The following is a 71,614-nucleotide window of genomic DNA, read 5'->3' as shown; positions in this document are numbered from 1 at the left end:
TAAAGGAAGGCGAGAACCCAGGCAGATGGAGTGGGAGATAGACCCATATCAAACTAGTGCAGAGAAGCTGAGAGATGGTGGTAGGCGCTGTTGAGCATGATTTCAGGCGTCTAATCTGAGACGTATGTGCAATTATTTGTAAAATACACAACAATAAAAACGAATAACCCCTGCTGCACCTCTTCTCCACAACGCCTCCTGCTGTTACCCCAAAATTCAGCCATACGGCACCCCACAAGGGCCTTCCTATCCTAATACCGAATTGTACACAGTTTCGTTATGTAACAGGAGGTGGCCTGCCCTAGAGGAATTGCCTGACTTTTACCTGTCCCCGCCCCCGGGGAAATGACCCCCCTTGGGTCTGCCAGCTGGGCAGGGCGCAGGAGAGGAGCTGCTGGGAGACATGGAGGGAAAGGAGCCGAAGTGAAGGGAGGGGGCAGTAGTATGGGCCACAGGGTAGGGACATCAGACTGGGGGTGGTGCAAGTTGGTACCGAGGGCCAGAGCCTGATCCCGGTGGGAGTGGCAGGGTTCAGCATTTGGCCCCATCTTTATAGGGAACCAAGCCCAGAGCCTAAAGACTGTAGGGGGTCACATGATTCCTGTGATGGACCCCCCTGGATACTCCACCCCTGGAAGGAGCCCTGCTCTTCCATTGGGCCACAGATGCAGCAAAGGACTCGATCACTGCACTGCCACCAATGGGAATGGAAGGAAACAGGCACCAAACCTGGAATGACAAGTTGGACCCATGTCTCTCTGTCCCCGAGGGCTGAGCATCCAAGAGGCCAGAGAGCTGTGGAGCCAGAACAGGCCCCAGGAGTGCTGGCTCCTGACCGACGTGAACACAGCCAAGGTGGGGCAGCTGAGGGCACTTAGCCAGGGAATTGTATGAGCTCAGCACAGGAGCTCCCTGCAGCAGCTGCATCCTAGATCCAGGACGGAGTCTGCTACTTATTCCCAACTTGTGTAGTTCCTCCTTCAGCTCTGGAGGGAGGCTGGTACGGAGGGGCCCAGGTTGCAGTCTCGCTAACGGCTGAGGTTTGTGTGGTGCATGGGTTCACTGCTGCTAGGTAGGCGTAAAAAGAATCCCTGGGAGGGTGAGTTAATGCAGGATCGTATCTCTAGGGTCTTGGGTCCTTGTGCAGTCTCCATGACTGATATGTGACTGTCTGAGAAGGGTGCCATTACTGCTCCATAGGCTGGGTTGGCCTTAGGGGTGGGCAATGTGGGCAACTGCCCAGGGAACCTGGTTGTGGCGGGGCAGGGGGAGACGCCATAGGTGTGTGCTGCCGGCAGGCAGGGGAGACCACCGGACCAGGGGGATGAGGTGGACGAGGCACAATGAGTGACAGCAGTGAGTACTGCATAGAGGCAGAGTTGGGGGACATGGGACCATTGCCCCCCTAAAGTCACAGCGGCAATACATGGGGGGACACCCAGATTTCTCCCTGCTTCCTGCCTGTGGAGGACTAGTCAGTGACGGGAGAGGTGAGGGTTAAAGACGCAGAGAACCAAGTGCTCTGCGCATCCCCAGGTCACTTTCCCCACCTGGGCTGTGCTGCTCTCCTGCTCTCCCCTTATGCAGCTAACCTGGAGAAACTGACCTGGCTGTACAGGAGTGCCCGGAATTGCTGCTTGCTCCTCCCCTCCCAGCCCCCTCGAGGGGCACGGAGGAATGTTCGACGGCAGCTGAGCAGCAACGCCGGGTGCTCGGGGTGTCAGTTCACTTTCCCCACGTGGGCACAGAATGGGGTGCAGAAGGGATTGGTGGAGAAGGGGCCCCAGGAAGGGTTTGGGAGACGGGGCGCAGTGATTCAGAGCATTTTTCCGGTGCTCTCTCTAAGCTGAAAACGCTGTTCAGCACTAGGTGCTGTCCAGTATCAGTGTCGCTGATCTGTCACCATGAGCTGATGCAGGGAGAGATCGAGAGTTGGGCCTATGTAAATGAGTGAAATTGGAGTGGTGACAGTGAAATAGCATGATAAGGTGCTTATAAATGTGTAATATGTTTGGTAATTAGAAGATGTTAATAGTTAATATAATTTTATGCGGTTAGAGTTAGGGAAAACAAAATGATGGCTGTAAGGAATCAGAGCTGTGAAAACCAAAATGGAGGCCTTAGAATGGTTTGACCAATGGCAATCGGGTAGACTGGGGTGAAATAAAGATCACTCCAACACCTGAAGGGAGGGGTCAGTCAGGTGGAACACAGGTCTTCAAGTAGATCCAGCTCTAAAGGCGCAGGTTTTCAACCAGGTCCAGATTCTAAAAGGCTTGAAGCTGATTAGTGGGTTAACTATATACATAAGGCAGAGAGCTGACAGGCTTCAGACTGTCCATGTCACACAAGTGGAGGGCTCTGGAGTGAGTGAGAAGAACAGCAGAGGAAACGTTGGAAGAGAAGATTAAGAAGACGAAGAAGAAGAATATCTAAACGAGCTAAAACACTTGAAGAAGCAAAGCTGATACCAGCTGCAGGAGGCCGAACAGAAAGACCTAGACAGAGCAAAGGGAAAGAAGCCATCAGAGAAAGTAAGCATGATGATTTTAGTAGAAGACTGCAATTGAAACAGGTATTTGTATCAGACTTCGTAAAGCTGAATCACAGAATAACAGAGTTGGAAGGGTCCTCTGGAGGCCATCTAGTCCAACCCCCTGCCCACAGCAGGACCAATCCCAACTAAATCATCCCAGCCAGGATGTCAAGCTTGACCTTAAAAACTTCTAAGGAAGGGGATTCCACCACCTCCCTAGGTTACGCATTCCAGTGTTTCACCACCCTCCTAGTGAAAAAGTTTTTCCTAATAGCCAACCTAAATCTCCCCCACTGCAACTTGAGACCATTACTCCTTGTTCTGTCATCTGCTACCACTGAGAACAGTCTAGATCCATCCTCTTTGGATCCACCTCTCAGGTAGTTGAAAGCAGCTATCAAATCCCCAGTCATTCTTCTCTTCCATACACTAAACAATCCTAGTTCCCTCAGCCTCTCCTCATAAGTCATGTGTTCCAGACCCCTTATCATTTTTGTTGCCCTTCGCTGGACTCTCTCCAATTTCTCCACATCCTTCTTGTAGAGTGGGGCCCAAAACTGGACACAGTACTCCAGATGAGGCCTCACCAGTGTCGAATAGAAGGGAACGATCATGTCCCTCGATCTGCTGGCAATGCCCCTATTTATACATCCCAAAGTGCCATTGGCCTTCTTGGCAACAAGGGCACACTGCTGACTCATATCCAGCTTCTCGTCCACTGTCACCCCTAGGTCCTTCTCTGCAGAACTGCTGCCTAGCCAATCGTTCCCTAATCTGTAGCGGTGCATTGGGTTCTTCCGTCCTAAGTGCAGGACTCTGCGCTTGTCCTTGTTGAACCTCATCGGATTTCTTTGGGCCCAATCCTCCAATTTGTCTCGGTCCCTCTATATCCTATCCCTACCCCCCAGCGTATCTACCTCTCCTCCCAGTTTAGTGTCATCTGCAAACTTGCTGAGGGTGCAATCCACACCATCCTCCAGATCATTTATGAAGATATTGAACAAAACCGGCCCCAGGACCGACCCTTGGGGCACTCCCCTAGATACCGGCTGCCAACTAGACATGGAGCCATTGATCACTACCCGTTGAGTCCGACAATCTAGCCAACTTTCTACCCACCTTGTAGTGCATCCATCCAGCCCATACTTCTTTAACTTGCTGACAAGGATACTGTGGGAGACCGTGTCAAAAGCTTTGCTAAAGTCGAGGAACAACATGGCCACTGCTTTCCCTTCATCCACAGAACCAGTTATCGCATCATACGAGGCAATAAGCTTAGTCACGTCCAGCTTCTCTAAATAGTCTCGAACCAGGTCTTTCTCCAGCGGGCTGGTCGCCTCCTCCCCATGCTCTGCTGCCCAGTGCAGTAGTCTGGGAGCTGACCTTGTTCGTGAAGACAGAGGCAAAAAAGCATTGAGTACATTAGCTTTTTCCACATCCCCTGTCAATAGGTTGCCTCCCTCATTCAGTAAGCTGCCTACACTTTCCTTGGCTTTCTTCTTATTGCCAACATACCTGAAGAAACCCTTCTTGTTACGCTTAACATCCCTCGCTAGCTGCAACTCCAGGTGTGATTTAGCCTTCCTGATTTCATTCCTACATGCCCAAGCAATATTTATATACTCATCCCTGCTCATATGTCCAATCTTCCACTTCTTGTAAGCTTCTTTTTTGTGTTTAAGATCAGCAAGGCTTTCACTGTTAAGCCAAAGCTGGTCGCCTGCCATAGTTACTATTCTTTCTACACATCGGGATGGTTTGTCCCTGTAACCTCCATAAGGATTCTTTAAAATACAGCCAGCTCTCCTGGACTCCTTTCCCCCTCATGTTATTCTCCCAGGGGATCTTGCCCATCAGTTCCCTGAGGGAGTCAAAGTCTGCTTTTCTGAAGTCCAGGGTCCGTATTCTGCTGCTTTCCTTTCTTCCTTGTGTCAGGATCCTGAACTCGACCATCTCATGGTCACTGCCTCCCAGGTTCCCATCCACTTTTGCTTCCCCTACTAATTCTTCCCGGTTTGTGTGCAGCAGGTTAGAAGAGCTCCGCTCCTAGTTGGTTCCTCCAGCACTTGCACCAGGAAATTGTCCCCTACAGTTTCCAAAAACTTCCTGGATTGTCTGTGCACCGCTATATTGCTCTCCCAGCAGATATCAGGATGATTGAAGTCGCCCATGAGAACCAGGGCGTGTGATCTAGTAGCTTCTGCGAGTTGCCGGAAGAAAGCCTCGTCCACCTCATCCCCCTGGTCCGGTGGTCTATAGCAGACTCCCACCACGACATCACCCTTGTTGCTCAGGCTTCTAAACTTAATCCAGAGACTCTCAGGTTTTTCTGCCGTTTCATACTTGAGCTCTGAGCAGTCATACTGCTCCCTTACGTACAGTGCAACTCCCCCACCTTTTCTGGCCCCCCTGTCCTTCCTGAACAGTTTATACCAATCCATGACAGTACTCCTATCATGTGCGTTATCCCACCAAGTCTCTGTTATTCCAATCACATCATAATTCCCTGACTTTGCCAGGACCTCCAGTTCTCCCTGCTTGTTTCCCAGGCTTTGTGCATTTGTGTATAGGCACTTGAGATAACCCGCTGATCGCCCCTCGTTCTCAGTATGAGGCAGGAGCCCTCCCCTCTCACACGCTCCTGCTCGTGCTTCCTCCCGGTATCCCGCTTCCCCACTTACCTCAGGGCTTTGGTCTCCTTCCCCCGGTAAACCTAGTTTAAAGCCCTCCTCACTAGGTTAGCCAGCCTGCTCGCAAAGATGCTCTTCCCCCTCTTCGTAAGATGGAGCAGGTCTCTGCCTAGCACTCCTTCTTGGAACACCATCCCATGGTTGAAGACTCCAAAGCCTTCTCTCCGGCATCACCTGCGTTGCCATTCATTGACTTCCACGAGTCGACAATCCCTACCCCGGCTTTTTCCTTCCACGGGGGGATGGACGAGAACACCACTTGCGCCTCATACTCCTTTATCCTCCATCCCAGAGCCACGTAGTCCGCAGTGATCCGCTCAAGGTCATTCTTGGCGGTATCATTGGTGCCCAGGTGAAGAAGCAGGAAGGGGTAGCGATCCGAGGGCTTGATGAGTCTCGGCAGTCTCTCCGTCACATCGCGAATCCTAGCCCCTGGCAAGCAGCAGACTTCTCGGTTTTCCCAGCCAGGGCGACAGATAGATGACTCAGTCCCCCTGAGGAGAGATCCCCCGACCACCACCACCCGCCTCCTTCTCCTGGGAGTGGTGGTTGTGGAACCCCCAACCTTAGGACAGTGCATCTCATGCCTTTCAACTGGTGGAGTCTCCTTCTGCTCCCTTCCCCCAGACATAGCATCAGGGCCACTCCCCGCAATGGTACCTGTGGCGAGAACATGAAAACGGTTACTTACCAAAATCTGCGTTGCTGGTACATGGACGTTTCCCCTTCTTCTTCTTCTGGAGGTCACCTGTTGCCAAATTTCTTCACCGTCCTCCTGTCCCCACTGCGCAGCCTGCTCTGAATCTTCAGAACCTTGTGCCTGTAGAAGTCCGTATGTGTTCATTGTTTATTATGTTTTATTATGTATTATGTTTTAAAGCACTGCTGTCAGCATTCTGCATCTGACTGGCCATTGCATGCAGAGTGTAATAAATTAAAACAGTGTTTAATTGTATAGTAGCGTAATAGTAGGCATTTGGATATGCATATAGGCTGTTAGAATTTGTTTGTATACGAATATATACTTGTTACGTTAAAAAGGTTTTTGGTTTATTCTTTTAGTATATGCATTAGACTTATTACGTTAATTTATTTAATACAAAATATTCCCTATTTTGTTTTCAAAGAAATTACTGCCTGTGTGTTAATCCTTTGAATGGACGGCTGTATCCATGTTCTCCCAAGGGGTAACAGAGCTAGTCTGTTATGGGGAGTCCTCTGCAGGTCAGAGACAATCTCCCTGGTAAAAGTCAGGGCTTGATGAGTCTCGGCAGACTCTCCGTCACATCGCGAATCTTAGCCTGTATGGTAGAATATGGAATTATTCTTTATTCCTCATGACAGCAGTAAAACAAAATCGACACAAATATAGTGCTGCTCCAAAACTTTGAATTGCTGAGCTACAGCAGGACCTGGGGACAGATCCTGCAACCCTCATGGGTTCAATAGGATTAAGTGTCTGAGTAAGGACTCCTTGCTGTGTAAAGGTTTCAGGATCAAACCTTAGGCTCCTGCTGATAGGTTTCTGCATGCTCCCAAGAATAAAGTAAAGGAAGGCGAGAACCCAGGCAGATGGAGTGGGAGATAGACCCATATCAAACTAGTGCAGAGAAGCTGAGAGATGGTGGTAGGCGCTGTTGAGCATGATTTCAGGCGTCTAATCTGAGACGTATGTGCAATTATTTGTAAAATACACAACAATAAAAACGAATAACCCCTGCTGCACCTCTTCTCCACAACGCCTCCTGCTGTTACCCCAAAATTCAGCCATACGGCACCCCACAAGGGCCTTCCTATCCTAATACCGAATTGTACACAGTTTCGTTATGTAACAGGAGGTGGCCTGCCCTAGAGGAATTGCCTGACTTTTACCTGTCCCCGCCCCCGGGGAAATGACCCCCCTTGGGTCTGCCAGCTGGGCAGGGCGCAGGAGAGGAGCTGCTGGGAGACATGGAGGGAAAGGAGCCGAAGTGAAGGGAGGGGGCAGTAGTATGGGCCACAGGGTAGGGACATCAGACTGGGGGTGGTGCAAGTTGGTACCGAGGGCCAGAGCCTGATCCCGGTGGGAGTGGCAGGGTTCAGCATTTGGCCCCATCTTTATAGGGAACCAAGCCCAGAGCCTAAAGACTGTAGGGGGTCACATGATTCCTGTGATGGACCCCCCTGGATACTCCACCCCTGGAAGGAGCCCTGCTCTTCCATTGGGCCACAGATGCAGCAAAGGACTCGATCACTGCACTGCCACCAATGGGAATGGAAGGAAACAGGCACCAAACCTGGAATGACAAGTTGGACCCATGTCTCTCTGTCCCCGAGGGCTGAGCATCCAAGAGGCCAGAGAGCTGTGGAGCCAGAACAGGCCCCAGGAGTGCTGGCTCCTGACCGACGTGAACACAGCCAAGGTGGGGCAGCTGAGGGCACTTAGCCAGGGAATTGTATGAGCTCAGCACAGGAGCTCCCTGCAGCAGCTGCATCCTAGATCCAGGACGGAGTCTGCTACTTATTCCCAACTTGTGTAGTTCCTCCTTCAGCTCTGGAGGGAGGCTGGTACGGAGGGGCCCAGGTTGCAGTCTCGCTAACGGCTGAGGTTTGTGTGGTGCATGGGTTCACTGCTGCTAGGTAGGCGTAAAAAGAATCCCTGGGAGGGTGAGTTAATGCAGGATCGTATCTCTAGGGTCTTGGGTCCTTGTGCAGTCTCCATGACTGATATGTGACTGTCTGAGAAGGGTGCCATTACTGCTCCATAGGCTGGGTTGGCCTTAGGGGTGGGCAATGTGGGCAACTGCCCAGGGAACCTGGTTGTGGCGGGGCAGGGGGAGACGCCATAGGTGTGTGCTGCCGGCAGGCAGGGGAGACCACCGGACCAGGGGGATGAGGTGGACGAGGCACAATGAGTGACAGCAGTGAGTACTGCATAGAGGCAGAGTTGGGGGACATGGGACCATTGCCCCCCTAAAGTCACAGCGGCAATACATGGGGGGACACCCAGATTTCTCCCTGCTTCCTGCCTGTGGAGGACTAGTCAGTGACGGGAGAGGTGAGGGTTAAAGACGCAGAGAACCAAGTGCTCTGCGCATCCCCAGGTCACTTTCCCCACCTGGGCTGTGCTGCTCTCCTGCTCTCCCCTTATGCAGCTAACCTGGAGAAACTGACCTGGCTGTACAGGAGTGCCCGGAATTGCTGCTTGCTCCTCCCCTCCCAGCCCCCTCGAGGGGCACGGAGGAATGTTCGACGGCAGCTGAGCAGCAACGCCGGGTGCTCGGGGTGTCAGTTCACTTTCCCCACGTGGGCACAGAATGGGGTGCAGAAGGGATTGGTGGAGAAGGGGCCCCAGGAAGGGTTTGGGAGACGGGGCGCAGTGATTCAGAGCATTTTTCCGGTGCTCTCTCTAAGCTGAAAACGCTGTTCAGCACTAGGTGCTGTCCAGTATCAGTGTCGCTGATCTGTCACCATGAGCTGATGCAGGGAGAGATCGAGAGTTGGGCCTATGTAAATGAGTGAAATTGGAGTGGTGACAGTGAAATAGCATGATAAGGTGCTTATAAATGTGTAATATGTTTGGTAATTAGAAGATGTTAATAGTTAATATAATTTTATGCGGTTAGAGTTAGGGAAAACAAAATGATGGCTGTAAGGAATCAGAGCTGTGAAAACCAAAATGGAGGCCTTAGAATGGTTTGACCAATGGCAATCGGGTAGACTGGGGTGAAATAAAGATCACTCCAACACCTGAAGGGAGGGGTCAGTCAGGTGGAACACAGGTCTTCAAGTAGATCCAGCTCTAAAGGCGCAGGTTTTCAACCAGGTCCAGATTCTAAAAGGCTTGAAGCTGATTAGTGGGTTAACTATATACATAAGGCAGAGAGCTGACAGGCTTCAGACTGTCCATGTCACACAAGTGGAGGGCTCTGGAGTGAGTGAGAAGAACAGCAGAGGAAACGTTGGAAGAGAAGATTAAGAAGACGAAGAAGAAGAATATCTAAACGAGCTAAAACACTTGAAGAAGCAAAGCTGATACCAGCTGCAGGAGGCCGAACAGAAAGACCTAGACAGAGCAAAGGGAAAGAAGCCATCAGAGAAAGTAAGCATGATGATTTTAGTAGAAGACTGCAATTGAAACAGGTATTTGTATCAGACTTCGTAAAGCTGAATCACAGAATAACAGAGTTGGAAGGGTCCTCTGGAGGCCATCTAGTCCAACCCCCTGCCCACAGCAGGACCAATCCCAACTAAATCATCCCAGCCAGGATGTCAAGCTTGACCTTAAAAACTTCTAAGGAAGGGGATTCCACCACCTCCCTAGGTTACGCATTCCAGTGTTTCACCACCCTCCTAGTGAAAAAGTTTTTCCTAATAGCCAACCTAAATCTCCCCCACTGCAACTTGAGACCATTACTCCTTGTTCTGTCATCTGCTACCACTGAGAACAGTCTAGATCCATCCTCTTTGGATCCACCTCTCAGGTAGTTGAAAGCAGCTATCAAATCCCCAGTCATTCTTCTCTTCCATACACTAAACAATCCTAGTTCCCTCAGCCTCTCCTCATAAGTCATGTGTTCCAGACCCCTTATCATTTTTGTTGCCCTTCGCTGGACTCTCTCCAATTTCTCCACATCCTTCTTGTAGAGTGGGGCCCAAAACTGGACACAGTACTCCAGATGAGGCCTCACCAGTGTCGAATAGAAGGGAACGATCATGTCCCTCGATCTGCTGGCAATGCCCCTATTTATACATCCCAAAGTGCCATTGGCCTTCTTGGCAACAAGGGCACACTGCTGACTCATATCCAGCTTCTCGTCCACTGTCACCCCTAGGTCCTTCTCTGCAGAACTGCTGCCTAGCCAATCGTTCCCTAATCTGTAGCGGTGCATTGGGTTCTTCCGTCCTAAGTGCAGGACTCTGCGCTTGTCCTTGTTGAACCTCATCGGATTTCTTTGGGCCCAATCCTCCAATTTGTCTCGGTCCCTCTATATCCTATCCCTACCCCCCAGCGTATCTACCTCTCCTCCCAGTTTAGTGTCATCTGCAAACTTGCTGAGGGTGCAATCCACACCATCCTCCAGATCATTTATGAAGATATTGAACAAAACCGGCCCCAGGACCGACCCTTGGGGCACTCCCCTAGATACCGGCTGCCAACTAGACATGGAGCCATTGATCACTACCCGTTGAGTCCGACAATCTAGCCAACTTTCTACCCACCTTGTAGACTAATCACCTTGTAGACTAATCTAGTCAGTGACGGGAGAGGTGAGGGTTAAAGACGCAGAGAACCAAGTGCTCTGCGCATCCCCCGGTCACTTTCCCCACCTGGGCTGTGCTGCTCTCCTGCTCTCCCCTTCTGTAGCCAACCTGGAGCAACACTAACATGGCTAGCACTCTGAAACCATAGTCTTTGTATCCTGAAGTAAAATCACATATGACAGACTCCTGTTGGCTATATATAGCACATGTTGTGAGAGAGACAGAGCCTATTTTCTTGCTGATTCTGAGACAGACATTGCAGATGTGTAATGTTGTTAAAGCTAAAATGTATGGGTTTGCACAGGAGGAATTTCCCTATAAATTAATTCCTAAGAGATATTTTCTTCAGCATAAGCACTGGAATCAACTTTTGCAATATTGATTAGCCTAATCAAATTATTATTTTGTGTAGACTGTTTAATAGCAGATAATGTATGTCCAAGTCCAAAATGTATACCCTTTATGCCATAGTTTTTGCACTTGTTTATATATTATTGCTTTATATTTTTAGTGAACATAGAAGTTGCTAACAGGGCCAGCCCTGGACCAAATGGCACCCCACCTGAGGAGTATTTTTGGCACCACCCCCTCCATTTCTTAAAACTTTTTAATACCTTATTTTTTTATTACATTTGTAGCCCATTTCACAACTTTGATGAACAATTTGCATGCATAATTGCTGTGATTGGCAGCGTGAGCAGAACCTTCAAAGCTATCCATACACTGGAAAAGCATCCTTCAGCTCTGCATCATGAATGAATTGGAGATCTTGGAGTGGAGAGTGTTTCCTGTGTTGCAAAATGTGATGGATTTTGTCCAATTTGACATTGAGGTCTTTATCATTGACGGCCGAACATTCCCCATGTGTCAGCGTCCCGTGAAAGTACATACTATTTTTCAAGAGCGTTTTCCTGTCTGCCAGAAGTTTACTAAGGTAATACAAAAACAGTATTTCTTTTATATTGTTGCATAGATAGAGGTTTGATAGATATCTCTGGCGTCTCATTAGATATGTCCTTTATTAGTCAATACTTACAGTCTTCAAGTCTTAAAACACAAGTACACTTTCACAATTTCACAATAAAACAAGGTTCACAATATCACAGCTGGGCTCACTTCACTTCGTTCTTATATCTCACCGACTGACCTGTGACATCCCGCCCCTTATATAACTGCAATGGCATGGCTGACAACATTCTAGGAGGTTCAAGGAAAATATATTTCTCAGAAAGTTTGCAAGGTTCCATGAGATTAGTGAAAAATGAATCCACAGATAGAATACCTGAAACATTTTACTTCAAACATTCTATTTTCCCGTTTGTGGCAACAAAAAAAGGACGCTGAGCCTGGCGTCCCAGGTGCTTGCCTGCCCCCAACCCTGGTTGTTAAGTTATGCAATTATAACTACAGAATCCTGGCGAAGCAAGCACTATGTGTTCTGTATTCTATTTGACAGGTTACTGTAAATGTTTTTTAAGCCTTAATTTCTTGAAACTCTATTTCCACAGCTATGCATTATGGCATTCCTATAGTAGATGATGCAGTATCCCTCTTATTTTACTGGAATGTGTGAAAGAGACTACTTATCCCTTACTTTTTTAAAAAAATTACAAATACAAACACAAAATCGGTAAACTAAGTCTGTATCCTGTTTGTTTGAAAATATTAATGCTGCACTAACAGACCAGCATGAAGGAAAGCTGATCTATAAATGATCTTTTCTCATGGTATTGTATTAAACCAGCCAGACTGAGCAGATGTTAAGAGACAAGGTCTAGGAAATGGCGTCTTTTATGACGTACAGACAGCATTTGGGAGTGTGGTTTTTTTTTTCTTTTTCTGGGCCCAACTCACATATTGTGACAAATTCCCTCTCCAGTGCATCATCAAAGATCTACAACCTATCCTGACAGACGATCCCTCACTCTCACAGATCTTTGGAGACAAACCAGTCCTCGCTTACAGCCAGCCCCCCAAACTGAAGCAAATACTCACCAGCAACCACACACCAAAAACACTAACACAGGAACCTATGCTTGCAACAAAGCCCGATGCCCACTCTGTCCACATATCTATTCAAGTGACACCATCAAAGGACCTAATCACATCAGCCACACCATCAGGGGGTCGTTCACCGGCACATCTACCAATGTGATACATGCCATCATGTGCCAGCAATGCCCCTCTGCCATGTACATTGGCCAAACCGGACAGTCTCTATGCAAAAGAATAAATGAACACAAATCTGACATCAGGAATCATAACATTCCAAAAACCAGTATGAGAACACTTCAACCTCTCTGGTCACTCAGTAACAGACTTAAAGGTGGCAATTTTGCAACTGAAAAGCTTCAAAAACAGACTCCAATGAGAAACTGCTGAACTGGAATTAATTTGCAACCTAGATAACCCATAACTTGGGCTTGAATAGAGACTGGGAGTGGCTGGGTCATTACATACATTGAATCTATTTCCCCATGTTAAGTATCCTGACACCTTCTTGCCAACTGTCCAAAAAGTGCCATCTTGATTATCACTACAAAAGGTTTTTTTTCCTCCTGCTGATAATAGCTCATCTTAACTAATTAGCCTCTGAGAGTTGGTGCGCAACTTCACCTTTCCATGTTCTCTGTATGTATATATATCTTCCTCTAGATGTTCCCTTCTATGCAGCCGATGAAGTGGGCTGTAGCCCACAGAAAGCTCAGGCTCTAATAAATTGGTTAGTCTCTAAGGTGCCACGAGGCCTCCTGGCCTCTTTGTAACTTAGTGGGTCCCTGTTTTCCGCCGGCGGGGCGGGGCGGGGCGGGGCGGGGCGGCGGGAGAGCAGCGGTGCTACCCGGTGTGCTGCCCCCCCGGGGACAGTGCTGCCCTCAGAGCGGGCCCCCCAGCCAGGACTTCACCTGCAGCGGGCACCGCCTTCCCTACACACTAGGCACGCAGCCTGGGGGGGCCCATGGGGGCCGCTCTCCGTAGCCTACGCGGCACCGAGCAGCCGCCTTGGCAGGGAGCCGGCCCCGCGGAGACCCCGCCGCCGCAGGACGGCTCCACCCCGCCCCGGCCGCCTCCCCTAGGGCGCACGCGCGCCTTGCTGCCAGGCCACGCCGCAGGGAGGGCTCCGACAGCGCGCATGCCCAGTTGAACAGGAAGCGGGGTGTGCGTTGTCCGGCTCCGGACGCCGGCGCTGGGTGAGCGCGTTTCCGGCCCGTGCCTGGCTGTGCCGGGAATGTCTGACCAGGGCCTGGCCGGTGGCGGGGTGGACTCGGGGCTCGATGCGGCCCTGAGCAAAGTGGGGGCCTCGGTGCGGTCCCGGCGGAAGCTGCCCACGGCGGAGGAGGCGGAGCTGTTGGAGCTGGCGCAGGCGGCGGGGATCGGCCTCGACCCGGAAGTGTTCAGGTGTGCGGCGGGCGCGCGCGCGCGCGCGCGCGGGGGGGAGGGGGGGCGGCGGGCGCGCGCGCAGGCTGAGCGAGCTGCTGACGCTGCGCCCTCCCCGCAGGCTCCTGCTGGACCTGCTGCGGATGAACGTGGCGCCGCTGGCCGTGTTCCAGATGCTGAAGTCCATGTGCGCCGGGCAGAGACTGGCCCCCAGCGGCCCCGCCGAGACCGGCCCCGAGACGAGAGGTCAGGAGCCGCGGGTTATTAGGGTCCCCTCCCGCTGGGCTCGTCCTACGCCCCTCTCCCTGCAGGGAGGTGCCCGGGCTTAGGCCCGTGGCTGCCGCTTTCTGCTGGGGCAAGGCGGCGAGGGAGGGCGGTATGAGACAAGCAGGCAAGTCCCTGCCGTTTAGGAATCTCGGGCCTGCCACGGCTAGTTTTGCTGCAGGACTAGAGGGACGGAGGAGGTGTCTGTTGCTGGGAGCCTTCATTTATACAAGATGCCAGTTAGACATTCACGTTGTATGTTAGCAAAAGAAAAGGATTTGTAAACAGGCAGAATAAAAATCTTGCCCTCTTCCTAGCTCATTTGACACTCTCTTGTTGCCTATCATGACATCACTTAAGCCTGAATTTAAGCCACTTTAGCCATACTAGCATATTGAAAATGTCAAAACCAAACAACCTAAACTGAGTGTGGTCTCATATACCTGTACCTACGCTATAGCTCTAACTAGTATAGTTTTGTTGGCCAAAAAAACCCCAACAAAAAATCACAAACCTGAGAACGCAGTGCCAGTAAAACTTTTAAGTGTAGATCAGGTCTTACTCCTACTCTCTAGTTCTCATCACCATCATACTAGACAGTCTAATTTCTAATACTGTTAGAAGTAGGAAGACACCTTTTTTTGATAAAAACATCAGGCTCTAGTTTTTCACAAAGAAGCAAAAGGCACCAGACCTATTTTTCTTTTAAAAAAAGCAGCAACAGAATGTACATATATCTTCCTTTCCATTCTTTTTTGGAAGTATATTATTGTATCTCAGTTTCCCCTGTCTCAGGTGGAGGTGACATTCTTTCCTGCTCAGGAGGGCTGGATGCATCTTCCTCTGTATCTAGTGAATGTTCTTTCCATTAGTCCTACCATGCTTTCAGCAGGCACTCAGGTTATAGTGATAAGTGTGGTATAGATACTGTGACAAGCAGAAGGAGCATGTTAGAGAGGATTCAGAGTAGCAGCCGTGTTAGTCTGTATCCACAGGAGTACTTGTGGCATCGTAGAGACTAACCAATTTATTTGAGCATAAGCTTTCGTATGCACAAATAAATTTGTTAGTCTCTAAGGTGCCACAAGTACTCCTTTTCTTTTTGCAGATACAGACTAACACGGCTGCTACTCTGAAACCAGTTAATAGTAGTTACTCCACTGTAAATGCAAGCAAATGTTCGTACCTGTTTATGGTTATCTGGGACCAAAAACTGTACTCTAGGTGCAGGGCCTTATGGTGTGCCATTTTCATCCTCTGCTTTTTAGTGTTTCTCCCCTTCTTTCCTTGGTTTTCCTTCTGTCGTATCCCTCTTGATCATACCCGCAGTATCACTAGCAAAGCAGTCTGTTGCTTCTCTTGGCCTTGCTAGGGAAGAGCGGCTGAGCCTCCCTTGCATTGCTTCTGAAGGATTACAAAAACTGAGCATGCCAAATTTAAACTGGTTCAGAAGTAGCTGTCTGGAAGTCTTTAATATTGGAAACAAAGTATATTAAATCATAGGAAAACAAAATTGCAGTGGATGCTGAAAGTGAAAATGAGAGCTGTTTATCAAGCAAATGATACAGACTTGTATGTTTCTGGCAATGCCTTTATTTTTACTCTGAATTGTTAGCAGTTAAAAGTTCTGTGTAAGTGGCTTGCTTAGTTTGGGATGGGATGTGACACCTGATCAAAACTAAAGGATGCCAAAGTACAATTCAAGTTCACCCCACCTGGCTGCAGTGAGCGGCTGTGGGTGATTGTATAAAGGAGACACAATTGTGGTGTGGCTCCGCAGGACTCCACTTTGCTTGGCTTTGGCCAAAATGGAAATGAATATGAAGAGAATGAATATGAATATGAAAATGAATATTCAGTACCAGAATAAAGGATCACATTTTAGCTGTTTAAAACGACAGTAAAACAGACTTTTAGGTATTTAAAATAACTTTTTTTCATCTTTGATGCGTACTTCCTTCAAAGAAAAGCATCACAGTTACTTTTAGATACTATCTAGGAAATGATGTACACTTGTACATTTATTTACAACATTTGTTTAATGTTGGGGTTTATTAATTCAAAATACCAATTAAGTACTTCAGGAAAATGCACTGTATGCTTAAAAGACTTGTTTTACTGGATTAATGGCTAGCAAGCAATGTGGAAAGTGCAATTATGAAATTATATTTGAAAACATTTGAGAAAAATATTGGTACATTTATTACTATGAAATGATTTTTGTTTAACAGCAGTTTAATGTAATAACTATTCAAGTCTAAGCTGTTCATCTAGAGACTTCAAAATTTTAGAGGGGAAACATAAAAGTAGACTGTTAAGATGACAAGATTATGAAATTGATGTATTTAACAAAGCATGTGAGATATGTTACCATTGTTCAAGAGACAGCTTTTCTTCTTTCTCTAAGGGTATTGAACATTCATACTCACTACTCTGTTCTTTTTTTCAATAGACATATGGTGTTTTTAATGTGTTTCTATGTCTCTCTTTGAATTAGAGGTCTCATTTCTCTCTGCCAAGAACAGTAAAATCCCTGCACCACTCTCCTTTTCCTCTGCCCTTCGATCTCCAAGACAAACAGCCCCTAAGATTGTGGTCTACAGTCCTGCTGATGCTTGCTCGCCTTTCTCTCAAGGTCCCCCTCGTTCCTTCCAGTTTTCTTGCTGCCTGTTCTCTCCTTTTGCAGGTTGTGTTTATTAGTTTACCTACTGGGGTTGGTGCAGTCTGTTAGGACATTAAGAATCACACTTGCATTGTGAGTCCTTTAAGTTTAGACTAAACGAACTGGTGTACCCTCTAAACAATACGTACTAATGTTAACAAACGGTCAGGAATGGGTAATTTTAAAAATAATTAAAACTTACAGGTTAAAAATAAAATGTAAATCTTAATTTAAAAACGAAAACTGATTCACTTTGCTGTTGAATTAAGAGACTGAAATCTATTGTGAAAAATTCTTTCTCTGTCTTAGACTAGATACCATACGCATAAACAACCAAGAGAAGTAAGTTTAGGAATTATATATTGTGGCCCAGAACCTGCAGACCATTGCGTGAGGGTGGGCTGCTTTGCCCACTCAGAGCTTCCCTGAAGGCTGTCCATTCTTAATGAATTGCAGGATTGGAACCTAAGAACTTCCTGTGCATGGTGGATATTTTTCCAAGGTTTTTTATCAGTGACTTTTTATAAGCTCAAACTGGTTGGTGCGTGCACTCTACAGGAGAGCTTGTGTGGAGATGACTCACTACAAAGACAAATAATGCTCAAATTTATATCGCTCATATGCATTGGCCATTAGGCTTAAGGCTTGCAAACCCCTGTTTCCATTTAGGGCCTGTGTTTTCTGATTTCTATGTGTGTTTCAGAAAGTTATCTTTTTGGGTTGAAGTTTTCCATTCTTCTGTTTCTAGTAAATTGTCTTTGGAAGCTTGAGTAAAATCCCTTTAGCTGTTTTTGAGTGGGGATGGGGTGAGTGCTGTCACTCTGTCTTAAAAACTAAACTTTAAAGATTGTGGCTGAGGTAGGGAAGCATAAATATGGCATGTGCACAAGCCTCTATGGCCATTGTGTGATTTTTGTACATTTAAAATCCATTTCCAAACAAGTTGTATTGTAGCCATTTCAGTATATGCTGCTGTGCATACATGGGTGAGAAATGCCTGCTTGCTTTTGAGCTGGGATATCTTGGACGAAAAACATGATCACAATAAACCTTTAGAGCTTAAAACTCTCACAGACCAATTTCATTTTAAACATGCACATCTTGAAAATTGCTACAGAACAGCATAGGGTTGAGATTTCTGTCTTCCATAGTTCTTAAAATTATGTAAGCAGAAACTTCCTGAATGAAGCCCTGGTGCTACAGGTCCCAGAGATAATGTCCAGTTCCACTTTTTAAAAGTACATTACAAGAATGTTAACTTTTTAAAAATGCACTCAAGTCAGGAACTGCCAGAGTGAAGGTATCCCATTCAACCTTAATTCTGCTCCTCTGTGTATGTGTTACAGTAGTCTCCAATTTCATGCTGTCATACCTTTTTCCCCATGTGTCACCTGCCTCCATCAGTGCACAAGATGGATGGCATTCTAGGGAATGGGGCAGTTCAATACTCCTTTTATCGTCATCGTTCTGTGTCTGGCCCCAAAATATTTGGGGTGGTGGGGGAGATGGCTGATGGAGTCTCATGTTGCCCATATCTCAGATGCATTTTGTAGCTCTGTGTAGACCCTGCAGAATACTGCAGGAGGCTCACTGAGGCCCAGTGCAAGCAACTGAAAACAATGTTATAATGGAAAGTGCTTGGCAACTTTAATGCAATGGACACTTCCAGCTATAATACACCATATAACTGTGTACAATCTTAGATACACAGGTAATGTGTTGTTGTACTGTGGCAAAGTTATAAATAGTACACAACTTGAGTGATACCAGCAGTATTCAATACAATTTAAACAATAGAGCACAGAGGCAGTATAGTAAAATTGAGTAATAGCAGAAGGCAACTCCAGGTTTCATATGCAATGTTTAGTTACACAGAACAAAACTGCATGACTATCAGATTTGTCTGAGTACATCTTACTGTTCCCCCTACTGGTATGTCACGTATATACTACAGCCATTTGCCAAATGGGGATGGCGGCAAGTCACTTGGAGTTAAACTTGTGCAGTTAAAAACATAAGGCATAATAAACCAATTGCATCAAGTACTTCATGAAAATATTTGAACTCAAAATAGCTTGAGAATAGCTGAGTCTCAGATGAACAGTACAAACAAAATCTGAAACATCTGAATACACCCTGTTGTATAAGTATTTCTTGGGGAAAGTTTGTGAACTAAAGCAGTAACCTGAACACACATACACCTGAAAGGTGCTTTTTTCTTTTTTAAAAAACCCCGAAGATCTAGGAAACAAATGCAAGACCTAGAGCACTGAAAAGTCATGTGGTTTTTTGGCATTACAGTAGTATAGAAAAAGTGGTAGAGATGGGAGTGTTGAAAAAGCAGCCAAATGGGGTAGCAAAGTTGGGCATCCCTGTTGGAAAGCAGGGGACACATGATGATATGCATCTGAGGTGGAGACCTGGGGCAGTGTTGCAGGATTTTGAAGCTGAAACTTGATGGGATGGACAGGATAAGTGGGGGGGAACCAGTTGAAGGATTCAAGGCAAAGAATGATATGGTCAGATTGGTTATCAAAGGTAGTTTTAGACAAACTGGAAGATGAACAATGTGGGGGTCTGGAAGGTCAGAGGTGATTCTTAGGGCATGGATGTTTTTGTTAACTGTTGGGACAGACTGGGTTGGATTTTCAAGAAATTGTGGAGGATTAAACTGCAAGTTTTGATCAGTGTATGACTATTGTACTTCAGAAAGCTGTGTAATTATGGAAAGGGGGTAGTCACACCCTAGCTAAGATTGCAGCCAGGATTGCATTATAAAGACAAATTGAAATTTGTAACTTACCAAAAAAAAGTAACTCAGACTGAAATAGATTCGCGCCCCCCTGCCCTTGTGAGAATTGCATGGAATTGAGCAGCGCTTCTCTTGTTGGAAGATCAAAAAAATTACTCTTACTTGAAACTTTTGTGAAGTCTCTGTTTCTCTTTGAGTTTTTTAAAAACAAAATGATGCTGCAGGAGTCAGTTAATAAATAGCTTCCATGATAACATTGTACCCATCCTAGTTTACAAGCATTTTTCAAAATCTATCAAAATACCTCATTACCCTACTTTCAAAAGTCTGGTAGTGTGGAGTTATGGTTGGATGCACTCAACACTGTCTTGTCCTCATCAGTACAAGAATTTTCAAAACAGTGGAAAATCTGAAAACTTAGTTAAGAACATCTGCCCCCTACAGGAGTGCTAGCATTAAAATAAAAAGACTATAGGAATGGGGAAAGCAGAACTATGTTGATTCCAATCTGGCTGTAACACATTCCCTGTAGAGATGACAAGAGGAACTGGAAACATTATAGCACTTAACCCCTCCTGTGATCTGTCATTGAGCAGCAAAGGCTCCTAAGGTCAGTGAGGATCCTACTGACATATATCAAGAGGAGTCCTGATTTGGAGTTGCAGTGTGCACTGAAGGAAAGGGTATAAGGTATGAAGATTCTGGTCTTGGATGGAGGGGTCACTGTGCTGATGGAGATCTGATGACACTAGCTGGCTTTCTGGGAAGAGGAATTATCTTCCCTAGGGCATGGAAGATGGCAGTTTTCATCTCTATTCTGCATAATCCACTAGACTACAGGATGGGCTGGATCTGTGGACCTTATTACCTGAAAAAAAGGCAATTTTCAGATAAGTATGGATAAGTTTTCCTATTCTTGGAGCCATTAAAATGATTTTTTGTGCCAATGTGCTTCAAGAGTGGGAAGCAAAATTATTCTTTAAATATGGATATCCCGCATGGAGAAAAACTCTGCCAAAAGGTAGGGAAAAAAAAATGACGCTGGCTAAGACTGGATGACCAGTTTTCAGAATTTGGTGAACAAATGGCCATCTAGCAGATCTCAATACAAGAGAAACTACTACTCTGCCCTGAGATTGTCAGTGTGCTCCTAAAGACTGGACTTCAATGCTGAACAGAAGAAATATTTCTTGGATTTATTTAAGGAATAAATGTTATGATAGTTATGAGGACCACCTATCTGAATTAAAAGTACAATACGGGGCCTCATTAGAGAGAGCTCCCAATTTCAAATTAAAAAAAAATCAGAATGAAAATTGTAGCCCTTGAAAGGCCTACTCCATTGGATAGAGAACCTAACGGCTCCTGCAGGGGTTCAACCTAGGTAATGCTGTAAAGAGCAGAATGAGGTTCCAAGGACATGTCTATTCCCTGGGGCTGGAATAAGGTTGATGATCAAGAAAGCATTTGATGTTGGCGTTTGTACAAAAAACTTCCTTTTCTTGAACATGCTAAGAACTTTATACTATAGAGACTTGATCTTTTTGCTTGGACACTGTTATATACCCATAACCAAGCCTTCCTGGGCTGGGGTCACTCAAGGATATGTTTCACTGTCTTAACATGGTAGTTAAACCATGGACTTTGCACCAGCCAATAGAATAAGTTCTATATGTTGATTTCTGTGTTGGGCTCCATGAGGGTAATCACCACTTCATCCAAGTATCCATTTTAAACCTCGCTGGTCCTGAAATAGCAGAGCTCTGTAAGACAGGCATCTGAAGATCCAGGGCTGAGCTAATCAAGCCGGAGTATCATAGTCTCAACATCCAAAAAGGCATAAGCTGTATCTCATTCTGATGTTTTGTATTGTCCTGTGGAGCAGTGGAAAAGGTGAGAAGATGTAGCAGGGACCTTACACAGCTTTGCAAGATGCCATTCACTGCCTAAGATCCTGAGCCATGACGCATAGAAAGGCCCCAGGGCACTTTATTTTCTGTTTCTAGTTGCAAAGGAGTTGATCACCAGCCCATCGAATTACTTATTGTGAGTGAGATATTTCTGGGTGCAGAAGTCACCCCGTTACTCCAACTTGTGACATGTAGATTTTGATGCTGTTTGTCTCCCCTTTGCACAATGGCTGGGGCAGAAGCAGCTGGGCCGGTACTTTTCACCGGGCTGGGGTCAAAGGCAGGAGTCAAGACTAGTGATCAAGGTGAGGCAGAAGATGAATACCAACGTCAAGCTAAGCTGGGATCAGAAGTCAGGAGTGAGATAGGGCAAAGATGAGGTATGTAGCAAGAAAGAGTCTTCTTTCCTGCTTGGGACAGCTCTTGGGGACAATGTCCTAATTTAAATAGTTGGCGTGGACTAACAAGGGGGCTGCAGGATTCTGTGTCTCTGGCCTCTTCAGGCAGTATTTCCTGCAGTTCCTAACCCTCTTCGGCAAAAAGAAAAGGAGTACTTGTGGTACCTTAGAGACTAACAACAGTATTTCTTGCAGTGCCTAACACTCCAATAATTGTTGGGTGCTGCTTCCTTGGTGGCTCAGGACCCTGCAACAATGAAGCACTGGAATGGGTTACCTAGGGAAATAGTGGAATCTCCTTCCTTAGAGGTTTTTAAGGTCAGGCTTGACAAAGCCCTGGCTGGGATGATTTAGTTGGAGATTGGTCCTGCTTTGAGCAGGGGGTTGGACTAGATGACCTTCTGAGGTCCCTTTCAGCCCTGATTTCTATGATTCTATGGAAGACAGTGGGGCAGCCCTTGAGCAAGAGGAGATGCGGGGTTGGAGGCAGGGGAAAAAGGAGGCTTGTGCTAGGAATGGAGGGGGGAATGCCATAAAGGATGTCTGCCTGTCAGCTACCTCCCCATTCAATACCCATGCTTCCTCACTGCCTCCAATGGCATGGAGGAGAGAGGAGAGCCATACCTGCCCACCCTCCAGTTCTATAATTTCCTCTGTACCTGGTGAAGAAGCTTATCATAGAATATCAGGGTGGGAAGAGACCTCAGGAGGTCATCTAGTCCAGCCCCCTGCTCAAAGCAGGACCAATTCCCAAGTAAACCATCCCAGCCAGGGCTTTGTCAAGCCTGACCTTAAAAACCTCTAAGGAGATTCCACCACCTCCCTAGGTAATGCATTCCAGTGTTTCACCACCCTCCTAGTGAAAAAGTTTTTCCTAATATCCAACCTAAATCTCCCCCACTGCAACTTGAGACCATTACTCCTTGTTCTGTCATCTGCTACCACTGAGAACAGTCTAGATCCATCCTCTTTGGAACCCCCTTTCAGGTAGTTGAAAGCAGCTATCAAATCCCCCCTCATTCTTCTCTTCTGCAGGCTAAACAATCCCAGTTCCTTCAGCCTCTCCTCATAAGCTTCTCCTAGGTACTAGCACTGCCAAGCTGATGAGTCCTCTTGGCTGTCAGACCAATATTTACCATGCTTGCAATCCAAAGGTTGATCACCCTGAAGCTTTCTAGGAAGTAGAGCCCTCAGTAAAGCTACACTCACCTTGGTCAAAATAACTTCAGATTTTCTCCACAAACTCCACTGTGGCCCCAGACTTACCTGTTTGCATGCTGATCTGACTTTTTTTGGTAGGTTTTGGAGAGGAAGCAAAATTCAGCTTTAAATAGAAACTTAGCCGCAACACCAATAGCAGAAGAGAGAGACACTGAAAACTCTTCTACCTGTTGCTGTAATCCTACCTCCTCATCTTTGGGGCCTCAAATGTGATGGTATGCTTTAGAGCCACAACCCAGTTTTAGACAGTTTGTTTCCCATTCCCCCTGTTTTTGGTCTCCAGTATCCTTTACTTATCACTTCTAGACTGCTTTGGAGTTGTTCATGTCTTCGTTTCAGTACCTGAGCTCCTTATCAAAACTATTTGAGATTCTGCATAGCATCAACTATTTCCAGTACACAAGGACTTCCCTTTTGGTCTGTTGATTTCACTTCAAGTCACAGGATTTTCTGGATTGGATCAGACTCAAGGGTGTAAGTGGCCAGCACTAGATGCTACAAGGAAGGTGTAAGAAACCCCATGGTAAGGATAAGCTGTCCCCAAGATTGGTTTAAGCCCCGAAGCATGAGGTTACTCTTTGAGATGGCCTTTGCATATTCCCACACATCTGCGCCACGAGCTTCCAGAATCTTTCTCTTGCCCTTTGTCCTTTCTTTTGCCCTAGTTAAATTGCCTTCTGGATCCATCCAGGTCAGTGTTGCTGCATCCCTGAAACAGTGTGTCTCCAGTCCCAGGGTAGTCTCAAGTCATATGCCCACCATCTCTGCTTGAGAGAAGCATGTCTGTTGGACACATGCGATGTCTGTTGGGCTTTCGCTCCCAGAGCCTGCAAGGATCAAGTGACCTCTTGCTGGAGGCAATGGCAGCCAGACTACCGTTCTATTTGTGCAGTTTCTCCATCTGAAGCTGCTCCTGACACTCCCTGACCTTCTCTCTTGCACTGATGCTGCTGCTCTTGGTCTGCTCTCTTTTGCTCCTGGTCCCCAAGGTGCTGAATTTCCAGATACACTCTCTGCCTTTCCTGCCTTTCCTGTTGGGCTGTCTGCCGCTCCTGTTACAGTGTTATGCTGGTCAGGACAGAACATGGTTGTTTCCTCTGTCAGTCTGTTTGTTCTCTATTTCTCTCCAGGGTGGTGGACCTTTTGCCAGCAAGCTGGAGGTTTTCTGCAAACCTGGACCATCATTCCTTGCGGTCATTTAGAATAATGCAGGTCTAGTAGCTGTCATTTTGTCTGTTCAGTGTTAAGCTGCCTTTCTCTGCATACCTCAACCAGCTGATTTTTCTTCAGCTGTTCATAATTCATTTTTCTCTGTCTCTCTCATCACTATTCCTTTCCCAAAAAGACTATTGAGACTTTTTGCTCTGTGGTTTTCCCTTCTAGGTAACTTGCTTTCACTGCTGTTGATACTTATGCAGTTCACACTGCTGCAGATCCCACCGATGCCACCATAAATGTCACGGGTCAGGGCAACTGTCCCTGTATTTCCTCTCAGTACTCTAGCAAAAACACCAATTCTCAGGCTTCCAGCTACCCAGCCATTGCCTTTTTGGGTGCAGACCTGCGTTTCTCTCCTTTCAGACTGGGGTATTTCCAGGCTGCACAGTTCCCTGCCTTCCTTGTGTTATTCCCAGAAGAGACAGGCTGCCCAAGTGGATCTGCTTGCTTTCTCTTCAGCAGCTGATGAGTGATTGTCAACAGAAGTAAACTACCAAACAGTTCTTTCTATGCAAGCCAATTTTATTCTTTAGGTTAAAACACTACAGAAAAAAAAACACATTTAAAGCAATAAAATAACCTATATGCATGCTAATAAGTTTACCAGGGTTCATCTCAACTTCAACATGGATTCTGCAGGAACAGTCCTTCAGATTCTCACCCATGAGGGTTCCTTGGGGTTACAAGTTAATCACAGATTCAGTTCAGAAGAAAAATGTAGTCTTGTGGGGCTTCAGCAGGTCCAGTCCTTCCAACACTATTTTAAAGATTGGGGCCTTCTATGGACCACGGCTCCTGTCTGTTTGCTGGTTCAGGAAGAAGGCCCCGAGCCAGTTTAAAACCAGGCTATATATTCAAGAAATCTTGTTTATCTTGTGGTGCCTGGAGAATCCAGTTTGAACTAGTATATGGGCACCTCTCCAGGGGATGGCTTCAAAGGGTGGTAACAGAGAAAGTACATTAACATCCCCGTCCTACTAGAGAAGGTTCATACAATTCCACAATACCACATACACAATTGCATTTTTAATACAAGTGACACACACATTCCCCAAAGGATTCATTCCAGTTCAGTAAGGTTTAACTTAATTCAGTAAACTTCTTTCAGGGTATTGCAGGAAATTGTCAGGCTGTCACAAGTACGTCATACGTATTCTCCAGCTTGGAACTGAGTGAACATGAAAAAGTCTAATTTTAAGCCTGACACAAAAGAGAGAATTTTGGGGGGCTCTATTGATTCCACGGCTTGAGCATATTTGCAGCAAATCAGATTTGACAGTATGCTAGCGTTTGTAAATCAATTGCAAAACAATCCATGTACTACAGCAAGAACCATGTCTCTGGCTTTTAGGTCATGGGCTTCATATACTCTGGTGACCCCATTTGCCAGACTGCCGTCTTCTCCAGGGGAGGCTACAGATGGTCTATTGCCCTGCTGTTCACAGGATGGACCGGCTGGGCACTAAGGAGCAGTATTCTCCCTCCTCGGCATTTCTTCTCCTCTTTCCTGGATTGATTAATTCTTCAGAGGTTTAACCCTCCCTGAACCTTTGCTGTAGCATCTCCCTGCCAGCTCCTTTGTCTTACAGAGCAGAGCAGCCAAAAAAAAGCACTGGGTTCAATCCAAGCGATGCTTTATATATGTGTATGAGGTAGCCTTCCCAGGCTTGGCAGAGGGTGAGTTGTATCCAGCTAACCAATCCTAGCCTCAGTACCTAATGGAATTAGAAGTCAGGCAGGTAGAGTCCCCTACCCATGGAGGCAGCGGTGACTCCAACGGAAAAAATGGACCAGGAGCCACAGTGCAGAGCAGGAAGAGGCTCCAGAAACAAAGTGGACCCTGACCACTCAACTCCAGTGGTAAGTTTCCAGGGGCCCCTGCAGAACAAAGAAGGCTTGTGGGACAACTGGTACTCTTCCTCCCCTCCAAATCTTAAAGTGGATCTCAAGTGCCCTGGGGAAGGAAACAGAGCTTCTGATCAACACCCCTTTCCTCCCAAGTCAACCAGGAGGGCTCTGACAATGAGCCTCCACTTCCCAGAGGAAATAGGACCTAGAGATCTGAGACAGATCTCTCGAGAGCCTTAAGGAAGGCAAGGTGCAAAAGGCCTCACCAGAGCCTCAGCAGAATTGCTGTGCTCTCAAAGTGCACAAAAAAGGTTAAAAAATCTAAAAAAGGAAAGAAAAAGCACAAAAAATCCAGGAGATACAAGTCCTTTAACTCCTCATCCTCCTCTCTCTCCTCCACTGAGGGAGGCAAGCTGTTTGGCTCTGAAACCTGAGCAGGCTTCTTTGAATAAGCCTTGGAGTAAATTTCTCCCTTTAAAATCCTCCCTTGAAGCTCTGATACCTCTTCATGCCTCTTTCGAGAAAGTGATTTATTACTCAATGGAACAAGTCCTTTAAACGCAAGCATTGCAACAAGAGTGACCTCAGGCTCTGTAAATAGTCAAGGACCAAAAAGCTCTGTTGCTGATATACCGAAGGTTGGTGCCACTCTAGCATCCCTCGCCAGGGATATGGTAGAGTTCTACCCTAAGGACTCTATGGAAAGATGGAGGCCACTCTCAAAAAGATCTTTGAAGACTCCTCCAGCACCTTCTGAGCATCCCTGGTAGCTGCCTTCTTTGCAGGAGCATCTCTTTCCTGGCTGGAAAATCTCAAAGCGTTTAAGCACAGAGATCATGCTGACTTTGGCTCCACTTTAAAGAGAGGTTTCAGAGTAGCAGCCGTATTAGTCTGTATTCGCAAAAAGAAAAGGAGTACTTGTGGCACCTTAGAGACTAACCAATTTATTTGAGCATAAGCTTTCGTGAGCTACAGCTCACTTCATCGGATGAGCTGTAGCTCACAAAAGCTTATGCTCAAATAAATTGGTTAGTCTCTAAGGTGCTACAAGTACTCCTTTTCTTTTTACTTTAAAGAGAGTCTCCCTAACATTAGTGTTTGTAGCTGATGCGTCAATGGATGTGATGAGATTCTCAGCCTGAGCCATAGCTTCCAGCTCAGTAGCCAGGCACCACATGTGGTTCCAACTCTGGAAGGCGGATCTTCATTCTAAGCAGGCCTTGTGCTTGGTCAAGTTTACAGGTGCTCTCCTCTGTAGAGAACACTTGGATAAGGCAGTGAATGGTAAGGTGGCAAATGCAAACAGTCTATCCCTTCTCCACTGAGTGCCCTTGGAAGAGAATATAGACTGGACGTCAGACAGAGGTGCTTCTTTCACTCCCTGTTGCCACAGAGATACCAGCGAAGGGGCAACAGGTTGCTCAAGAGAACACAGTGGAATTGAGGTCCAGGAAGAAAATCCAGAGTGACCTCTCCCCCCCCCACCCAATCCACTTTATGACAAAGATTGCATAGGCCTCTGTCCAGAGCTGAAGATATGGAGCAGAATTTCCCATTTCCTAGAAGAATGGTTTTCATCAACCACAGACAAGTGGGTCAGGGAAATAGTGAGCTAGGGATATTTGCTTGACCTGCAGGCTCCACCCTGTCCATTCTTCATCCAAAAAGAAAAGGAGTACTTGTGGCACGTTAGAGACTAACCAATTTATTTGAGCATGAGCTTTCGAAGTACTCCTTTTCTTTTTGCAAAGACAGACTAACATGGCTGTTACTCTGAAACCATTCTTCATCCAGTCATCCAGCTCCAGTGACCCTATAAAATGCAATCTGATCCAGAAATCTTGTCTTCCAGATATGGGAGTGATAATGTTCCTTCAGAAAAAAAGGTTCTTCGGGTTCGACTCCATGTTCTTGATTGTACGGAAGTACACCGGGGCTATCAAAGCCATTCACAGCCTTCAAAGGCTCAATAAACTTTGAAGAAAACAAAGTTTGAGGGAGACCCCGGTCTCTATGGTGTTATCCCTGTCCCAGGGGAACTTCTTGACTTCAGTAGATCTAGCAGATCTATATCTCTATATCCTTATCAGACCAGGCCACTGCAGACTTCTGAGGTTTGCTTATGGCAGGAAACATCACTACCGAACACTCCCGTACAGCCTGTCCTAAGCCCCCAGTGTTTTTAAAAGATGGTGGTGGTAATGGCCAGATAATAGCCAGACTCGGGTTGCAGGGAGCTCACCTGTATCCCTTCCTGGACAACATTCTGATCAGAGTACTATCACAGTCAGCAGCACACATGACCATGTCTCAGACATTGAATCTCCTCCGGGCATATGGCATCAGTGCCAAGAAGAGTTTTTTCTGATTCCATCCAGGAATTTATTTTCTTGCTGCAGAGCCACAGGAGGTCTACCATAGCACTGTGCCTCCAACTTCCAGGATTCCTGTTGTCATGCATAGGGATCAGTCCATGGACATCCAATGAAGTGAGCTGTAGCTCACGAAAGCTTATGCTCAAATAAATTGGTTAGTCTCTAAGGTGCCACAAGTACTCCTTTTCTTTTTGCGAATACAGACTAACATGGCTGTTACTCTGAAACCAGTCTATGGGCACAATCACCTGTTTTCAAGTCTTCACACTAAAGGTGTGGGACACTCCTGGAACATATGAAAGATCAAGTATAGTTTCTAACTAGGGCTGCCAACCCTCCAGGATTGGCCTGGAGTCCCCAGGAATTAAAGATTAATATTTAATTAAAGGTTACGTTGTGATGAAAATCTCCAGGAATACATCCAACCACAATTGGCAACCCTAGTTCTAACACAGGTGTTCAGCTCCTTACAGTGGTGGTCAATCCACAACAATGACAACAAAGGCATATCCATCGATCTTCCAGATCCTTTAGTCCTTGCGACTGATGGCATCCTGGAGAGCTGGGGCGCTCACTTGGAGACCCAAACAACCCAGTGCCTCTGGAGCCAGGAGGGAAAAGGCTTACAGCATAAACCTCCTAGAGCTGAGTGTGGTCAAGCTTGCTCTGTGAAGGTTCCAGCCCACCTTAAGGGGAGAACCAATCAGACAGTATGATTACGGTCACATATTTAAACAACCAAGGGGGAACAAGGAGTCTTCAATTCTCCACACAGAAGCAATGGAAATAAGAGTTGGGGGGAACAGTTGCTCTTTTCCCTCAGAGCAATCCCTATCAATGGGTACCTGAGCCAAACGGCAGACTTCCTCTGCAGGCACAGGGGTGGTCAACAGCTCCAAGTGGCACATAATCAGGAGGTTTTCAACCTCATTATTCAGAGGTTCGGTCTTCCTTCAACTGACCTGTTTAATGCAAAGAGGCAAAAATATGTCACAAGGGAGGCAGAACCCAGATCCATGAGGACAGATGCCTTATCACACTGTTGGCCACAGGGCCTACTTTTTACATTTCCACTACTGGGGAAGGTGGTCTAGAAAATAAAATGAGAACAGACAATGATGATGCCAAATGTCTGAGAAGACCTTGGTTTTCAGACCTGATAGAGCTGACACTGGAGTCACTGCTCCAGTTTCTGTGGAGACGGGACATCCTTTTACAAGGTCATCTTTTGTCTGGACACGAAGTGACTCCAACTGACAGCCTGCTTATTGAGAGGGAGGCACTAGAAGGTTTTAGTTTGTACTTCAGAGTGATTGCTTTTATCTAGGAGAGTATCAACACTAAAAGCATACTCCTCTATCTGGTCCAGATTCAACAACTAGTGCCAAGAGCACAACGCAGATCCGAGAAATCCTGAAATGCTAATCATTTTGGACTTTCTCCAAGAAGGCATAGACAGAGGCCTTTAATCCATTATCATCATATGTCAGGTCTTAGTAGCATGCTATTCTCAGGATCCTCAGGTTCCCTGGCAGACAACCCATAGGTAGCCAGTTTCCTTCAGGCAGTCCGATTTAGCCAGACCAATGATCAGGCCTCTCTTCCAAAAATGGGACTTTCTGCTAGTTTTCATGGCTCTGAAAAGCTATCCCTTTGAGATTCTGATTCCAGCGTTGGCCTTTTATTCATCTGTTAAGACTTGTTTCTTAGTAGCTGTTGGGGCCACCAGGTGAGTTTTAGAACTGGCAGCCTTATCTATATTGGAGCCTTACTGCCTGTTCCACAAGGGCAAAGTCATGCTCGGGACACTAGAATCCTTACTTCCTAAGGTAGATTTGTCCTTCCACACTTCCCAAGAAGCTGTACTTCCTTTGTTCTGTCCAAAACAACAATATCCAGCTCACCGCATCTTAGATTGTCATTGCTCGCCTGACACCTATCTCAAGCAGACAGAATCCATGAGAAGATTGGGCTCCCTATTTGTGTTCATCCACCTGAAATGCAAGGGGCTCAGATTTTCTAAATCCTCCATCTTTAGATGGATTAGATTATGTATTGTGGAAGACTATAAATCGTCAGAGCCTTCTGTCCCAGAAGGGATTAAGGCGCATCGTGTGAGATCCTGAGCAACGTCTTGGGCTGAACAAGTGTGTCCACTTTGGAAATTTGCAAAGTGGCCTATTGGTCTACAGCTAACCCCTTCATTAAGCACTACAAGATGGAACTTTTATCTTCTGCAGAGGCCTCCTTTGGAAGGAAGTTGCTGCAGGCAATGGCCCAGTAATAATACAAAGGCGGATAATTCTTTCCTACAGAACTTTTGTTCCATAACCCTCCCTACGTCTGTTCGCTGTTTACTACTTCCCAGATGTCCAGAATTGTGGGAGACACTGGGCTGCAGAACAGAACATTTCTTAACAATAACTTCCTTTCTGCTAGCAGCGTCTTCTTCAGTTCTACCCACCCTGCATGGCTTATGACTCAAGGTCAGATATTAAATGGAATCATACCATATGTCCATCTTCTCTGGTCTAATGTACATAGTTATGTTATCTCTGGAATATTTGTTAGTAATGTTATGCAAATTTTACAGCTTGGGAATAGTTTATCGGGCAGCAAGTAGGAGCAGAGGGGACATGGCCAGACCATGTAGAGTCAAAACACTGATCTGCCCTCACAAGCAGCAGAGAGGAGAGCAGCCCACACATTCAGAATTGTGGGAGACGTGAGGTGAAAGGAAATTATCGGTAGGAAATTTTCTGTCCTACCTCATTTCAAAGATCACAGTATACAGATAAGAACCAACAGTGCCACACAGTGTTTTATGTAAATAAACAGGGAGGAACCAGATCAATGCAATTGTGCAGGGAAGCAGTCTTTGCATGGAATTGGCGTATCCAGCCCAATGTAACTAACTGCAATTCACCTGCCTATACAACACTCTGGCAGACCATCTAAGCAGATGTTTTTCTCAGAATAAACTGGTTCACAAAAATCAGAACTCTCACTGACCTTTCTGATATCTCTACATCTTCTACCAGACTTAATTCCTCAGAACAACGGGACAACGTATCATCTGGATTTGTTGTCACTACACCTCACAGCATGGAAACTGTCTGGCTAACAGATTTGGGGAAGAATGGTTCTGCTGATATACAGAAGAAAGGAAAGTTACTTACCTGTAGTAAATGGAGTTCTTTGAGGTGTGTTTTTATGTGTTCCGTGCCCCACCCTCTCTTCCTCACTATTGCCAAGTCTAATGACCTGGACTTGATAGTGGTGCAGGAACTGGGGTTCAGTTGGTCAGTCTGCCTCTTTTATGGCCTCTAAGGGAGGAGGATCTCTGCTCCCCAGTGAACTTGGTGCTACAACATACACTGTTGGCTAAAGCGTTCTGATCTCCAGCACATAGGGCACGTTCACACCAGAAGTAGAACACACAAAAACAACATATCTTGAACTCCCAATTATTAAAGATAAATAATTTCTTTTCATATGCAAAACAGTTGTTTCACAGAGTACGGCGCTAAGAAAGGTGCTTCTCTGTACAGCTCTGGCACTACGTTACCAGAAATATATTAACATATCAGAGAGAGAGAGTTTGAAATTATTAGCAGAAATTATTAGGGGACTGGAGAGACTGACTTTTTACAAAAGATAAAAGGAGGTAAGTGTGTCTAGCTTAAGTAAATGTCAATTTAGGAAAGGTTCATAGATTCCAAGGCCAAAAGGGACCATTGTGATCATCTAGTCTGAACTCCTGTCTGACGCAGGCCGTAGAACTGCCCCAAAATAATTCCTAGAGCAGATCTTTTTAGAAATACATCCAGTTTTGATTTAAAAATTGTCAGTGATGGAGAACCCATCGTGACCCTTGGTAAATTGTTCTAATGGTTAATTACTCTCATAGTTATAAATTTTATGTCTTATTTCCAGTCTGAATTTGTCTAGCTTCATCTTCCAGCTATCGGATCGTGTTATATCTTTCTCTGCTACGTTGAGTAGCCCATTATTAAATAATTTGTTCCCCATCCGGATACTTGTAGACTGTAAAGTCACCCCTTAGCCTTCACTTTTTGAAGCTAGATACATTGAGCTCTTTGAGCATATCACTACAAGATGTGATTAAAAAAAAAATCATGATTAATCGCAGTTAAACAATAGAATACCAATTGAAATTTATTACAGATTTTTTGATGTTTTTCTACATTTTCAAATATATTGATTTCTATTACAACACAGAATACGAAGTGTATAGTGCTCACTTTATATTATTTTTATTACAAATGTTTGCATTGTAAAATGATAAAAGAAATAGTATTTTTCAGTTCACCTCATGCAAGTACTGTAGTGCAATCTCTTTATCGTGACAATATAACTTACAAATGTAGATTTTTTTTGTTTTTGAGTGCAGTTATGTAACAAACAATGTAAAACTTTAGAGCCTACAAGTCCACTCAGTCCTACTTCGTGTTCAGCCAATCGCTAAGACAAACAAATTTGTTTATATTTACGTGAGATACTGCTGCCTGCTTCTTGTTTACAATGTCACCTGAAAGTGAGAACAGGCATTCGCATGGCACTTTTGTAGCCGGTGTTGCAAGGTATTTACGTGCCAGATATGCGGAACGTTCATATGCCCCTTCATGCTTCATCCACCGTTCCAGAGGATATGCTTCCATGCTGCTGATGCTTGTTAAAAAAAAAATGCGTTAATTAAATTTGTGACTGAACTCCTTAGGGAAAATTGTATGTCTCCTGTTCTGTTTTACCCCCATTCTGCCATATATTTTATGTTATAGCAGTCTCAGATGATGACCAAACACATGTTGGTTTTAAGAACACTTTCACTGCAGATTTGACAAAACAGAAAGAAGGTACCAATGTGAGATTTCTAAAAATAGCTACAGCAATTTACAGCAATCGACCCAAGGTTTAAGAATTTGAAGTGCCGTCCAAAATCTGAGAGGGACGAGGTGTGGGGCATGCTTTTAGAAGTCTTAAAAGAGCAATACTCCGATGCAGGAACTACAGAACCCGAACCTCCAAAAACAAAAATCAACCTTCTGCTGGTGGCATCTGACTCAGATGATGAAAATGAACATGCGTCGGTCTGCTCTGCTTTGGGTCGTTATCGAGCAGAACATGTCATCAGCATGGACGGATGTCCTCTGGAATGGTGGATGAAGCATGAATGGACATATGAATCTTCAGTGCATCTGGCATGTAAATATCTTACGACGCCGGCTACAACAGTGCCAGGCGAACACCTGTTCTCACTTTCAGGTGACACTGTAAACAAGGAGTGGGCAGTATCATCTCCTGCAAATTGTAACCAAACTTGTTTGTCTGAGCGATTGGCTGAGGTAGGACTGAGTGGACTTGTAGGCTCTAAAGTTTTACTTTGTTTTATTTTTGAATGCTGTTATTTTTTGTACATAATTCCACATTTGTAAGTTTAACTTTCATGATAAAGAGATTGCACTACAGTACTTGTATTAGGTGAATTGAAATATACTATTTCTTTTGTTTTTTTACAGTGTACATATTTGTAATCAAATATAAATATGAAGTGAGCACTGTACAATTTGTATTTTGTTGTAATTGAAATCAATATATTTGAAAATGTAGAAAACATCCAAGAATATTTTAAAAAATGGTATTCTATTATTATTTAACAGTGCGATTAAGCATGTTTAATTTTTTTAATCGTGCAATGAATCGCGATTAATTTTTTTAATCACTTAACAGCCCGAGTTATAACCATTGATTTTAGCATTCAAGTAGTGCAAATCTTCCTCCCAGATTTCAATAATACCAACTATATTGAATTTACACTCATAAATGAGCAATTCCAATTCCTCTTGGTGTTAACCATGCTCTTAGCATTGGTGTATAGGCAATTCAGGAATTTCTTCTCTTCGTATCCTTTGATTCCTTGATTTAATTGTGTTCTCAGCCTCTCATTTTTTGTGCTTAGTGCTCATTTCTTCCCTCCCTTTACCCTCCCCTTTTAAAAATAGTTTATCCCCCCCCCCCCCCCCCCCGAGAATTGTAGCCAGCCTGTCCCCAAGGAGATTGGTTCCCCTTCTACTGTACTGGAGGCCATCCAAACTATACAGCCTCCTTTTCTCCCAGAATTTGGACCAGTGTTCCACAGACTCAAACCCCTCCTCCACTTACCTAGTCAGTCACTCACTTCCACAATCTTCTGCCTTCATAGAATCATAGAATATCAGGGTTGGAAGGGACCCCAGAAGGTCATCTAGTCCAACCCCCTGCTCGAAGCAGGACCAATTCCCAGTTAAATCATCCCAGCCAGGGCTTTGTCAAGCCTGACCTTAAAAACCTCTAAGGAAGGAGATTCTACCACCTCCCTAGGTAATGCATTCCAGTGTTTCACCACCCTCTTAGTGAAAAAGTTTTTCCTAATATCCAATCTAAACCTCCCCCACTGCAACTTGAGACCATTACTCCTTGTTCTGTCATCTGCTACCATTGAGAACAGTCTAGAGCCATCCTCTTTGGAACCCCCTTTCAGGTAGTTGAAAGCAGCTATCAAATCCCCCCTCATTCTTCTCTTCTGCAGGCTAAACAATCCCAGCTCCCTCAGCCTCTCCTCATAACTCATGTGTTCCAGACCCCTAATCATTTTTGTTGCCCTTCGCTGGACTCTCTCCAATTTATCCACATCCTTCTTGAAGTGTGGGGCCCAAAACTGGACACAGTACTCCAGATGAGGCCTCACCAATGTCAAATAGAGGGGAACGATCACGTCCCTCGATCTGCTCGCTATGCGCCTACTTACACATCCCAAAATGCCATTGGCCTTCTTGGCAACAAGGGCACACTGCTGACTCATATCCAGCTTCTCGTCCACTGTCACCCCTAGGTCCTTTTCCGCAGAACTGCTGCCTAGCCATTCGGTCCCTAGTCTGTAGCGGTGCATTGGGTTCTTCCGTCCTAAGTGCAGGACCCTGCACTTATCCTTATTGAACCTCATCAGATTTCTTTTGGCCCAATCCTCCAATTTGTCTAGGTCCTTCTGTATCCTATCCCTCCCCTCCAGCGTATCTACCACTCCTCCCAGTTTAGTATCATCCGCAAATTTCCTGAGAGTGCAATCCACACCATCCTCCAGATCATTTATGAAGATATTGAACAAAACCGGCCCCAGGACTGACCCTAGGGGTACTCCACTTGATACCGGCTGCCAACTAGACATGGAGCCGTGGATCACTACCCGTTGAGCCCAACAATCTAGCCAGCTTTCTACCCACCTTATAGTGCATTCATCCAGCCCATACTTCCTTAACTTGCTGACAAGAATACTGTGGGAGACCGTGTCAAAAGCTTTGCTAAAGTCAAGAAACAATACATCCACTGCTTTCCCTTCATCCACAGAACCAGTAATCTCATCATAAAAGGCGATTAGATTAGTCAGGCATGACCTTCCCTTGGTGAATCCACGCTGGCTGTTCCTGATCACTTTCCTCTCATGCAAGTGCTTCAGGATTGATTCTTTGAGGACCTGCTCCATGATTTTTCCAGGGACTGAGGTGAGGCTGACTGGCCTGTAGTTCCCAGGATCCTCCTTCTTCCCTTTTTTAAAGATTGGCACTACATTAGCCTTTTTCCAGTCATCCGGGACTTCCCCGGTTCGCCACGAGTTTTCAAAGATAATGGCCAATGGCTCTGCAATCACAGCCGCCAATTCCTTCAGCACTCTCGGATGCAACTTGTCCGGCCCCATGGACTTGTGCACGTCCAGCTTTTCTAAATAGTCCCTAACCACCTCTATCTCCACAGAGGGCTGGCCATCTCTTCCCCATTTTGTGATGCCCAGCGCAGCAGTCTGGGAGCTGACCTTGTTAGTGAAAACAGAGGCAAAAAAAGCATTGAGTACATTAGCTTTTTCCACATCCTCTTTCACTAGGTTGCCTCCCTCATTCAGTAAGGGGCCCACACATTCCTTGGCTTTCTTCTTGTTGCCAACATACCTGAAGAAACCCTTTACTTGTAAACCAGGAATGATCTCAGAGAAGATTGTTTGGACATTCTTCCTTAGCACATCTGAATTTCCTGAAGTCATCTGTTATTTGTTAGTTATTCAGTGATGCAGTGTCAGTAGTGCTGATATGAATCATCATTTAGTGGTCGACTTCAGAAGCCTATCAAATGGTAGAGCTGATCATGATCTCTCACATAGAAAGCATTACTCGTAACTATTGCTAACATCTCCAGTTGTCTGGGAGACACTGTCTCATCCTGGCAGCCAATGATCTGGCCTCAGATACCACTGATGCCTTTGTCACCTCTCAGTCAAATTGCAGCAATGCAATACACCTGGGCATGAAAACTTCATAGGAAACTCTAGCTATTACAGATTGCTGCAGTATATTTCCTCAGCAACACAGGAAGTCTGACCTAGGTCTGTTTCTATTCAGTATCTTCATAAATGATTTGGATAATTGCTTGGAGAGTACACTTATGAAGTTTGTTGATGGTACCAGCCCGGGAGGGGTTGCAAGCACTTCGGAGGACAGGATTAAAATTCAGAATGATTTTTTACAAAGTCGAGAAATGGTCTGAATTAAACAGGATGAACTTCAATAAGAACAAATGCAAAGTACTGCGTTTCAGAAGGAATAATCAGTTGCACAAATACAAAATGGGAAATGACTGGAAGGAGTATGGCAAAAAGGATCTGGGGGTTATAATGGATCACAAACTAAATATGAGTCGTCAATATAGTGCTGTTGCAAAAAAAGGAAACATAATTCTGGGATGTATTAGTAGAAGTGTTGAAAGCAAGACCAGAAATAATTCTGCTCTACTCTGCACTGTTAAGGTGTCTCTGCCAGAGTTCTATGTCCAATTCTGGGCACCCCACTTTGTTACAGATTTGGACAAATTGGAGAAAGTCCAGAGGAGAGCATTAAAAATGATTAAAGGTCTAAAAAACATGACCTATGATGAAAGATTGAAAAAATTGGGTTTGTTTAGTCTGGAGAAGAGAAGACTGGGGTCACATAACAGCCTTCAAGTACATAAAAGGTACATGAAGAGAAGGGTAATAAATTGTTCTGCTTATCCACTGAGGGCAAGACAAGAAGAAATGGGCTTAAAATACACCACAGGAGATTTAGGTTGGACATTAGGAAAAAGTTCCTAATGGTAAGGGCTGTTAAGCACTGGACCAAATTACCTGGGGAGGTTGTGTAATCTCTGTCGCTGGAGGTTTTTAAGAGCAGGTTAGACAAACACCTGTCAGTGATGATCAAGGTAATACTTAGTTCTACCTTGAGTGTAGGGGACTGGACTAGGGGATCCGTTGAGGTCCCTTACAGTCCTATGATTCTATGGTTCTTTTCATGCTACTGTTAAAAACACTCATGTCAGAACACCCTGTGTCAGCTGACAGGGTGGTTTGTTGGAGTGCTCTCTGACCTCTTATGAGTCATTGAGTTAAGGAAAGGAGGTAAAGGAGAGCTGGATCCTTCCCACTCCCTCCCTCTCTGTTACCCAGCCACTTCCCTTTCAGGGCTTCTCTACATAGGCACAAGTACTCCACCAGGGGTTGCACTGCACAAGGGTCAGGGCTAGAGGCATGTGTTCCCAGTTAAGGAGCCTAGGATGAGTTTTGCCACAGCTGTGCGTGGAGTGGGCTGTAAAGCATCTACTGGAAGAGAAAGTCAGGGGAGCAGAACAGCAGAGCCTTAGTAGTCTGCTTGTGGGGCCAGGGACAGGAGGGGAACTCAGCCCTCGGTGCTTTTCAGCCAGGCCACAGGAATTAAACTCTCTGCTTAAGACACATTTGATTTTTCAAAACCTGCCAATGATTCAAGCAAGGTTTGTACTAATTTCCTTTCTGTGCATGAATTATAAGGAGCTGCTAACTGGAGCAACCTTTTTACGTTAACATGTAGATTGCATAAAGGGTACACCATCCCTGTGAAATCACCCACTACATCTTATTGTTACCAGGAAGAACAAATATTATAACTGAAAGAAGGGAATAAAAAAATGGCTTCTGCATCTCTGCCGGGCCTGTGCGTAGAGTCAGTGTTACTGTTCTCCCACTAAGGCCAGTCTGTTGCTTTCCCCGGTTATTTGTCTGGGTCTCACAAAACAAAAGAGAGGAAAAAAAAATTAAAAATAGGGGTGTGTGTGTGTACACCCCCTTGATCCTTGCAGGGGCTCAGGACTGGGCAGCAGCTGTGAGCTTTTAAGTCTGGTTTTCAAATTGACTAGTTTCTCCCAGTTCTCATGTCCACTTCCTGACTGGAGCCTGGTTTGAAGCACTGCCCTCACTGTGTTACAAACAGAAATAGTAAGAGCAGTTGGGGGCTTAAAGGCAGGGTCTGAGCCTTGGGTCTCTCCCTGTGGGAAGAAAACACTGCTCCATTGGGGATGGGGAACCTCCACGGTCCTTTCTGCTTCTGAGGAACGAAGGGGGCAGCAACATCAGTCTGGGCAGAGAGCAGGCAAAGAGAACAGTGCTGTAGGTGGCTACTTCTAAAAACACCTGAGGACTACAGGAAGCATTCCCTGAGGTCTGATTCACCTTTGTGACCCTGCTTCTATGCCACTGCAGCAGACTGTGCACTCCGTAGTGCCACCATGCAGCCTTTCCTGCCTCCTGAATACATCTATCTATTGAACCACCTAGGTTTTAAACCCATCTCAGTGTTGTTTGAAGGGAAGAATGAACATCACAAGCTGGTGTATGTATCCTTGCATGTAGTTGTAGGCACCTGGTCTTATGAACGTACCTCAGCCCATTTGTAGGACACATACTTGACTGCTCCTACTGCTGTCATCGTCTCTGGTCTTTTGAGGTCAAATGAAGCCTGATCTATCACGTGGAGTATCACTTGTATTTGTATCATGTTGCATCTTTACAGAACACTGGGTCTCTCTGAAAAACAACCAAGTATGCACCTCAAAATAACAGGACATCATGTGTCAATTCAATTAAGTGGGGGAGCCTTTTGTTAGCATCAGTATCATTTTCTTTACTGTATGGGAAAGTCTCTTGAAATCCAGTCCTTTCATGGGTTGCACTAATATGTGTTGATTTCCCTAATGTTCAGTATTGTTTAATACAAAGTGTTGAGGCAGAAGTGCACACAGCATACCCACTCTGATTGTTGGGCCTTGTGGTGTTGCTTCCAAACACATGGTCTGACCCTACCCTATTGAAATCAATGGGAGCTTTGCCATTGATCAAAATGGGAGGACTGACATCATACCTTTATTTATATATACATAAAATGGTCTTTAGAGTGTTCATTCTTTTTTTCTGAGGAGTTTAATATAGTTTAGAGGATTCATAGATACTAAGGTCAGAAGGGACCATTATGACCATCTAGTCCGACCTCCTGCTACAACGCAGGCCACAGAATCTCACCCACCCACTCCTGCGAAAAACCTCTCACCTATATCTGAGCTATTGAAGTCCTCAAATTGTGGTTTAAAGACTTCAAGGAGCAGAGAATCCTCCAGCAAGTGACTCATGCCCCATGCTACAGAGGAAGGCGAAAAACCTCCAGGGCCTCTTCCAGTCTGCCCTGGAGGAAAATTTCTTCCCGACCCCAAATATGGCGATCAGCTAAACCCTGAGCATATGGGCAAGATTCACCAGCCAGATACCCAGGAAAGAATTTTCTATAGTAACTCAGATCCCACCCAATCTAACATCCCATCACAGGCCATTGGGCCTATTTACCATGAATAGTTAAAGATCAGTTTATTACCAAAATCATGTTATCCCATTGTACCATCTCCTCCATAAACTTATCGAGTTTAATCTTAAAGCCAGATAGGTCTTTTGCCCCCACTGCTTCCCTTGGAAGGCTATTCCAAAACTTCACTCCTCTGATGGTTAGAAACCTTCGTCTAATTTCAAGTCTAAACTTCATGATGGCCAGATTATATCCATTTGTTCTTGTGTCCACATTGGTACTGAGCTTAAATAATTCCTCTCCCTCTCCGGTATTTATCCCTCTGATATATTTATAGAGAGCTATCATATCTCCCCTCAACCTTCTTTTAGTTAGGCTAAACAAGCCAAGCTCCTTGAGTCTCCTTTCATAAGACAGGTTTTCCATTCCTCGGATCATTTAGAGGATAAAGGGCCAGATGTCCAGTAGCCAGATAGTTGGGCATTTGAGTGCCTATCCTGTGGGCCCAGAGCCCCTTTTTGTGAGAAAGACATACGTTACTTTGTGCCCACACAAATGGAGGATTTGCACTGTAACTGGACATGTGCATTCAAGAGAGGAAGGTATTTACATGCGCAAACATGCACCTGCTTGCTTGCTAAAAAAATCAGATAATCTTTGGGGATGATTTTGTTGCCGTCTTTGATGACGTACAGTTAAATTTCTCCTTTCTGCAATTTGTGCGCTTTCATTGACAGCACTTGCATTAGTAAAGTTGCTTGAGTGATTCTGAGCTTCAGCAAAGGAGAATTGGAAAGCTGTCTGGCTGGCTTTGGGCTGACAGATGAGAAATCTACAGTAGTAGATTTTTCTTAAAGAGCAACTGACATGTCTGAGGCAAATGAATTCATTTGCTGTTTATTGCTTGAGTTTGTCAAACTATTTACAGATGCAAATGAACCACTTACATTTTTATTCTTTGGAAGCCATTTGAGTGTTTCTCTAGTGCACTAAGCTGTAAATTTGTGCTGTTGGCAGTAGTGGCTTTCAGGGGGCAGGAATGGCACTACATAGGAATGACTCTTGGGTAAGTAATGCAGAAGGTAGGAATGAGCGACAGGGGATGGATCGCTTGATGATGACCTGTTCTGTTCATTCCCTCTGGGGCACCTGGCACTGGCCACTGTCGGAAGACAGGATACTGGGTGAGATGGACCTTTGATCTGACCCAGTAGGGTCATTCTTATGTTCTAATAATGGAATAAAGTTTCTACAGCTCACTCTTCTATTGGCCAAGGAAATTGCAGAGATGATGGATTCTAAACAACATAAGTGGGATGCTACTAATTATTGTATAGCCATCAGTCAGTTGTCTTACAAAATATCTCAACATCCTAATCAGGTAATTAATGTAACTAATTTGTGCAGAAAAATTATTTAAATTAGTGATCAAATGCCTTCCTTTTGCTTTGATCTCTTTATGGTGTGTGTATTTCTAAAACTCTTTAAAGCATTGGAGCCTGTTTGTTTGTTTGTTAGCCCCGTCCTTCTCATCCTTTTCTAAGGTAGATTGTTCTCCCTTTTTTTTTTTTTGACCTTTCACTTGTGTAATTTTTTCCTTACCCTTTTTCTTCACCCTACATGATGTGCCTCCTCTAAGACAGCTCTCTCCCAATTCAGGGAGGTGTGTCAGGCCCTGCTCTTCACACACCTCACTTGGTCTCTTTCTCCCCTCACCTGCCCTGCCTGAAGCAAGTCTCAGTTTGTCCCCTTTCTCCTGCTGAACGTGGAAGGGGTCCCCTCCAGGTCTCTTGCTAGCTGTGTGCACCACACTTCCTGCCCTCTCCCCCTCCAGCTTGCATAGTGCTACCCAGTGCTTTGTCCTGCGGCTGTGTTGAATCATAGACGCAGCTAGCAGTGGTAGGATAAGAGCAAGATGGCTCAGGAGGAGTATTCTATCTCCCTTGTGAACCCAGCAAGGCAATCTGTGAGTGGCAGCTTCTGTGTAGAATTCAAATGCTTTCCAGAAAACTCCAGAGCATGACAAGAATACCCAGGAGAGTTGAGAGGTCTGTTAGTCTGACAAAGTGACAAACAGGAGTGGCTCTGCAGGGTTGGACCCTGTCACTGTGGCTTGTGAGGAGCATAGACTCTGGAACATTGGTTCACTTGTCCTAGCCATGACATGTTAGATGCTCTTTAAATTTTTCCTTAGTTGCAATTTCTGATTCTGGTGTTCTTATGCTAAATGAAAGTAATCACATAATGTGTTCACACATTTAAAAAACAAAAAGAAAAAAGAAGTACTTGTGGCACCTTAGAGACTAACCAATTTATTTGAGTATAAGCTTTCGTGAGCTACAGCTCACTTCTTATGCTCAAATAAATTTGTTAGTCTCTAAGGTGCCACAAGTACTCCTTTTCTTTTTGCAAATACAGACTAACACGGCTGCTACTCTGAAACCTGTTAAAAAACAAAGTGATTTATGCTATTTGATTTAGCTAAGGAACAAATTGTGATGAATATGATTAGTTCTACTACTGCAGTTTGTTTTATGCTACTTGACATCTGTTAAATTACAGTTCATGAGTTTTGTGTCTATATTGGATGCTGGTAAAATTTCATCTAATAAAACCCTACCTATAACATGAATTCTCGAGGAACGCTAGCAGCTTGGGTGCAGTTATGATGTCAGATTAGAACTTTAAAGTTAACATATTTATCTGTCCATCCAGGGAGAAATAAAACCAATTCTGCCGTCAGCGGGACCCAAGGCCTGGCAGAACGTTGCAGCCGGGAAGGATCGGTCCAAAGAATGCCCCGGCAGCCAAGCACTAGCAGGCTTCAGAAGACTGGAACTTCTGGAAAGAGCAGTGGAGGAAGCAGTACATAGAGAGTCAAAATAGAGCACTGAGGACCTTTGTACATTCTCCATTAAAATAAGTGCAATGCAGCACAACATGTAAAAATGCAAATGATCCAAGATTGTGAACCTGCTCCAGTGTTTTGTATTTATGAATGCTATAGAATATCACAGGTGAAGTATGCAAAGGGTCAGTTACTGTTTTCCTTTCCTACATTTCTTTTGGATACATCTGTTAATAAAGAACATGAATTCTTCGGGAATAGCTTTTAATTAGAATTCTGTTTAAAGCATTGCACTAAATTAGTGAGATGTTATTCTTCATTCTTATTCATAGTGTCTGGCCAGCTCTACGCCTTATGAGTAGTCTAGCTCGTGCAAGGGTGCAATCTCTCTTAGCTCACCATCTAGAGATACCCCTAGAAATATCGAGCTCTCCTGCAATGGCTCAAGAACATGAGTACCAACCTCAGGGCAGATTGTGATGAGCCAGGGCACCAACCATAAATTGGAGTTTTATATGTACATTGATTGTTGAAATTATCATGTGTAAGCTCCTCAGCGCTATAACAGCCTTAACTTGGAGTCATTAGGCCCTCCCGTTTGGTACCGTGATCTGTCTTGCCACCCAGGTGGGCTTTCCTTTGTGATAGATGGTGCCTTACACTAAGGATCATGGCAGTATTTGGGTTACTCCCACTACCAAAGGATCAGTCACTTACCTCGGGTCAGTTGCACCTTAGTGGGAGTGTGTGCACGTTATGGGCATTTTGAACATTACTCAAAGAGCGCAGAATTACATTTGCATGGGTGTATCTGAACTTGGCCGTTCCTGGTTTTCTGAAGTTTGAGTTTTGCTGAACTCAGTGTTCTGGAAGGGCACAACTATCACCAGACAACCCTAACTCTGCATTATGAAGCATTTTGCCTTTTAATTTCCTAGTTTTTTAAAACAAAATAGAAACATTTGTTGGTAGTTAATTAAGTCATTTAAGCAGTTGTAGATTTTACCTAGGTTTGCAATTGATGTGCTACTGTGATTAGGTAATAATCCAAATAGCTAGCTTTTATATAGTGCTTTTCATTAGTAGCGTTCAAAGAACATAACATCATTATCCCCATTTTATATATGGGAAACAGAGGCACAAAGATAAGTGAAGTGACTTGTCCAACATCACCCAGCAGACCCGTGGCAGAGCTAGAAATAGTCCCTGTCCAGTGGCCTTTCCACTAGGTCACCTGCTTGCTATGTAATTCCTCAGAGCTCCTCTCCCCTCCTAAATATTTTGGTCTAGTGGATGGGGATAATGGTTGTGCTTTGAAGTGTTTGCAATGTTTAGTTGCTAACAGCCAGTGAGAGACATCTCATCCATGGTCTTTGTCCCAAAACCATGACAGAATTACATGGTGGTTACAGTAACTTTAAGCGTGTGAGAGAAGACTGGTGTTTCTCTTCTTCTCCAGCCTCTGCCACACCATTTCCCAGGACTTGTAGCCCCTTTCTAATCCCCCTCCCCACATCAACAATTCCAGCTCCTCTCCCATTCCTGGCTGATTAAGCTATTATTCTGTACTGTAAAACCCATTAATATGTAAGAACTCCTTGATGTCTCCTTCATTATGATGCTGTGTACACAGATAACAGGCAGGAGTTAACTGGAAGACCACACATGGCTTTGTTCATGTAGCCCAAGTTGTATGCTAAGCTATGCCCCCTCCCTCTCCCAGCTGGGACTCCATGCCCCAGTCCAGTCAACCTCCCCCTCCGAACAAGGCACTTCCCCCTCCACACGTTCCAACCCCCCCCACAGGCGATGTGTATCGTAACTTCATTTTCTGGATTTCTGATGTTTACATTTGTGTTATCTTCATTTCCTCCAACCCAGATTCCAGCTAACATGGAGGGGCAGGGCTAGTGGCTCAGTTAATCTGAGAGTAGCAGTGTCCCCCAGATCCCAGAACACACAGGGAGAGGGGCTCAGACCCCTTGTAATCTTTGATTTAACTATTCCTATTAATATGTTTAAATGCAAAATTTAAAAAGATAAGATAAGCCTGAGGTTCGGTCCATAATTTGGTTCCAGATACTTTATTTAATTCAGTCTAAGAACCTGAAGTGATACAATCAGTGGTGAAATTCAAAATTTTAATATAATAGCACTAAAGCAAGCATGCATAAAACAATCAGAGTATAGCCACTTAACTCTACATTTATACTCTTGTTCCTAAGATGAAATAATATCAAAGGGTGATTAGTCCCTTGATGCCAGAATGATGATGGGTCCTTCTTTGAAGTTGTGTATGGTGGTGCATAGAACTTTCCCTCATTTGGGAAAAACAAGGAGTCTGGTGGCACCTTAAAGACTAACAGATTTATTTGGGCATAAGCTTTCATGGGTAAAAACCCCACTTCTTCAGATGCATGGAGTGAAAATTACAGATACAAGCATAAATATACTGATACATGAAGAGAAGGGAGTTACCTTACAAGTGGAGAACCAGTGTTGACAGGGCCAGTTCAATCAGGCTGGATGTGGTCCACTCCCAGTAATTGAGAAGGAGGTGTCAATACGAAGAGAGTATGTACATTGGCCAAATCGGACAGTCTGTACATAAAAGAATAAATGACCAATCAGACGTCAGGAATGGTAACATACAAAAGCCAGTAGGAGAACACTTCAGTCTCCCTGAATGTTCTATAACAGATTTAAAAGTAGCCATACTTCAAGAAAAAAACTTCAAAAACAGACATCAAAGAGAAACTGCAGAGCTACAATTCATTTGCAAATGTAACACCATTAATTTGGGCTTGAATAGGGACTGGGTGGCTGGCTCACTACAAAAGCAATTTTCCCTCTATTGGTATTGACACCACCTCATCAATTACTGGGAGTAGACCACATCCACCCTGATTGAATTGGCCCTATTAGCACTGGTTCTCCACTTGTAAGGTAAATCCCTTCTCTTCATGTGTCAGTATATTAATGCCTGCATCTGTAATTTCACTCCATGCATCTGAAGAAATGGGATTTTTACCAACGAAAGCTTATGCCCAAATAAATCTGTTAGTCTTTAAGGTGCCACTGGATTCCTCGTTATTTTTGTGGATACAGACTAATACAGCTACCTCTGATCCTCAGTTGGGAGTTATCCAATTTATAGTAAGTTATGATTAACATTAAATCCATTTTTTTACCATATCTATTCTGCTACCATACTTAGTCTTCTGTACCCCCAAACATTTACTTTTTAATTGGCTATTAATAACAAATATTATTCTAATTGCCATTTGTGTTAATGCAAATTCTGCAGTTGCCAGTATTACAAAACATCCAAAAATTCCCCTACCACTCTTGCTAAAACCAGTTAAAACAAAAATGTTTAGCTAACAACCCAAGTTTTTGCCTTGAGTCACTTCTATTAATAATGCTTATTCATTCATGCAGAGGGGTAGGGCTCCCCCAGATCCTAGAGTGCACATGTGCGTGCACACACACACACAACCCGCGCTGACTGCTCCAACCCAAACCCCCAGCTTCGAGTACTGCCCCTCACATTCTATAATCCCTCCTGTCTTCTTCCCTCCCACTTCCCCTAAACCCTACCCCTACCATTTAACTGAGCTCCCCCATCCTCCGGCCCCCGCTACCCATTCCCCATCCCCGTAATACTCCCAGCCCAGGCTGCAGATCCAAGCCCCTCTTCCTACTCTTGCATGCCAATCACTTCTCCTCCCAGTGAGCATTTGCATGTGTAATTTGTTTACTTTTTTAAAAATAGTTTCAGTGCCTTCTCAGATTACATTTCTTTAAAAGAAAATTTGCCCAAATTAAGATTTTCACCAAATGTTTACACTTAATTCTCAGATTTCTGCCCAGGGTGGGTTTCAAACTTCAGGGTTGCTAGAATCTGAATTTAATGAAATGCCTTTTTTTCTGAGAGTTGTATCTCGGGAACCATTTGCTCAAATGACCGCACAGTTGGATTACTAAGGGTATGTCTACATGTAAAACACTACAGCAGTGCCACTGTAGCGCTTCAGTGTAGACACCACCTATGCCGACGAAGATAGGGCATAGTTAATCCATTTTACCGAGAGGTAGTAGCTAAGTCAATGTCTACATGGGGATTTAGGTTGGCTTAACTATGCTGCTCAGGAGGTGTGGATAGTTATGCCAACCTAATTTTCTAGACCAGGTTTTACCCTATCCTACGTTCCCTAGAGCATAGCAAATGTTAAGACAATCCATATAAGCACTTAAATTTTAGATCACTAAGAGTGCTCGTCCTTTCAACAGGAAAGGCTTCTGAACCTTAGAGCAGAACTGGCACTTATAATATTGTATGAAATTAGAGGGAGAGTGGAGCAGAGGAAAGGTTTACACCTCCATCATCAGCAGAGAGGTGTAAAGTGGCCCATTCATCTCCGTGAGGTGTTCTCAGCTGAAAGAGCATACCCAAGGGAGCTGTATACAGCCCAAACCAATAGCTTTGAGATAAGTGAACAGTTCCATTCATATCAATGGATGTTCTCCTCTGAAGAGTTTCTGATTTGTCAACATACTGGTTTTCAGCTCATCACAGAGTGTATTCTTAGTACGTGCTTTAAGCATGCCTGTTCTAAGCTCCCCACCCAGAGGGTCAGGGCTTTCCCAGACCCTGGTAAACACACAGGCTAGGGAGTGGGGCTCAGATGCTCTCAGCAAGTCAAGGTCCCTTCCAGAACCTGGCTCACACAAGAAGGGGCATGGAAGGGAGGTCACACCACTGTAGATGGGCTGGGGCCCCCCTAAATTGTGGCATACACCAGAGAGGAAATGTGGGGCTGACAGTCTGACCCAGGGGAAAATTCCTTCCTGACCTTGAATATGAAGATCAGTTAGACCTTGAGCATGTCCCAGCCAGACACCTGGGAAAGAATTCTCTGTAGTAACTCAGAGCCCTCCACATTTAATGTCTCAGTGACATAATTGCTGCTACCAGTCACAGGTTGGCTACATGCCATTGTAGGCTTTCCCCCACCCGACTGCTCCCTTGCATTTGCCCAATGGCAAATGCAGCTCCATCCAAAGAAGTGATGGATGTAAGTGAAAGAGGAAAGCTGGACATGTGGGGAGCGGCTGCAGTCGAGGGATTGCAGCCAGAAGAGAGAAGATGGGAAACTCTCTCAGGTGGCTGGGAACAGTGCTGAGAAAAATAAATTTGGCAGCTAGATCATTAGAAATAAGTATGAAATTAATCAGGAGGCTTTCTCCAGTGTGGTGATGTTTATAAAACATGTTGCTTGATTGTCAAACTAAACTTGAAAATATCCTACTCTAATTTCAGGATGGGTCTGGGAAGGTAATCACTCACTGTAGGAATTTAAGTGTCAGAATCAATCCCCAAGCACATGGTTCTACATCTGAACTCAACCATACAGTTTCTTTCCATGGCAGCAGTAGCAGGCGTCACAGTTCAGGGAAGTGGCATCTGCTCTGTTTCTGGCTCCCTAGTCATTGCCTTTCTTGGGCGGAGACCTGCGTCTCTCTCTCTCTTTCCCTCCTAACCAGGTTTTTTTCAGGCTGAAAGGTCCCTGCCTTCACTGTTAGTCCCAGCAAAACACAGCCTACCTAATCTGGCCTGCTTGCTTTCTCTTCTGAGACAGTGTAACTGCCCACAGTTCTAGGTTACCACACAGCTCTTCCTGAGCAAGCCTAGTTTATTCTGAACAGGAAAGCATTAGGGAGAACATATTAAAAATAATAAAAGAACCTACATGCCTGGTAATAAGTTTCCCAAAGGGCTCTGGGCGGTGTCATTCCTTCCCTACAGATTTGGGCCCTGTGTGGACTGGAGGTGCTCTCTGTTTAGTGGATCAGAACGATGGCCCAAAGTCAGCTTAAACTCAGGCTATTGATTCCAAAATCCTTTCTTTGTCAGTTGGTCCCTGGTGATTCCAGTTTGGATCTTTGAACTGTCCTCTTGTAACAGAGGATCAGCAGCCAAGGCGAAGCTTGAAAGGCTGAGTCTGCAGGTGCATGAGTGGGAATCCTGTCCTCCCAAGTACTTCCACTTCCCACATACTGTCCCAAAAGATTAGGCGTGTCTACCACATTGTTCCACAGAGTCTTTTCAAATTCACAGTGTTTCCCAGATAGTGGAATAATCCTGGCTTCTTCCTACACCGGTTGAATACAATCCCACAATAGTACCTAAACATTTACATTTTTAATACATTGGGCTCCTAAAATACTGAAACAATGCAATTAAGTTTAAATTAATTCAATGAGATTTGTCCAGAATATTGCAGGAAATTGCCGTCTGCCCCATCTCCCCCTCTGAGAGAGTGTATAAACCACTCACTGGACAGCAGGGGGTTAAGGAGCAACTCTGGGTTAAGGAAGCCTCGCCCCTCTGCCTATGCTGAGCATGCTCAGGTTGAAGATGGGATTTAAAAGGCAGACAGAGGTTTCAGGGGCTGGTAGGCCAGGGAGAAGGATGTGTTCTGGGAGTGTTAGTGAAGGACATGTGCAGAATCCATAGCAAGCCCAAGAACAGGGAGAACCACAGTACTTGTAAATTGGGATCAGCCCAAGAAGCTGCCTTCTGGCAGCCCAGAAGGCAGCACTCTCCAGGGATGGCTGGCAGCTGCCTAGGATGCAGAGGGAGGTAGGAAGTGACCCAGGGAATCTGACTTGAGGCTGATGCAAGGCACCACTGGGTGGGCAAGACCAGCTCCCAGGAACCTGAGTCAGAACCTGGTGGAGTGGGAGGGCCTGGATTGCTGCGCACTGCCTGGGAGTGGTACCCATCACATGGGGCTGCTGCTCAATAGCTGTGCTCACTAGGTGAGGCTGTCACCAGAGATGAACCACTGGGGATGATTGCTGCCTTGGGCCCTAACCACTAGGTGGGCGATGCCACCTCCCATCCACAGACCCCTAAAAAAGTGGGTATATCTCAGGTGCTGACTGGCACCTTAGGGAAACACTTTGACTTATTGCCTGGACAGGTTTATTCTGTCAATGGTGGTTCTTACATTACCGTTTATATTGTCACATTTCACCTGTTCAAATAGCAAACTTTCTGCTAGCAGCCAGTGTATGTACTTAAAAAATCCATGCAGAGGTGTTTATCAACCTTCCTGTATAATTTTTCTCTTTAGACCCTCTGCAGCTGAGGTCTCACATGCCTTTTCTTACCCCAAAACCAGCAACTTGAGACCTGGTCCTCCCATTCCCACCTGTATGTCACAGGTCAGGGCAACGGCACCTGGATTTCCTCTCAGTGGTCCAGCAAGGGCACCTGCTTTCAGCCTTCCGGCTCCCAGCTGTTACCTCCTACCCACCTCTGTGTTCAGCCCAGTGTTCCTTTCAAGGAGGTCCCTCTTCTCCCAGTGAGGGGGAGAGGGGTCCTGATTTGTGGTCAGCTTTGTACCATCTCCCTTGTCCCAGGCTGACTATCTGCATATTGATTGGCCCATTTCCAAACTGGTCACATCACATGGGCTTTTGTATAGATACCAAGGTGGGGGGAGCAGAGTTTATAGACTTGCTCTACACCTGTTAACTTGTAAGTCTCATCCGCCATGGGAACCACCCACCCAGTTCTCCATTTCCTTACATAACCCTTAAATGGCCACGTTGTTCCACAAAGTCTTGAGGGCCACAATACTTCTCATATACTGCATTTCATCTTCTTCCTAATGCTGCATACAATCCCACAATAGGATATAAAATCGGCATTTTTAATGCAGATGGCTCCTCAAATATTTAAAGTGACTGCAATAAACTTTCTCCCTGATATTGCAGGAAATTGCCCTCTGCCACAGTAGGCTCTTCCCCCTCAGTGTACTGGCTTCCAGAGAGGAATACAATCTGTGAGGCCAAGGATTTACAGACGTGAGAGTCACCTCGCAGAGTTGTTTTTTAATGCTGCCTCTGATAGGAAAGCACCTCAGGAGTTCTGTTAACTAGGCAGGAGCCACATGCCTCCAAACCTAGACATCATGAGGCTCCAGAGAATTCTGTTCCCAATGTCTGTCAGGTTTTAGAGCCTCACCTTACACCTATGTTGGGAATGCATGCAACCAAAGTGCCTGGGATGTAATGCTACCCTATCTGTTTGCTTAAAGGGAGTTATCCTGAGAGGCCACAATTGATCTCCTGTATGGCAGAAAGGTCCCCTGGATCTCATCAGCTTAAGTGTCACACTCCCAGAAGTCCCTAAAGGGAAACCAGTGGCTGAAGATGTACTAAATTTTTGGAAAGATTTAGTCTATGATGGAAATGGGCCAGCTGAACCTCCTGAAAACTCAAGCTGCCCAGGAAACTTAGTATAACCATAATGCTTGTGTCTAGTCATTTGCTGAAGTCACTCCCTGAGAAAGGCGCAAGATGCAGAACTCATGGGAGGGGCCAGAGGAGGCAGTGGAAAGAGTTATGATATTACTTAAAGTATGCAGAGGCCCTGTGGCAAGGTTACTCCACAGACTTTGCATGTGAACATGCTGAAAGCCAATCACAGCAGAGAAGCTGTGACGAGAATTTTGTCTCAGTTGCCTTATCAAGCTCTGAATGGGAAAATCTGCTGAAAAAGCTTGGGAGGGGTTTAAAATCACGAAGTTGTAATTCTCTTAATTGAACATAAAATGAGTGGTGATAGTGTCAGAACCCTTTAACATGCTTACATCAGTAATTAATTTTAAAAACAAGGCTTTAATTAAATACAAATTAAGAATAGTTTAAATTAGAAAATCCAGTAATAGCAGTTATAGGGTGATGTAATAGAATGGGAGATTCCATCTCTAGGGCTCATAGGAGTCAATTGCATATGATGTAATAAGTTTACTTTTTATGATGCAATGGTAAATTCCATCAGCTGAGCAAAAACCATAGGATAAAGATAGCATCTAAAAATAGGAGCCCCTCTGTGCTAAAAATACCTTTTAAAGATAGCATCAGGAGGGTGGAGCTAGCAGGCTAAAAATACTTTCTAAAGATAGCATCTAGGGGAGGGGCAGAAAGCTGATTGGCTAAACTTGAGTGACCAAACAGTATATAAGACCAGCAGCCAGCATGCTAAATCTCTGTGGGGATAGGGACCAGCAAGAGAGTGGAAAGCTGCCAGACACCTACAAGAAGACACCTGTGCAAGAGAAGCCACCTGAGAAGCTGCACTGAAGAGGTGCTTAAAAGCTAGAGCAGCAGCAGCCCACCCCAAGGCTCCAGGATTGACTTGGCAATGGCTGTTCCTGGCACCCAGACAGCAGGAGGCCTTCGCAGCAGCATGACAGCAGTGACCAATGGGCTTCTGTCTCTTACCTGAGGAGCTGGCAGTGGGCAACCCAACAGCTAACCTCTGAACAATGCTCCCCAGACACCACTCTCAAAAAGACTTAACAGAGCAGAAGGACCATTTGTGACAATTCAGAGGGAATTTAAAGAAGCTTCTGTAATTCAAAATCTCCAACATCCTGAGGCGTATGGGTTTCAAATGTAAACAAAGCTGGATGCCTGTGGTTTGAGTGAGACTCTCTCTACCCGTTCAGTAACTGTAAGGCCAGCGCTTATTGGACAACGGTCACAAATTTTGACAGTGGACGGACCAAAGATGGTCTGAGAGTGGTTTTAGAAAGCCTTTGTAAGTTTAATCTTCTTTGATTTACCATCCAAAAGCATGTGGGTGTTGATAGGAAATAAAGCTGGGTGTCTGTGGTCTGAGTGAGATCTCCCTCTACCCATCTAGTAACCGCCCAGCCAGCGCTTACTGGATGTTTAGCTTTAAGTGTTTAGTACTGAATGTTTAATTGTTATATCTTATAGAATATTAAGTGAATGATTATATTGTTATATGGTATGGTGTCTGCATCTTCTATTTTTTGTGCCGCTTCATTCCTGTAACTTTAATTGTATTTGTTCCTACTTCTATGTATTTTTATTCTTTTATTGTAACTCCTCACTTCTAAATAAATATTATTTTTGTTTTTGAAGATTTACTGCTTGCTTGTCTATTCTTGATCGGATAACTGTATCCGTGTCTTTTCAAGGCCAGCTTGCTTCCCTGGCAATTCCTTTAGAGCAGGCCACAACCTTGGTTACTGGTTTAGATTATTATAAAGTAGGTTTTAAATTAAAGCAGTGTTCTTAGGCAACATCATTGGTATAGTATAACTGGACACAAATCTTCCAGTAACACTAGAGAGCACTGAGCCAAGTAAAGAGTTAACCCCAGCTAAAAAGGCAGATTTACAAGTGTGTTGCAGTCTCACCAGCAGGCATTTTTCAGCAAGTGAGGTTTGACTCATAAAACTGTAACTTTGGCAAAATAGGGCCCCAGCCCACCCCTGGCAGACCTTGGGGGGAAAATGCAGGAGCAAATTTGTAAGGCAATACAATATTGGAAATGGGGACTAAGTTCCTGGGCCTCACTAGTTATGATTCCTAAGAAGCAGGGGTCTATGATGGCTTGTCCACCCCATACAAGGACCAGGCAGTTAGATTATGCTAATTAACCTGATCAGCTGCACCTGTTCTCTTTTGAACCCTGTTATAGTCTTGGCCTTCACAGCATCTTCTGGCAAAGAGTTCCACAGGTTGACTGTGCATTTTGTGGAGAAAAACAAACCAACTTCCTTTTGTTTGTTTTAAACCTGCTGCCTATTAATTTCATTTGGTGACATGCATCACCAAACTGGTCAAACAGACCTGTTCTGAGCAAAGGAATGTGTTTGCCTGAACTTGCATTTAAGCAGTAAACCGAGTCATCAAGTAGGAAGGGGGTGGGGGGTGGGGGCGAAGAAGGAAGCTTGAACAGGTTAAAAAGAAACAGTAGGGAACATCCTTCCACACAGACTTTGTCTCCTACTTCCCAGCTGGAAATATTTTTCACAAGGGGGACTAAAACTATAAAAAGAAGGGGCAAACACCCCCAAGAGACACCCCTGCCTCTCTGTCAGGCTCTAGCATCTCACCTAAGACAAAGAAACAGCTGTTGGACTTTGGGAAGGGGGTCCTGACATGAAGAACTTAGTCAGAAAGCCTTTGACAAGGTCCCTCACAAAGGCTCTTAAGCAAAGTAAGCAGTTATGGGATAAGAGGGAAGGTTCTCTTAGGGATAGGAAACAAAGGGTAGGAATAAATGGTCAGTTCTCAGAATGGAGAGAGGTAAATAATGGTGTCCCCCAGGGGTCTGTACAGGAAAAAGGGATAAACAGTGAGGGGGCAAAATTTGCAGATGATACAAAACTACTCAAGATAGTTAAGTCCCAGGCAGACTGTGAAGACCTACAAGAGGCTCTCTCAAAACTGGGTGACTGGGCAACAAAAGGGCAGATGAAATTCAATGTTGATAAATGCAAAGTAATGCACACTGGAAAACATAATCCCAACTCTCTATATAAAATGATGAGGTCTAAATTAGCTGTTACCATTCAAGAGAGAGATCTTGGAGTCATTGTGGATAGTTCTCTGAAAACATTCACTCAATGTGCAGCAGCAGTCAAAAAAGCGAACATAATGTTGGTAATCATTAAGAAAGGGATAGATAAGCCAGAAAATATCATATTGCCTCTATATAAATCCATTGAATGCCCACATCTTGAATACTGCATGCAGATGTGGTCAACCCATCTCAAAAAAAGAGATTCTGAACTTGGAAAAGGTTCAGAAAAGGGCAACAAAAATGATTAAGGGTATGGAACGACTGCCATATGAGGAGAGATTAATAAGACTGGGACTTTTCAGGTTGGAAAAGAGACGACTAAGGGAGGATATGATAGAGGTCTATAAAATCATGACTTGTGTGGAGAAAGTAAATAAGGAAGTGTTGTTTATTCCTTCTCATAACACAAGAAGTAGGGACCACCAAATGAAATTAATAGGCTTCAGGTTTAAAACAAACAAACAAAAATTTTTTTTCACACAACACACAGTCAGCCTATGGAACTCTTTGCTAGAGGATATTGTGAAGGCCAAGACTATAGCAGGGTTCAAAAAAGAGCTAGATAAATTCATGGAGGATAGGTCCATCAACAGCTATTAGCTAGGATGGGCAGGGATGGTGTCCCTAGCCTCTGTTTGCCAGAAGCTGGGAATGGACAACAGGGAGTGGATCACTGTTCTGTTCATTCCCTCTGGGGCACCTGGCACTGTTGAAAGACGGGATACTGGACTGGATGGACTTTTGGTCTGACCCAGTCTGGCCGTTCTTATGTGTTTTGAACATCATACAGAGAAATCTTATAACTTTACATACAATATTGCCACACACATATTTTACCAGGACAATACTGACCAGCAAATTATGAGTTTTCAAATACCTTACAAGGCATGCCTTGTATAAAGATCATTACAATAGTGTGTAGGGTGTGAATACAGGGGTGTTCACAGTAGGTTAAGAGAATCAATAAAGCATTACGAGAGACCTCTGAGTGGGGAAATGCATGGGGTTTCAAGTTCTTCATTGCTTTACAATAAGGAAAGTTCCAAAGGAATGTAAACTGTATCTGGAAGGAGAAGAAATATATCTAAAGTTCCATCCTTAGAGGTAATATTTGAGACTAAACAACTTTGGAAAGATCATATAAACTATATTAAAGATAAATATACAGGAAGGATTAACCTGCTTAAAAGTCTTGAGGGGACTAATTAGGGGGCAGATAAGAAAACGCTGCTGATGGTATACAGAATCCCTACTGATTTCCTGCTGGGCAGCTTCCAAAGCCAATAAGAACACATCTTTAGGTGTGGAATGAAGAGCAGTTTTCCCTCTGTAAATCTCACAGCCTTATATAATAGCAGGTAAGTATCAGATTCCCATTTTATAGCTGGAGGGAGACAGGTTCATTGGTGAGAGGCTACGTTGCCCTAGACTCACAGCTGCTGCCTGCTGCATTCCAGGATGGATGTGCTGAGGAGAATTCTCAGGAGGGAGGCTCTGCAGGTAGCCCTGGAGGCAGTTGCCACATCCCCAGGCACAATGAGGTCCCTCTGTCCATGCTCTCAGGCAGCCTAGGAGGTGGATATGCCCGACCTTCCTCATCAGGAGGAGACCAGCTCCCAGAGCAGGTGCCAAGGAGAGAGATGATACCCAGGTCGAGATGGAGGTGGCCCAAGTTCTGGCTGGCAGGTGGAACCCAGCTCAGGATGGGAGCTGGCAACATGTCTCTGGGGCTACTTCTGCTGGAAGGACAGCCCCCAGGAGCCCAGCCCTGTGGTCTAGCAGGAGGCATCACTCTGCCCACTCCCTGGAGACCTCCCCATCTCCCCAGAGCATGAGATGGGAGATTGCTGCTCAGCCAATGTCAGAGGGGACTGTTGCTATTCCCTGGAATCTTCCTAGGGCAGGAAGGCTAAGTGCTTCTTTGCTGCATGTGAGGAGACCCCCCCTGGGCATGGAGAGGAGTAAGGGGCTGTTAACATCAACTGCTCCATCACTCTGTCAGTGTTACTGAGAGGATCACAGGCAAGGGGTCTGGCCTGAACAACACAAGCCCAATGACATCAGCTGGAGTTGCACAGCCACCCCCTGCAGCAGGGTATGGGGGGAGCTCCTTGCAAATGGATAGGCACCTCCCTGGGAGGAAAGGACAGTGAAGGGCCCTCTCTGCCATGGGGACCTTGGGACCAGCTAAGGTATGTCGGTGAGGGTTAGTGTAGGGCTCTCTGTTCCATGGGGCACTGGAGATGAGGGGTCTATGGGAAGGGTTAATATGGGGCTCTCTTTGCCATGGGGCCCTGAGGCTGAGGGGCCCTGTGGAAGGAGCAGTCTGGGGTGGACTTTGCCAGGGGAGGGGGAACCATTAAATCTTTTGTTCATGCCACACTTGTCCTTCTTTTTCCTCCCCCGATCAACAGCAGGAGTCACCCTCTACCCTTGTGTCCCTGATGCAGTGCCCCCCACTGACCAGTCGAAGGATGACTTTGCCACAATTGAGGAAGAGGAGGAGGAATACCTGGCCACAGAGAATGAGGAGGAGCAGGAAGAGGATGTCCTGGTTACAGAGAAGCAGGAGAAAGTCCTGGAAATGGAAAAGAAGGAAGACCTGGCCATGGAGGAGGACCTGTTTGTGGAAGAGGAGGGGACCTAACCACAGAGGAGGAGGAGGGCCAAGGAGAAGAACACAGAGGAGGTGGAGGACCTGGCCATGGAGGAGTAAGAGGTTGACCTTGAAATGGAGAAGGCAGACCTCACCATGGAGGAGGAGGAAGACCATAAGGACTTGGCCATAAAGGAGTAGGAGGACTTCATCATGGGGGAGAAGGAGAAGGACCTGGCTGAGGAGGAGGTTGTGGAGCACTTGGACAGAGAGGATGTGGAGGACCTGGCCACAGAAGAGGAAGAGGATGAAGCTCTGGCCCCAGAGGAGGACCTGGAACCAGAGGAGGACCTGACAATGGAGGAAGATAAAGAGGAGTAGCAGTGGCAGCAGCAGCAGGAGGAGAAGGACATAGCCATGGAAGGAGAAGACGTCATCATGGAGCATTTCCAGGGTGGAGACAAGGTACAAATATCGCCCAGCAGAGCAAGAAAAGCATCCATCCTCCTCCTTGTCTCACCCCAGCTCCCTGTGGGGCAGCTTGTCTGGGATGATCCACAGCCCCTAATGAGGACACTTATCCTCTTGGATTTTGGACCACACAGAAAGGGGCATTTTGTCTCACTCAGACTGGGGTCCCCTCCCATCACAGGCTCTGTCCCAGCTCCTGACCCTGCCTATGCTGGAGGAGTTGCTGGTTTCAGGAAAGAGGGGGCTTTTCTCAGCCTCTCCCATGGTTGGCTGAGTGAGAACTGAGCCTGTCCTGCCCCTTATCCTATCCCAGCTCCCTGTGGCGGAGTGGAGGGAGCTTGTCTCAGATGATCCATAGTCCCTAATGGGGATACTTCTTCCCTAGGATGTGGGATCTCTAGAAGGGGGGTGTTTGTCCTACACAATCTGGGGGTCTCCTCTCACCACAGGCTCATTCCAGTTCCTGACCCTACCTGTGATGGAGGAGGTGTTCTTTATACTAAATGGTGGGGGGACAGACATTTTCTGTTCTACCACATGGTGGGTGTGAGCCCTGGAGTTGATTTGGATGACATGGGGTATCCCTGGCTGACAGGCTTTCTCTGTGCCCCTGTCAGCTCTCTGGGTTCAGGACATGGCTGAGCAGATCCAGTTTCTCTGTGCTACCCCAACCATATACTTCACTATACAGAAGAGTAGGCAGGACAACCTCTCCATAGTGGCTTTGGCAGAGAAGACTGTAGTGAGTGAGCTATGGTTCTGGGCACCTGGGGGAGGGTGGGAGACCTTGGACAAGGAGCACCCTCCCCTGGGCTGGGCGTCAGATTGGTGGGGCTCTAGGGGGAAGCAGAAGATAGGATTCATGGGGCTTAGGACTGGGCAGCAGAAAAAGGGAAATTCTGGGCCTAAGCGATAGGGAGAAAGTGAAGGATTTGAGGCTGGGGGTAGAGAGGTAGGGGGCAGCTGGGAGAGGCTGGAGGGTGGGACAAGTTTGAGAGGAAGGATGGGGTCCAGCTGTGCTGCCTGAGGATCCTGCTGTTTGTTAGGGTGCTGGCAGCCTCTATGGGAAGTGCCCAGAGGTGTCAGTGGGGCCTGAATCTCATCTGCTCCTTTCCCTCCTTTGGGTCTCACCGGAGCTGATTGAGAAGCTGCCTCTGGTCTCTGCACCCAGCTCTGTCCTCTCCTGCTCTAGGCTCACCATGTGCAACATCTGGTACCGGAGTCTCCCATCCGGCTCCTCCAGCCCAGTGCTGCTCAGGCCCAGAACCCCTGTCTCCTCTGTGGTCAATTTTTTCTCCACCTCCTAAACAGCCTGCAGTGATGGGTAAGGGAACCCGTGGCCACGCAGAGACACCATGGGCACGGGTGGCGATTGAATCCTGGCCTTTCACCACTAACAGCACAAGCCCAGTCAGGCTCCCATTCAGGAAACCATGCAAGGCTCTGCCTGCAGACACCCCCTCTCCAATCCCACTGCCAGACTGTTGCCCGCGGTGACAATGAAAGGGTAGGAAAACGCCTGTAAGAGAACCCCAGGGCTGCACTGGGGTGTCATTGGAATGTCTCTGGGAGCCATTTACAGAGTTTGCGTTAGAGAAGGAAAATGGCCTCAACACAGTGTTTCCCTGCTCCCAGATTCTCAGCTAGTGAGGCCACCCTGCAGAATATGGTCCAGCAATTTGTTGATGGGATTCAAGAGTCACCGCATAGGTGTGCGGCAGCTGTAGTGCCTGCATTGACCCTGGGCCAAAACCTGCAGCTCTGACAGCCCAGGATACCCTCCACGGACAGCAATAGGAGTGTAGCCTGGGTAAGTAGCTGCTGGGGCCAGGGCACATAGAGAGAGGACTCAGGTACAGCAAACCAATGGCGAACACAGCTCCACCCAAAGAAGTGAAGGATGTAAGGAACGAGGAAAGCTAGGGGGCGCTGCTGCAGTCAAGGGATCCCAGCCAGAAGAGAGAAGATGCGAAACTCTCTCAGGTGGCTGGGAGCAGTGCTGAGAAAAAGCAGTTTGGCAGCTAGATCATTAGAAATAAATATGAATTAATCAGGAGGCTTTCTCTGGTGTGATGACGTCTATAAAATGTCTCTTGACTGTCAAACTAAACTTGAAAATATCCTGCTCCAATTTCAGGATGGATCTAGAAACATAATCGCTCACTGTAGGAACTTAAGTCTCAGAATCAATCCTAAGTGGTTCTACATTTGAGCTCAACCAACCAGTTTCCTTCTGTGGCAGCTGTAGTGGGTGTCACAGTTCAGAGCAGCTGCCCCTGGATTTCCCCTTAGAGGTCCAGCCAGGGCATCTACTTTCAGTTTCTGGCTTCCTAGTCATTGCCTTTCTTGGGTGAGACCCTCGTCTTGGTCCCTCCTGACTGGGGTACTGCTAGGCTGAACAGTTCCGTGCCTTCACTGTGGTGTTCCCAGCCGAAACGGGCCTGCTTGCTTTCTCTGCAGAGACTAGGAACAGTGTAACTCTGCACAGTTCTAAGTTACCGAGCAGCTCTTCCTAAGCAAGCCTAGTTCATTTTGAATGGGAAAGCATTAGAGAGAACATATTAAAAATAATAAAAGAACTTACATGCCTGGTAATAAGCTTTCCAGATATGTTTGCCGCATATCTGAGTCCTCACCCCACCCCCCATCTCTACAAGGGGTCTGGTTGGTGTCAGTCCTTGCAACCCTTCCCTAAGGACTGGGGCCCTGTGTGAACCCGAGGCTGTCTGCTTATTGGACATCAGCCTACTGATTCCAAAGTCCTTTCTTTGTCCATTGGTCCCTGGTGACTCCAGTTTGGGTCTTTAAACTGTCCTCTTCTAACAGGGGATCAGCAGACAAAATGTTCCTCCTCAGGACGAAGTTTGAAAGGCTTAGTCCCTAGGTGGGGGTTAAACTGCCTGACCAGGACGGCAGGGTGCAGACACTGCGTAAATGACAACGTCTGTGAAAACAAGAGCAGGCCTTTCTGCCAAGGAATGGGTCAACTCAGGCCAGCAGACAAAATGTTCCCCCCTCAAGGCAAAGCTTGAAGTTTGAATCCCCTCCTCCCTATACTTCCTAGGAATTCTGTTTCACATATACGGTCCCAAAAGATCATCCTTGTCTGCCACATTGTTCCACAGAGTCTTTTCAAGTTCACAATACTGCCCAGATATTGCACTAATCCTGGCTTTCTCTTACAGACGTTGGCTACAATCTCCCAATGATACTAAACATCTGCATTTTTAATACAATGGGTTCCTAAAATACTGAAAGGTAATGAAATAAGGTTTGTCCTCAATATTTCAGGAAATTGGCACGTGTCACAGGAGGCTCTGACCCTCTCTGTGTACTGCTTGTCAGAGTGGGATACAATGTATGTAGCCAAGGAACTAGAGGCAGTAGTATCACCTTGCAGAGTTGCCTTTTTAATGCTGTCCCCTCATGGGGAAGCACGGCAGGTTCTGTGGACTGGGCAGGAGCCACATACTGTAATGAGAGATTTTGCTTTGAATGTTCTGAGACACCTTGCAGCATCTTAACAGAGGCTTACAGAAAAACCTCAGAGGCGTTTAAAAACACCATAAAATTTTACTTCTCCCAATTGACATAATTAAGGTGGTGATAGTATCAGGACACTTTGACTAGCATAAAACGGTAATTAGTTCTAAGTTTAAGGTTTTAAATAAATAAAAATTAATGATAGTTTAAAATTAGAAAATCTAACATGGTGGACCAAAATGGCTGATCATTTTCTGTAGTGGGGCAAGAAGCTGAACATCACTTGGCAGCTCTGTTTGGAGCAACATTAATTCCTCTCAGGAAATCCTCAGGAGCTGAGGGGAGGATTTGGTGGCCTACAGGTGTTCTTCTGCTCTTTGAATGATGCAGAACTGAGATGGGCGGCTCGAAGGTTCTGGGAGAGTAGGCTGCAAAGCCATCGCATGCAGCTGCAGCTTCAGAGACATTGCCTTTCTCTCCCTACACCTTCCAATGCGTGTAAGAATCTGCACCTTGGATTGGAGTTTCTCCCTGGGTAACAGATAACTCATCCTACAAGTAACCCCTCTGGAGCTGGTGGTTCCTGACATATTGCACTAAGCCTGGAGGGCACTTGCCCCTGGGCTACAGCAGTGATGGCTGCAGAGCTCAGGATCCTGCTTCCCAGAAGGCCTGGAATGCAGGAGGGGGAGATAGAACATGCTGGAAACTATCACCAGAGCCAATCAGAAGCTAGGACTCAGAGACAAAGGGGTTGTCTTACATTTGGTTGTTGGCTGTTGATGGAGTGGAGCAGAGAGCGAAGCATCACAGCCTGGGAGGTCACCATTGGCCTTCACACTCTTATACAAAAGGAGACTTTGAACCCTACTGGTGGCTACTGGGCCACATGTGTCAGCCCAGCAAAGACCAGCAACCTGGGGGCTGAGGAGCGATTCATGGTCAGGCTACCGAGAGCTACCCGAATTGTCCATTGAACTTTAGAGCAGGGAGCCTCAAGACCATCTCTTCCAGGGTGAAGACCTTGTAAGAATCCCCATGTTTGTTGTTTTTTGCCTGTGAGTTTTAAGCCAGACAATGAGTACAGTACAGTACCACCCCATAGAGACCTGTTACCCAACTCCCATTCTGTCTAGGCAGGGGCTGGGGAGAGCTGAGGGGGTTGGGCCCATGTAGGAGACTGTTCCCCAGGCTGGGAGTTTCGGGGTGGGGGGCAGACCCTGGGAGGGGTGATAACCCGCAACCCCCATTGAAATCAATGGGAACCCAAGCACTCCACTCCCCATGACTCCACTTCTGAATCTGAGCCAGGGACGTTTCCCAGGGGAAGTCTGGACTCCTGGGTTCTCTTCCTTCTCAGGCAGGGGAGGGAGCATGGTCTAGGGCTGCAGGACGGAGCTGTTTGTCCAAGCTAACTGCAGGTCTCAGTCCCTGACTCCACTGCTCTGAATGGGTGAGACTCCCCTGCTGTCCCAGTGCCAGGGATGGCAGTGGAGCTTTGGGAGCAGCCTGTCCTATGAGCTCCTGCCAGTCTGTGCAGATCCCAGTCCAGGGGCCATTTGGTGGGCGTGGGGAGAAGGGAAGTTGCCCAGTTGCGGGGCAGGGAAGTCCATTGGTGAAAGGATGCATTGCAACTCATGTTTGCTCCCTGCTCAGTTCTAAGATGGACATACTAAGAAGGATTCTAAGGAGGAAGTTCCGCAGGTGGCCCTGGAGCCAGAGTGAGGCAGCTGTCAGTGGCCACAGTCAGACAGTGGTCCCTCGGTCCCTACTTGGGGGGAAGCAGCTCCCAGCCAGTCCAGGAGATGGACATACCCGATCTTCCTCACCAGAAGGAGACCAGCTCCCAGAGCAAGTGCTGAGGGGGGAGAGGCGGCATCCAGGCTGAGATGGAGGTGGCCCAAGTTGCGTCTGGGCAAGCAGGAACCAGTGCATGATGGGAGCTGGGTAATGCATCTCTGAGGCTTCTCTTGCTGGAAAGACAGCCCCAGAAACCCAGCCCTGTGGGCCAACCTCACTCTGCCCACTCCCTGGGGACCTCCCCAGGGCAGGAGATGGGGGAATCCCTGCCCCAGCAGTGGCACCAGCAGCTCCGCTTGCTCCCAAGGGTATAGCAGCAGCTCCCTGGAGTTTGGAGGCTGAGTGCTCCTCTGCTGCAGGTGAGGAGATCCCTGGGCATGGGGAGGAGTAAAGGGCTGTTCACATGTGCTCCATGGCAGTGTTTGAATTCCTGGGGGGATCCCAGCCCAGAGGTCTGATGTGAGCCACGTGAGCCCAAGGATGCCAGCAGGAGTCGCATAGCTACCCCATGCAGCAAGTATGGAGGGGAGCTGCTGGGAAGTGGGTCCCTGATGCTCTGGGGGTGGGCATCTACAAGGAAGGCTGGGCCCTTCTCTGCCATGGAAGCCTGGGGCTGAGAGGCTCTGTTGGAGGGACAGTGTGGGGCTGTTTCTGCCATGGGGCCTTTATGTGGGAGGGGGGAACATTTTAACCCTTCTTTCTCTCTGCAGTGCCTCTATCCTTCCCCTTTCTCCCCCAGCAGCAGCAGGCATCACCCTCTCCCCTTCTCTCCCCGATGCAGTGACTCCCAGTGACCAGTTGCAGGAGGAGGAGGAGACAGATCTGATCACGGAGGACGCTGCCTGGAAGGTTGTCATGGAGCATCTCCAGGGTGGAGGCAAGGTACAAACATTGCCTAGCTAAGTAGGAACTGAGTCCTGCCCCTCATTCCATCCTAGATCCCTGCAGGGTGGTTTGTCTGGGATGATCTACAGTCCCTAATAGGGACACTTATCAACTAAGATGTGGGATCCCCAGAAGGGGGCAGTTGTCCAACCCTCCACCCACAGGCCTTATCCCAGTTCTTGACATTGTCTGTGCTGGACGAGACACTGGTTACGGCAAAGGTGAGAGGGGGCTCTTCCTAGCCTTCTCCATGGAGGGCATAAGCCCTAGAGCCAGTTTAGATGGCATGTGGGGGTGTCTCTGGCTAACAGGCTCTCTGTTCCTCTCCCGCCCAGCTGGGTTCAGGATGTGGCTGAGCAGATCCAGTTCCTGCATGCCATCTCCCCCATGTATTTCACCGCACAGAAGAGCGGGCAGGACACTCTGGAGCCACCCTGCTCCAAAGCAGCCCTGGTGGAGAGGATTGCAGTTAGTGAAACACAGCTCTGAGCATGTGGGGAGAGAACAGGAGACATGGGATGAGGAGGGGACTCTGTAGGCTGGGGAACTGGAGGGGACAGCAGAAAGCAGGGATTCCAGGGCTGAGGACTGGGCAGCAGAGAAGGGGAAATTCTGGCATAATGAATAGGGGGCAGGTGGGGAATAGTGGGGCTGGAGGGCAGCTGAGGCTGTGGGTAGGGAGGCATGGGGTGGCTTGGAAGGATGCGTGGCAAGTTTGAGGAGAAGAAGGAAATTGGGAGGACAGGGCCCAGCAGGACTGGATCCTGTTGTCTGTCGCTGGATGCTGGGCAGCCTCACTTCTGGGAAGTGCCCTGGGGTCAGTGGGACCTGAATCTCACATGCTGCTTTGTCTCCTTTGGGTCTCCCAGGAGCTGACTGAGGAGCTGCCCTTGGACTCTGCGCTCAGCTCCATCCTCTCCAGCTCCCAGGTACCCAGGCCTCCCTCTTGGCTCCCCCAGCCCTGTGCTGCTCAGGCCCAGAGCCGGGAGTCCCTGTGCACCCCCATCCCCGAAGTCACCTCCCAGCTATGGCCGTTCTCTTTTTTGGCAGAGTGGGGGATGGTGCCTCTCTCCTGGCTGGGTTGGGGATTTCACTACAGTGATGCTGTGATGGCCCTGGGGAGAGGATCACTATAGAGGTCACACATGAGAGGCAGCAGGGCCCAGTGGGTTGGGGGGAGAATGGGGAAAAGGCTCTAATACAGCCCTGCCACTGACTGACTGCTGACCCTGGCCATGTCACTCCCCTGCTTGGTGCCTCAGTTTCCAGTCTGGCCACTCGGGGCCTACTTCCTCACAGTTTCATGCCCCTTTTAGTGCCATTCTCAGCCCTGCACTGGAAACCCTAATACTGGCTCCTGTCTGCTGAAAGCAAAAATACATCCAAAGCTGGAATTGTGCCTCCTGCAGGCCACAACACATAGTGTGTTCACTGTGGGCGTGGGCATGGACAAGGACCCTCACATCCCAGTAGATCCTCATCCTACTCCTCCATACCAGGATCAGAGTGGCCTCTGGGCCTTGCTCTCTCAGTTTGCTGGAGCTGCTGAGATAAGAGGGTAGGTGGGGTGGGTGGACAGAGATGTGAAGAGGCCAGGGGGTTAACAGAGGGGCAGGGAGGGGAATCCCTTTCTTCCACGTTCTGTGCTTTGGAGCCATTGAATCACTAGGAGCAAGGATTGAGGGGCCAGCTGTCATTCTGCCATGAACTCTTGCTAACTGCACAGAGAGGGATCGTAATGGGACAGCCAGGCTGAGTGTGGGGTCTCACCAAGGTTCCCAAAAGAACCTCCCATCCTGTGACAGGTGTACCCTGGGTTCCATGATGCTGACCCACAGCTCTCCCTCTCCTTTGCAGGCTCTGCACAAGACCATGGCAGAGAATCTGAATATAATGCTGAGGAGCCTGCTGGCCATGTCCCACAACACTGATGTGGTGTAGCCATTCACAGCATACCAGACTGAGTTGGGGTGTGAGAGCCTCAAACCCCTGTGAGATCCAGGGGATGGTCCTGAGAGGAGAGTCATTGGCTCCTCCCTAGGTCCTTGGGGAATCAGACCTTCTCTCCCATGGACACTGAGACTCTGGGAGGATTGTCCATTCTGTCACTACCTCCATCCCCCCAAGCACTTCAGAGCTGGGAGGGGGGTCAGGGGTCTTTCTCTTTCCTGACAAGCTGTTCTCAAGTCAGGGGACCATAGAGGGTGGCACAAGTCCCGAGAGCGAACATTATTCAAGTCTACAGACAATGATGAACTGTGACCAGCAGGACACAGGCAGTGTTCTGGGTGCTGCAAACTCCTTCTAAAGCTCTAAGATCAGTGAGTCCCGCCCAAACACAATCTCAGCCCCATGAGGACTCATTTGTACAGAATGTGTGCCTATCTTTTGACCATGACCTGCCTCCTTCCCACACAGCACATTGGCTTCTGCGTATGGTACAGAGATACCCAGCAGTGTCACGGCCATGAGGACCAGCACCGCCCTCCTCCGATACACCAACCTACTCCCAGGATTTGACATAAGTGGCCTTTGACCCCCCAGGCTCCTGACCCCAGGCATAGGCAGTGCTGGCTCCAACAGGCTATGGGATCTGCAGCTGCAGGGGCTGTAGGCTGGGCTGGGCCCTGTGGGGATGCAGTCAGAGCTGGGAATCAGATACACTTGAGGCAAGCTCCTCTTCTCCTGGCTAAGCGGTGCCCCCTGGGTCTTTAGAGGACTGTGCTCCACAGCTGCTCCAGCCTGCTTGTGCCTGGCCTTGGGCTCTTCTTGTCATCCTGGAGCAGCTGGGGGAATGAGTCCTCATGCAGAGCCCTGCCCTGTGCTCCAGGTTCCCTTTGAAGGCAGAGGGAATTAGGGCTCTAGCTCCTCTCCCATTTGTCGCTGCTCAGGGCATGAGAGGAGAGAGACTCCTGGCCCAGAAGAGACTGGGAGCTGAAGGTGAAATGCTCATGGATTCCCCTCTCCTCTTCCTTCCACTAGAACGATCCGAGTTCCCCTGGATGTGGTGCCTCATGGCATAGCTGGGTCTCTACATCATGGACCCAGCAAAGGATATCAGCCAGCAGGCCAGGGATGAGATCTACTGGCTGTACCAGCTGCTGCTGCCCTGGAGCGGCAAGCAATCCCAGCGGTGCATTAGGACCTTATAGACATGAGCCCCCCTCATCTGAGACTGACCCCAGCTAGATGATGAGTTCATCTCTTCCCTCTGCATTAGGAGCGAATGTGAGGAAAAGTGCTAATGAAACCAAGTCTCTTAACCCAGAGCCCAGCTCTGTCACCCACCCTGTGGAAATGACCCCCCCTTGGGTCTGCCAGCTGGGCAGGGCGCAGGAGAGGAGCTGCTGGGAGACATGGAGGGAAAGGAGCCAAAGTGAAGGGAGGGGGCAGTAGCTTGGGCCACAGGGTAGGGACATCAGACTGGGGGTGGTGCAAGTTGGTACCGAGGGCCAGAACCTGATCCCGGTGGGAGTGGGAGGGTTCAGCATTTGGCCCCATCTTTATAGGGAACCAAGCCCAGAGCCTAAAGACTGTAGGGGTCACATGATTCCTGTGATGGACCCCCTGGATACTCCACCCCTGGAAGGAGCCCTGCTCTTTCATTGGGCCACAGATGCAGCAAAGGACTCGATCACTGCACTGCCACCAATGGGAATGGAAGGTAAACAGGCACCAAAACTGGAATGACAAGTTGGACCCATGTCTCTCTGTCTCCGAGGGCTGAGCATCCAAGAGGCCAGAGAGCTGTGGAGCAAGGATGGGCCCCAGGAGTCCCGGCTCCTGACCTATGTGAACACAGCAAAGTGGGGCAGCTGAGGGCACTTAGCCAGGGAATTGCATGAGCTCAGCACAGGAGCTCCCTGCAGCAGCTGCATCCTAGATCCAGGACAAGAGTCTGCTACTTATTCCCAGCTTGTGGAGTTCCTCTTTCAGCCCTGGGAGGGAAGCTAGTGCTGAAGTACCAGAGTTGGAGCCTTCCTAATAGCTGAGGTTTGTGTGTTACATGGATTCACAGTTATGTGGCATAAAGACAGTCCCTGGGAGGGTGAGTTAACACAGTATTGTATCTCTAGGGTCTTGGGTCCCAGTGCTGTCTCCCTGGCGGATACCTGAGTGTCATTACTGCACCATAGGAAAGGCTCATGGGAATGGGACCTGACAGAGTCACCTTGCCCTTGTCAGATTGAAGTTTGGATTCCCTGTGGAACAAACCCATGAGCTGCAGATGCCAGACCCAGTTACTGGAGAAATCACTCATGGGAGGACACTCAAATCTTGGGCTGTCAGCTCCAAAAGCCCCAGGCCTCTCGTGACTGAGCTCCAGGAGATCTCACTCCTGGGAGCAGTGGTAAGTCCCATATGGTCTCTGTCAGCTACACTTGAGAGCATGGCATGCTCTCACACAGACACATTCCTAATATGGTATGGGCCTTGCAATGAGTCCTGCCCAGAAAGAGCCATTAGAGCCTTTTGTAACCTCTGGGCCCAAGACCTGTCAGTGAAGGGTCTTCCCTGAATCCTGGGACTCCAAAGGGCCTCCAGGAGAACTAGCTGCCTTGGCCACAGTGGAGCTCTACCTGTCCTGTAAGGAAGCTATGGGGTGATACCCTTCCAGCCTGAGGATGTGGAGCTGAGCTCTGGACGTACCCAGAGAAGGTTGTCCTGGGACCTGGACAATGTTGTTTCCTGCAGGACGTTTCAACAATAACCATAGGTAGAGATCATGTCTTTTGTACTTCACTGATACCCTTTTCTGCTTTTCAACTCTACTTGTTCCAGGACAAACCAACCCTTCATCTTCCAGACTCCTGATTTCCTGCCATATGATGGCAGAATGATATGCATGCTTTTCCCCCACCCCCACCATTTTCTTAGGGGAATCTCTCTAGAGCAGTGGAGAAATGTCCTCTCCTCATAGAACCAAGCCCTCACTAATTCCACCAATACTGGCCTCATCTGAGCTGCTTTGTTTACCTGGGAGTGGGGTCATCTTCAGAAAGTCCTTTGTGTGTGGAGGTGGGGGCAGTAGTTTTCCCTTAAGAATCCCACCCTTTCTTTCTATGGTCTATCTAGGGTTCACCATCCAACATGAAAACAAACACCTAATGGGAGCTGATAGATTATCTTTGTGTCATATCCTCTTGTGGGTTTGTGATCGCCTGCTGCCCCTCCAGTGAGCAACTTTGTCACTTTGGATGGGCTATTACCAGCAGGAGAGTGAGTTTGTGTGTGTGTGGGGGGGGAGGGGGGCAGAGGGTGAGAAAACCTGGATTTGTGCTGGAAATGGCCCAACTTGATGATCACTTTAGATAAGCTATTACCAGCAGGACAGTGGGGTGGGAGGAGGTATTGTTTCATGATCTCTGTGTGTATATAATGTCTGCTGCAGTTTCCACGGTATGCATCCGATGAAGTGAGCTGTAGCTCACGAAAGCTCATGCTCAAATAAATTGGTTAGTCTCTAAGGTGCCACAAGTACTCCTTTTCTTTTTTCGAATACAGACTAACACGGCTGTTACTCTGAAACCCATCATCAAACAAGTATTACAGAGGTTAGGGGTGGCGGGACTCTCAATCGAAGCCAGCAAGTGCCAAATTGGAAGGGCTGCGGTGTCTTATTTGGGACTTAGAGTGGGGAGCAGAAAGCTAAGCCTGGAACCTGCAAAGGTGCAGGTGATCCAGGAGTGAGGTAGGCCCAGAACAAAGTGGTAGGTGAGGGCATTTCTAGGGACTGCAAGATCCTGGGAGGGGTGTCCAGGGTGTTCTCATCTAGGCCTAGGAGGACTTCAAGGATCCAGCATGAGATAACAAGAGTCTCGTGTGCCTAGACATCCACTGCTCTCGGTTGCATAGGAAACCTTGACTCACTCGCTGCCCTGCTTTTTGAATTTTCACACATTCCAACTGTCCCTATCACTGGTAAATCAAGTAAACGGTCCTTTCAATGGTTATATTCACATTCCCAACCGTCACTGGCCAAGTCAGTTAACCAGATCTTCCAACTGTCATCTTGAAAGTCCCTGACCCCTTCAGGCCTGACAGCTGCCTCAGGAAATTCACTTGACCATCCACCAAGTTTCTCTGTTAGCATCACCTCAGACTGGGTGTTTGCTAACTCTTCCAGCCAGAACATTTTGCTTTCACTCCCTCCTTTCTGCCAGAACTTCCCCTCCTGATATAATCCTGTTCCTGGCAGTGATAGTCCACCAGCGTTCTGTGGTGAAATTGTTTCCTGACAGGAAATCTCCTCCCCTGGCAATGTTGTCACACCATTGACCCCAAAATATTAAAACACAACATCACGCAAGTATATATAGGTCCAGTATATGATCCCTCTTGATGAACAGCTGACACATATACATATAAATATTAGGTGACTCTATCTGGTACCATTTCCGCCACCATCCAGTATTCATGCCTTGTCTCTTTTAGGCTTGGAGTTAAAAGGTTTTAGGCTTTTGTCCCCAGGAACTGGAAAACCCAGAGATAGAGTCTTGCATGTGGTAATTATTATGTAGTGTCACTTTGGGAAGTTGTAGTCAGGGGTCTAAATAACATAGCAGCACAGACCAGGATTAGTCTTAGAGAAAATAACAGATCGTGTTTATTATGCTAGGACTGGAACTGGAAGCATGAAAGAAATACTTTTATTCACAGAAACCGCTCATATTACCCTATCTGTTTTAAGACTAGTTGAGCTTCTTCGTTATTTACAAATATTCATGTCTGATGTGACCTCTCAGCACCAACCCTTGCTACTGGGGTACTAGGATGGCCTTGGAAGTCCCTCGCTTTCTCTGAGGAATCTCTCTCTTCCAAAGCTCTCCACCTCTGTGGGGAGCATCTGGGGCTCAGGACACCAAGTTGAGCTCTCCTCAGAGCTCTACTATCCCATCTTAAGTTAGCTCCCCTTTCCAGGCAAGTCTAGCCAGACTTTTACCTGACCCTCTGGCTCCCTGTGCCCTTTGAGGCCCTGTCATGTTCCCAGGTCCCTCCCCTCTTGAGGGAGGTGCGGTACCCTCACTGACGATCTTTAAATCAGCATTGGTGTTTCTGTAGAAGAGCTGCCCTAGGCACTGTGTTTGGGGGAAGCTTTATGACCTGTGCTATACAGGAGCTCAGGGGCACAATGGCCTCTACTGGCCTTAAGAGTTATGAATCTATAAGGGCTGCTCTCCAACTGTCTTCTTGACCCAACTGCCCGGAGACTCCACCCCCTCTGGTGATGTCACTGCTGGTGATGTCACCAGCCTCCGCACATCCTGTCTGTTGGATTTGATGTTTTAAAACCCTGTTGAGCGATTGCTGGTGTTGCATCCTGCATACCACTGCTCAGCTGGCAGCCTTCACCCAGGCAGGCCGCTGGCTGGATCACTACAGCCCTTCTGGTCTGGTTGCTCTGGACACACTGAAGAATATCGTGTGCTTTATGTATATCCCTTTGCTGCAGGAGTGAGACAGAAGCACATTTCCCCCTGCACTCATAGCAATTGCTCCCATGCTTGTCAGTGCCTGCTCTCATGACAATTTATTAAGTTTCTGCTATGAAACTTCATTAGCATGATTTACATCAGGGTTGCTTTAGGTTTGACTATATTGCAGCCTATAAAAATCCTCAGCCCTTTTTGTCTCAAGCCCCTGAGAGTCAGTGACAGGGACAGTACGGTTCTGAATAGCACACCCTGTAGTGCTAGTGCCCATCTTGCTCCTGGGTTGCTATGGCAACACAAAGACTCAGAATGGGCATAATCAGATTTTGTAGCACACAGGAGATCTTATGCAGTGGATCAGAAGTGTGTGGAATATGTAATCTGTAAATGTAAAATTCTCCCCACACATATAAGAGAAAAAATGAAGCAGGTTAGAAAAGCATAGAATCATAGATTCTAGGCCAGAAGGGACTACTGTGATCATCTAGTCTACCCTCCT

At 46.6% G+C, this 71,614-nt stretch overlaps 1 protein-coding gene across 4 annotated transcripts; it reads left to right on the top strand.

Moving 5' to 3' along the window:
- The first annotated feature begins 13,583 nt into the window (after nucleotides 1-13,583).
- Nucleotides 13,584-43,302, top strand: LOC140895912 (mitotic-spindle organizing protein 2B-like). Of its 4 annotated transcripts, none has more exons than XM_073306813.1 (4): nucleotides 13,586-13,866; nucleotides 13,967-14,091; nucleotides 16,607-16,744; nucleotides 42,896-43,302. In XM_073306813.1, the coding sequence occupies exons 1-4, from the start codon at nucleotides 13,697-13,699 to the stop codon at nucleotides 43,051-43,053; spliced, it is 591 nt and encodes a 196-aa protein (XP_073162914.1). In that variant the 5' UTR covers nucleotides 13,586-13,696; the 3' UTR covers nucleotides 43,054-43,302. The 4 variants fall into 4 exon arrangements, with proteins under 4 accessions (XP_073162916.1, XP_073162914.1, XP_073162913.1 ...); XM_073306812.1 differs by having other exon boundaries at nucleotides 16,607-16,795; XM_073306815.1 differs by lacking the exon at nucleotides 42,896-43,302 and having other exon boundaries at nucleotides 13,584-13,866; nucleotides 16,607-16,809.
- The last annotated feature ends 28,312 nt before the right edge of the window (nucleotides 43,303-71,614 follow it).

The sequence above is a fragment of the Lepidochelys kempii genome, chromosome 11 (assembly GCF_965140265.1).
Source record: "Lepidochelys kempii isolate rLepKem1 chromosome 11, rLepKem1.hap2, whole genome shotgun sequence".
In the NCBI taxonomy this organism is placed as follows: Eukaryota; Metazoa; Chordata; order Testudines; family Cheloniidae; genus Lepidochelys; species Lepidochelys kempii.
Note: the sequence above shows the minus strand (reverse complement) of the source record. Positions and strands in the feature narration are given on the sequence as shown.

Excerpts from the sequence above, each read along its gene's own strand:
- LOC140895912 (XM_073306812.1), top strand. The coding sequence starts at position 13,697 with ATGTCTGACCAGGGCCTGGCCGGTGGCGGGGTGGACTCGGGGCTCGAT. Across the intron at positions 14,092-16,606 it reads GACCGGCCCCGAGACGAGAG|AGGTCTCATTTCTCTCTGCC; the intron begins GTCAGGAGCCGC and ends TCTTTGAATTAG. Across the intron at positions 16,796-42,895 it reads CCTGTTCTCTCCTTTTGCAG|GGAGAAATAAAACCAATTCT; the intron begins GTTGTGTTTATT and ends CTGTCCATCCAG.